At 40.6% G+C, this 69289-nt stretch overlaps 13 protein-coding genes across 15 annotated transcripts in view; 8 read left to right on the forward strand and 5 right to left on the reverse strand.

Moving 5' to 3' along the window:
• Window positions 1-6774: 6774 nt before the first annotated feature.
• Window positions 6775-7434, forward strand: LOC306890511 (histone H1-like; the record flags this gene model as incomplete). Its single annotated transcript, XM_079450303.1, has 1 exon — window positions 6775-7434. One exon carries the CDS (start codon window positions 6775-6777, stop codon window positions 7432-7434), a length of 660 nt encoding a protein of 219 aa, XP_079306429.1.
• A 1351-nt stretch (window positions 7435-8785) lies between these two features.
• Window positions 8786-9248, forward strand: LOC306890519 (histone H2A-like; the record flags this gene model as incomplete). The annotated part of the gene is made up of 1 exon (XM_079450311.1): window positions 8786-9248. One exon carries the CDS (start codon window positions 8786-8788, stop codon window positions 9170-9172), a length of 387 nt encoding a protein of 128 aa, XP_079306437.1. The 3' UTR covers window positions 9173-9248.
• A 214-nt stretch (window positions 9249-9462) lies between these two features.
• LOC306890515 (histone H3.2) lies at window positions 9463-11171 on the forward strand. Its single transcript, XM_079450307.1, has one exon. The coding sequence runs from the start codon at window positions 9823-9825 to the stop codon at window positions 10231-10233; it is 411 nt and encodes a 136-aa protein (XP_079306433.1). The 5' UTR covers window positions 9463-9822; the 3' UTR covers window positions 10234-11171.
• Window positions 11172-13392: 2221 nt separating this feature from the next.
• LOC306890528 (histone H4) lies at window positions 13393-13968 on the forward strand. Its single transcript, XM_079450320.1, has one exon. The coding sequence runs from the start codon at window positions 13405-13407 to the stop codon at window positions 13714-13716; it is 312 nt and encodes a 103-aa protein (XP_079306446.1). The 5' UTR covers window positions 13393-13404; the 3' UTR covers window positions 13717-13968.
• Window positions 13969-14378: 410 nt separating this feature from the next.
• Window positions 14379-14753, forward strand: LOC306890525 (histone H2B-like; the record flags this gene model as incomplete). Its single annotated transcript, XM_079450317.1, has 1 exon — window positions 14379-14753. The coding sequence occupies one exon, from the start codon at window positions 14379-14381 to the stop codon at window positions 14751-14753; it is 375 nt and encodes a 124-aa protein (XP_079306443.1).
• A 12320-nt stretch (window positions 14754-27073) lies between these two features.
• Window positions 27074-27581, reverse strand: LOC306890517 (histone H3.2; the record flags this gene model as incomplete). The annotated part of the gene is made up of 1 exon (XM_079450309.1): window positions 27074-27581. One exon carries the CDS (start codon window positions 27579-27581, stop codon window positions 27171-27173), a length of 411 nt encoding a protein of 136 aa, XP_079306435.1. The 3' UTR covers window positions 27074-27170.
• A 2402-nt stretch (window positions 27582-29983) lies between these two features.
• Window positions 29984-30370, reverse strand: LOC306890522 (histone H2A-like; the record flags this gene model as incomplete). The annotated part of the gene is made up of 1 exon (XM_079450314.1): window positions 29984-30370. The coding sequence occupies one exon, from the start codon at window positions 30368-30370 to the stop codon at window positions 29984-29986; it is 387 nt and encodes a 128-aa protein (XP_079306440.1).
• Window positions 30371-31997: 1627 nt separating this feature from the next.
• On the reverse strand, window positions 31998-32657 carry LOC306890509 (histone H1-like; the record flags this gene model as incomplete). The annotated part of the gene is made up of 1 exon (XM_079450301.1): window positions 31998-32657. One exon carries the CDS (start codon window positions 32655-32657, stop codon window positions 31998-32000), a length of 660 nt encoding a protein of 219 aa, XP_079306427.1.
• A 5394-nt stretch (window positions 32658-38051) lies between these two features.
• tmed6 (transmembrane p24 trafficking protein 6) lies at window positions 38052-39541 on the reverse strand. The gene is made up of 4 exons (XM_079450689.1): window positions 39210-39541; window positions 39010-39136; window positions 38683-38837; window positions 38052-38587 (listed from the first exon to the last, which is right to left on the reverse strand). The coding sequence occupies exons 1-4, from the start codon at window positions 39396-39398 to the stop codon at window positions 38357-38359; spliced, it is 702 nt and encodes a 233-aa protein (XP_079306815.1). The 5' UTR covers window positions 39399-39541; the 3' UTR covers window positions 38052-38356.
• Window positions 39542-40810: 1269 nt separating this feature from the next.
• On the forward strand, window positions 40811-42415 carry nudt7 (nudix (nucleoside diphosphate linked moiety X)-type motif 7). The gene is made up of 3 exons (XM_079449590.1): window positions 40811-41162; window positions 41259-41417; window positions 41504-42415. Exons 1-3 carry the CDS (start codon window positions 40956-40958, stop codon window positions 41852-41854), a joined length of 717 nt encoding a protein of 238 aa, XP_079305716.1. The 5' UTR covers window positions 40811-40955; the 3' UTR covers window positions 41855-42415.
• On the reverse strand, window positions 42241-49727 carry LOC306890086 (uncharacterized protein). The gene is made up of 5 exons (XM_079449589.1): window positions 48956-49727; window positions 48010-48186; window positions 46469-46690; window positions 46174-46387; window positions 42241-42836 (listed from the first exon to the last, which is right to left on the reverse strand). Exons 1-5 carry the CDS (start codon window positions 49436-49438, stop codon window positions 42658-42660), a joined length of 1275 nt encoding a protein of 424 aa, XP_079305715.1. The 5' UTR covers window positions 49439-49727; the 3' UTR covers window positions 42241-42657.
• Window positions 49728-54087: 4360 nt separating this feature from the next.
• Window positions 54088-60249, forward strand: rfwd3 (ring finger and WD repeat domain 3). Its single transcript, XM_079450766.1, has 13 exons — window positions 54088-54291; window positions 54784-54975; window positions 55629-55819; window positions 56066-56166; window positions 56371-56580; window positions 56728-56819; window positions 56911-57025; window positions 57219-57435; window positions 57512-57662; window positions 57804-57980; window positions 58342-58556; window positions 59347-59564; window positions 59635-60249. The coding sequence occupies exons 2-13, from the start codon at window positions 54797-54799 to the stop codon at window positions 59776-59778; spliced, it is 2010 nt and encodes a 669-aa protein (XP_079306892.1). The 5' UTR covers window positions 54088-54291; window positions 54784-54796; the 3' UTR covers window positions 59779-60249.
• A 1600-nt stretch (window positions 60250-61849) lies between these two features.
• glg1a (golgi glycoprotein 1a) overlaps window positions 61850-69289 on the forward strand; it is a 19604-nt gene continuing 12164 nt past the window's right edge. Inside the window, exons 1-9 of one of the 3 annotated variants that reach the window (XM_079450454.1) lie at window positions 61850-62501; window positions 65557-65586; window positions 66316-66402; window positions 66483-66698; window positions 67177-67380; window positions 67462-67533; window positions 67646-67832; window positions 67905-68116; window positions 69099-69220. In XM_079450454.1, coding sequence (XP_079306580.1) covers window positions 62193-62501; window positions 65557-65586; window positions 66316-66402; window positions 66483-66698; window positions 67177-67380; window positions 67462-67533; window positions 67646-67832; window positions 67905-68116; window positions 69099-69220 — 1439 coding nt within the window. In that variant the 5' untranslated portion in view covers window positions 61850-62192. The remainder of the gene's footprint in view (window positions 62502-65556; window positions 65587-66315; window positions 66403-66482; window positions 66699-67176; window positions 67381-67461; window positions 67534-67645; window positions 67833-67904; window positions 68117-69098; window positions 69221-69289) is intronic. The other 2 variants (XM_079450455.1, XM_079450453.1) reach the window with 2 other exon arrangements.

Below are 69289 nucleotides of genomic sequence, written 5' to 3' on the forward strand. Positions count from 1 at the left end.
GTCTTTACCTTGATGAAAAATGAAAAAAACATATATTTCAGCTCCTTTGCTTAACAATAACAATATGGTGAAACTTTCAAAAGCTTGTGAAAATAAGCAATTTTAGTGCCTCCTAGTAAGTGTTTCCAAATGTGTGTGTGTGTGTGTGTGTGTGTCCAGCAGTCATAATAGTCATTTCAATTATTAAATATTGTATAGATCAATACATATATATATATATATATATATATATATATATATATATATATATATATATATATATATATATACATACATATATATTATCCCATAATACTACACAATGTCTATTTGTGAATAGTAATTCTGCTGTTAATGCCGTTAATTTATCAAACTTCTTGCAACATTCCCTACTAGCTTAGTGTTTCTTAACAAGGGATGTGCCTTGTCGTTATTGCAAGGTGCCTGAAGAATAAAATAAAATGTTTTATTATAACCTTAGAAATCATACATTGGTTAATTAAAAATAATATTAAAGGACTGTGCAGTGCAATATATATCACTTTGTGCCGGAATTTACCCCTTTAATTTCAGGAGCGTTTACAATGAATGAATTGTCTTTGAGACAAATGAACAAAATAAACAGTCCTATTAATTTGAACATCAAGATGAAAATCTGTATGGGGATTAGAGGGCAGTCGTGCCCCAGCGGTCCGAGATCGGACTCGTGATCAGAAGGTTGCCCCTGCTTGATTCCCAGCACCAACGGCTAATGGCTGAGGTGCCCTTTTTTCCTTGTGTGTGTGTGTTCACTATCACTGGATGGTTTAAATGCATAGGTTACACTTCGGGTATGGTCACCTATACGTCTTTTAAAAAGTATTGTAGTATACTAGAATATAGTTACTTGTTAATGGTAAATACTATATTTTAATATTTACTTTAGTAAAGATCTAACACTTAGTATGAAGGAATATCACTACAGTTTACTATATTAAAAGTGTACTGGAGTATTTCTCATGTCGGAACAATTGTATTAGTCTACTACTGTAACACCTACAAAACTGATTGAAAACATGGACATTTAAAGCTTTCACCTGAAGCTGCAAACTATTAAATAAATCAATATTTCAAACGTAAGCAACGCAGTATATGGAATCTAGGGTCTATGAGACTTTACACTCCGTCACTAGGTGGCGGTATGCGCCACTAAAATTGGTCCGCAACCAAAATAAACCCCGAAGAAGGATTACACTTTATTTCACTTTAATAACAATCTACGTCATATAACTGTCTAAACCAGACATTAAATGAATGAAAAATTGATTAGCTGGAGGATTCTGAATCATACGATGTTAAATAAAGGCAAAGCAAACACAGACGTGTTTAAACGTGTTCTTACAGGTGGAAAACACGTTATTAAGACGATAGAATACCGGCTCTGTCGACCGGGCGCTATTGGTACGTGTTAACAATGTAGGAACGTGTTATAGGGTTTTAATGAAAGAAATATAGCAAGATTGTTTGGCCAGTTGTTTGTTTGTGGCTGATATGAAAACAAACAAGTCTTGGTGACGGTAAATTCATAACACAGCATATTTATCTGTTACAGGTTTAAATTAAAATCAACGCTTCATAAAATAACACTTTTGTTCCTGATTTTTATTTGTGAGGCACTGTGTAATTAAACTATTTAATTTATCTTTATTCTATGTTTCTATAGCTCTTCTTAATAAAGTTAAAATTGTATCTTGTTTAAACCGTATTTTATTATAGTAAAAGTGTGGTAATATTTTCATTTTAGTGGATTGATTAAATTTTTGTAAAATACAAATTAGCATGGTTAAACTATAGTTAAAGGAGTTAAGCAATTTGGACTGATAAAAACTGTAATGTACTGTTTCTTTTTTTACACTGATAAGAATAGATTTTTTAAACTATACATTTGTTTGTAAAGGAATAAATTCTGATGAATCCTCTCATGAAAACTGCAGTTGAAGTTCAATGCATTTATTGTTATATGTGTAATTGCCTGTACAGTTAAATTTTTATTTTAAAACTAGCGTGAGTGTATTAAAGTAAGTGAGATTAAAATGATATGCTAGGATCAGTTCTTGTTTGACCCATTTAACAAGAGAAGTGCGAATTGAAGGACATTGGGACTGTTACATTGTCAGAGGACAGTTTGTTTTGGGGTGAGTCTTTAATAATGGAACTAACAAAACTGTATATTCTACCCTAAACCCAATAATCACAGAAAACCTTCTGCCCATTTACATTTATTAACAAGATCATTCTGTATGATTTAAAGGCTTGTTTCCTCAAAAAATGTCCCCACACGAACAACTGGTTTGGATATTCCATGTTTTTATTTTGCCCCCATACCGCAGGTTTCACCTGTTACACACACACACACACACACACTGAATTTTGGAAAAATAAACACAGAGAAAGATCAGAAGTGCCTAGAATAACACACAACACATTTCTCTAAAGTTTTATTTAAGGAAGTACAGCAGAATACGGTTCGAAGACCGCTCAGAGCGGGGCGATGGGACCGGTTACATGTGCACCCAATCACATTGGGAAATCCTAAAGGGTATTTGAATTATTAACTTTTCTTTCAGAGGTGTCAGCAAGACCACATTTATTTGATCGGCCTAATTCAGAAAGACGTTCACCATTCACCTGCAATCCTAGGAAACTACTCTTTGATGGCTCTCACAGGTTTGTGGCCAGGAAATTTAATGTATAAAAGTGCTTGAGAGCGATGCACACTTTTTTTACTGCTCTGCATACAGTTGCCTTGCTAACGTGTTCTGCATCCCCCGTGTTATAAAGAAATCTTCCATTAGTAAAGAAACGTAAAGCCATACAGAGAATCTGCTCAGATGTAAGAGCGCGGCCACGACGAGTGAGGTTTGTGATGTAAGGATGAAGCAGAGTGTGGATATATTTAATGGACTGTAAAGAAAAACGGTATCGCTCGAATAAAACATCCTCCGGATATGAAAATACATCCAAACGTGGCTTCACCATATATTCTCTCCCGACGTAAATTTAACTCTCTCTGAATGAATGCATCTTGCTCATCTACTGGTTCCTGAATAAACGGAAATGCTATGTCTGTGTTATGAACTTGTCCGCGATTAAGGAAAACGAATGAAAAAACAAACGGCGAAGGCAATTTCAACACAGCTCGCGTTTCAAAAGGGGGCGGAGATTGTATCAAACCTCAGGTTAGTGGAATAAAACCTGCTCCTGACCAGGGGCCTGTACCATGAATGTAGCTGAACAAACTCAGGGTTACAGGATTAGTTTTGGGTTGACAAAACCAAACCAACGTGATCAAGCTTTGTTGGTACCATGAAGCAGCTCGTGGAGTTTCTTTGTCAACTCAAGCTTTGATCCTGAAGCTAAGATTAGTTTGCGCGCGCGTGCACGTGAACGAGTGACGTCAGCGTGACTAAACCAATCGCATTATAAATTAATAAAGCGATTTCCACAATATGACCACAAAGTTGAATTTCAGCCATGGAGTGATATGGTTCTGCTGTCTACGCAAGAGAGATGTGTTTCAGAAACACTGCTGATTGCGTTAATGTTAAATTAAACGACTATAGTACACACATTTACTGTAGTGCTGTACGGCAAACAGGATCCGCGGGGTCCTCGGTGGAACTACAAGGGGTCCGTGTCCTTGCGGGCAACTTTTTTTATGTAAGGCATGCGTACAGAAATATTACAAAAAAGTTCATTGAAGCTCCTGCATATTGCAATTTTAACCTGCGTGCGGACAAAAAACATCCATTCAGGCAGCAGAAGCAGTTAACCTTACATCTGCTTCATCATTTCCCTTCCGAGTACACATGAGAGGAGTCGCGTGCAAATAAAGTTCATTCTCATATATTTCTGAACTTATGTACAAATTTGTTAAAGCTGTAAACGGCTATTTTGACAGGCAAATGACACGCACCGCTTCTGCATTGTAAACTCTGACATCTTACATGTTTAAAATCAATGAAACATGCACCGTGTACTGATGGTTCATGTCAAACAAGTTGCCCAAAAAATAACGCGGACTGGTTGCATGTTGGTCTCCTTTCAGTCTGATATGATGCTCTGCAGAAAAAAAACGAGTTTATTTTTTTGCAGAAAGACAACGGAGCTCAGAATTATAAAATAGCGGTGTGTTCTGCAACACAGAGAAGCGGAAGAAAATATAAGAATTACACTTAATAAAACGGCTGCTTTACAACAGAATACATAAGCCTTTACATTTAATAGACTTTGCGCCATTAACCAGGGTCAGTCTTTTCATTGAAGCCTTAATAAAAACTATACGGTTGAGGACAAAGGAAAATGTTCTTATACAGTGAAACTGAAAGTGTTCCTAGATGTTCTGCACCACAGACAAGAATGTAAAACATCCAATGCAAATACATGTGATACAATAAAAGTGGAATATAAGTAAGTTTATTGAATTTCATATGAGTGTAAGGGAAAGCCAGCAAATCTGTAAAATCAGATTTTACCTATATAGTTGTAGTGATAGTCATTACGGTAATCATTGCACGTTATGTACTGCCCGCTTAAGACGGGGACTACGGTAGCAGTACGGGGTTCATCCGTAATGCCATGGCCTGTGAAATGTTAATAAAGACGACTACGAGTTAACACAGACGTGCGTGTGTATGGTCCTTATTCCTACGAGTGCCATCCTAACATTACAATAGTAACCAATATTTTATTTTATATTTTTATTTTATTAAACAGTATAAAAAATAACTAGACATTCTAACACGCACTGTGAGTCAGTTACGTCACCTATATGTTTCTTTGCTCACAGCTGATTGGTCAAACTTCAGTCTGAGATCTTGAATTTAGAACATAGCCTGCCCCGGAGCAGGTTAGCCGTGCAGCGTAAGATACCATGGCGACGAACACCGATTAAAGCCGAGCTACTTTCATGGTACCTAAAACCCAGGGTTGGCACAAACTAAACCGAAACATAGCTGGCTAGCCACCTAAACCAGCTTCATGGTACAGGCCCCAGGTTAGGTTCACAGAGTAGGTTACTATGGTTACTCATAAGATACCTCGATTTCTGACACGGGCTTGACTTTTCCCCCGGTCGCAGGTTTGATATACCTCCGGTTCTGAATCGGAATATGTTTGCACTTACCCTGCTTTCTGAAACGGTTTGTTCTGAAACATGTTTACCTTAGTAAAAGTGTGAAACAGCAGCTACATTATGCGGTGTCTTCTGTGTCTACCAAAACAAACGGACATGTGTGCATTCAAATACTGAACATCCAACTTCAGGAAACATCTAAATTCGTTCTCTTTTCTTATTTGTATTTTTTTTTTTGCTGTGGATATGCGATTGTTTGTCTTTTAGGTACACATATTTTAAACATTATATATATATATATATATATATATATATATATATATATATATAACGCACGCACGCACACAGAGAGAGAGAGAGAGAGAGAGAGAGAGAGAGAGAGAGAGAGAGAGAGAGAAGGAGAGAGAGAGAGAGAGAGAGAGAGAGAGAGAGAGAGAGAGAGAGAGAGAGAGAGAGAGAGAGAGAGAGAGAGAGAGAGAGATGAGAGAGAGAGAGAGAGAGAGAGAGAGAGAGAGAGAGAGAGAGAGAGAGAGGAGAGAGAGAGAGAGAGAGAGAGAGAGAGAGAGAGAGAGAGAGAGTTTATGGTTGCCTTGTTCTAGCTCTGGACATTTTGGACATTTTGTTACTTGTGCTTAAGCTATTTATTTATTTTATTTTATTTTTGAAGTACTTGAATCTTTTAATTTAAGCTAATTTGTAATGAATTTATTTATTTTATTGATTGGATGAACTATAATTTGCCTAAAGATGATTATTTTGTATTTTTGTCTGTTTTATTGATTGAATGAATGCTTGTGTTCAAAAATAAATCAGACTCAGTACTTGAGTAGTTTTTTCACCAAGTACTTTTTTACTACTTTTTTGGCTACTCTACCCACCTCTGCTCAAATGTGTGTGATTCAACAACTATTTGTCTTTCTTTTCCTAAACCCAAAGCTTGTAAGAATGTTTCCCGGGCCTTGAATGTTACACAACTTTTCTCTACAACATTACTTGAAATCTTGTGCGAATTATAGATACACACACAAGAGAGCAAATATACATTGTAGTTGCCATAGTCTACCTTTAATTATTGATTGTGCTGTAAACATCAAATCATTTAATCCTAAAGTCATTAGCAAATTAATGTACAAGGTGCATCTGTTAAAGACGGACAGGAAGCCTCTGGGTGGCGCGTGTGCTTCAACAAGGCCACAATAACTCCTATAAATAAGACTTCACGAGACTCTCAATGATGTTTTTATCATTCGAGTGATTTTCAGGCGCCTGTTTAACACACAGAAGACGCGCGAAAGATTTTCACCAAATATTCAACACAAAAATAACAAGAAAAAACCTTCGAGGCTTCATCCAGTAACTCGCGCTGCTCGAAGATTTGACCGTAAAGTGACAAATGAAACGATTAATCAGCGTGTCATTTAGCTTCCAGACGGAGCTCTGCGCCTCAGCTCGGTGTTCACATTGTTTTTATCGCACACACGGGCTTTATGAGTCCGGTTTTGTTGTAAATGTTAGAGGAGAAAACACACGAGTCAACGGCTCCTGGAAGCACACAGACGCTGAACTGTTCAGTTGAGTCTGTACGGTTCTCATGTGCTGTATAAGACTGCAGCGCCGCGCTCGGTCGCTCATCGCTCCTGATCTACTACAGATTGTGTGACAGCACTGATCCGAAGAGAAGAATGACAGAAACCGCTCCAGCTGCCGCCGCGCCGCCGGCCAAATCACCCAAGAAGAAATCTGCTGCTAAAGCCAAGACCGCCGGACCAAGCGTGGGCGAACTCATCGTCAAAGCCGTGTCTGCTTCCAAGGAGAGGAGCGGCGTGTCTCTCGCCGCCCTGAAGAAAGCTCTCGCTGCCGGCGGCTACGACGTGGAGAAGAACAACTCCCGAGTCAAGATCGCCATCAAGAGTCTGGTGACTAAAGAAACTCTGGTCCAGGTCAAAGGAACCGGCGCTTCAGGATCATTCAAACTCAACAAGAAACAAGCCGAGACAAAGAAGCCCGCGACGAAAGCCGCTGCTAAAGCGAAGAAGCCCGCAGCCAAGAAACCCGCTGCTGCTGCCAAGAAACCTGCTGCTGCTGCCAAGAAACCTAAGGCTGCACCGGCAAAGAAGACCGCCGCAAAGAAATCTCCTGTGAAGGCGAAGAAGCCAGCCGCTGCCGCCGCTAAAAAGACAACGAAGAGCCCCAAGAAGGCAACAAAGCCATCGGCTCCAAAGAAAGTGGCAAAGAGTCCCAAGAAAGCTGCTAAAAGCCCCAAGAAAGCCAAGGCTGCTAAACCAAAGGCAACAAAGCCCAAAGCAGCTAAACCCAAGAAGGCCGCCCCGAAAAAGAAGTAAAGTCCATACTTTCCTTAAAAAAAGGCTCTTTTAAGAGCCACCCACCAGCCCACTAAAGAGCAGCGTTTCAGTGATATCTTGATATTTTATCACGGTATTGTTCTTAAGTGATGATGGTTCATTAATGAACGATTTCGTTCATTGCTGTGTTTATCACGCAAGTGCAACGTGGTACCAGAAACAGTAACGATAAGTTCATCTCTCGGGTCTGAACCCTTTCGTTCTGTTATACCGGAATGATAAGTTTCTGTAAATGCAGCCTATAAAGGCAAAATAACGAATTACTCGGGTATGAAGTCTCTAGAGTTGAGCTATAATCATTTTTGTTTCTTGTACAGATTTCAGATTATTTTTCTTTCTTATTATGGCTCTCAAAATGAAACATAAATTAATGTTTCTCTGAACGAGATTCAAACATCCGAATAGCAAAAATGACTCGAACTTCCCCACTCGTGTGTTTTTAACAAAATAATACGATGAAAAATCTGGTTCAGATTATGTATGCATCGTCAGTGCATTTTAATTCATAATAGCTTTTCTGTGGCTCAGAGTTTATAGCATGGCGCTAGCAACGTCAAGATCATGCACTTATATGATGCACTGTACATTAATATTCATAGTATATAGCCATCTGTATATATTGTTCATAGTATATAGTAAACATAGTAAAACTACTAAAGTAGTTCAAAGTAAACTACTGTCATATTTTCATAGAACATTCCTACTGCAAAATATTTTTATAGTCCATGCACACTGTATTATATTCTCTCATATTGTATTTTGTATTTATTCTAACTGTATATCCTGCACTTGCTAACTGCACTTCTGGTTAGACTGGTTAGAATTTCGTTACACTGTACTTGTATATGTGTAATGACAATAAAGTTGAATCTAATCTAATCATGGGTTCGATCCCGGGGGTTTGCTCACACGTAAAAACAAATGCGTCTGCCTAATGCATAAATGTAAATCTATAATAAGCGCAACAACTAAGCACTGTTGTGTTGTCTGTATAATAGAACTGTTTGGTTACAAAATGCGATTTAATATTGAAAAATATATATTATACGGTTGTAAAAGTTTTTTTAGTTTCATTTTGGAACAAAAATCTTCAATTGCTTGCATTTGTTCATACCATTGTTTTCCAATAGATACTAAAACAATACAGGCAGAAGGGAAGAAAATGGGCGGGGTTTCGCGTTTGGAGGGACATTCGGTGATTGGTTTGAACTTTTCACAGACTCTAACCAATAGGCGAACGACAGACACGAATAAATTCTGGAAACAACAAGCTACGTGTCATTCTTAGATCGACTTTCGTGATCTCGAGAAATTTACGTCCTAGCCAAACATGAGCGGAAGAGGTAAAACCGGAGGCAAATCCAGAGCGAAGGCCAAGACTAGGTCTTCCAGAGCGGGTCTTCAGTTTCCCGTTGGTCGTGTTCACAGGCTTCTTCGCAAAGGTAACTACGCACAACGTGTCGGTGCCGGAGCTCCAGTTTATCTCGCCGCTGTGCTCGAGTATCTGACCGCTGAGATCTTGGAGTTGGCTGGAAACGCCGCTCGGGACAATAAGAAGAGCAGAATCATTCCTCGCCATCTGCAGCTGGCGGTGCGTAACGACGAGGAGTTGAACAGACTTCTGGGTGGAGTGACCATCGCTCAGGGTGGTGTGTTGCCCAACATCCAGGCGGTGTTACTGCCCAAGAAGACCGACAAGCCCGCTAAAACCAAGTAAACGACTTTTTCCCGGAACAATAAAAGGCTCTTTTAAGAGCCACCCACTTAACTAAAAGAGAGCGATTTTATTACTAAGCGACTAATAGTTTAAAACGATCTACACAGAGAAATATATGAACTAGCATTTTTTTGAAGAGTGTTCAAGATTTAGGTTTTGGCAGTAACCGGTCTGGGCACTTTAAAATGAGCCGTTTATTTGGTTGCTGTTGAGTAGGAAATCTATGGAGTTTAGCAACTCCCGATTGTTGCTGTGACATGACCAGAAATGACACAATTCCGATACCATTCTAGAGAGCATTTTTGTATTACAATTTACGTTACACATAAACGTCAATTACACAATGACAAGAAACTAACAAAAATCTACTCGAGTGCAAATTTGTGTTTTCTCGTAGGCTATTTTATTAGTCACGAGTTCATCACAAGTAAACATCAGAGGATTTAATGCGAAAAATCTAAACAAAAGGTTTCGAGCGGGAACCGGAAGCTGTTGTATTTCGTTTGAAAAAAAGTTGTGTATGTAGACGTCATCCAATCACGTGCCATCGTACTGTCACGCCTCCTCTGAGCTCATGGTCGACAACAGTCTATATAATGAGCCACAGACCGGATTTGGCGTACATTTCCTCCGCCTGTTAGCTAAGTGTCATGGCGAGAACTAAGCAGACCGCCCGTAAGTCCACCGGTGGCAAAGCCCCGAGAAAGCAGCTCGCTACTAAAGCCGCCCGTAAGAGCGCACCAGCCACCGGCGGCGTGAAGAAGCCTCATCGTTACAGGCCCGGTACAGTGGCGCTGAGAGAAATCCGCCGCTATCAGAAGTCCACCGAGCTGCTGATTCGCAAGCTGCCTTTCCAGCGTCTGGTGAGAGAAATCGCTCAGGACTTCAAGACCGATCTGCGCTTCCAGAGCTCCGCCGTCATGGCCCTGCAGGAGGCCAGCGAGGCTTATTTGGTCGGGCTTTTTGAGGACACTAACCTGTGTGCCATCCACGCCAAGAGAGTCACCATCATGCCCAAAGACATTCAGCTGGCCCGCCGCATCCGTGGTGAACGCGCTTAAACTCCTGCCTACGTCACCCACTTCATTCCAAAGGCTCTTTTAAGAGCCACTTCAATTCAACTGAACGAGACAATTTCACTCGTAATTGTTTAATGTTGATCGCAAGATATTGTCAGAAACACATTTAACTTGAAGTGTGCATTGCGACAGACCGGAAATGCAAGGCCGTCCGGAGATATTCCGCTGCGTAGCAAAGTTCGGTGAACTCTTAGTTGCGACACGTGATTGCGTGTGACCAATAAAATGACACAGCAAGACCTCTCGGTACAGAAAATAATTTCCCGTGGTAAAAGACAAGTGTGGCCGCGGAATAATGGGCTGCCGAAGGGTTTCTCACGGGTCAAAAATTTACAAATCTGCTCTGTCGTAAAAAAAACAAGTTCTCTTCTCGTTCTTACAGGACAAGTTGAGCTTTTTCTTTCAGCCTGTCGGTCGCGGTTAAGTGTGTAATGCAACGTTTGTAAACTTCAAAGAGAACATAGCGGTCTTAAGAATGTCTCAATAACAATTACAGAAAAAACCCAAGTACACCTGACTGCAGGCTGCAGTACGGGGCGGTGCTAAATATGGGGGTGGAGATCAAGGTTGTGCTCCGCTCCCTACGCGTCTCATTGGTCAATGGGTGGGGTAATATTAAGGGCGGGTCTATGTGTCGTCTCGTCCTAACCTTGCGTTATTGGTTAAACACAAGTAATGACGTCGATTCTTCCGTATGTATCATTTCAATTGAATAGTTCAGATGCAAAACCCTCTAAATACCACATTATTAACTTGAGACGATGAGTCAATGTTTTTTTTATACATAGCAGTCGGAAATATATGTTATTAATGGATACAATTGTTTTTGTTAAAAAGAAACGACGTCTGATTGACTCTCCATTCCAGATTTAAAATGCACTGTAATGAAACTTAACTTGTTAATAAATCTGATAAAATTCTGATCGACATTCTGTTGCCCACTTATTTTTGTTTGCTGATCCTTGGCATTGCAGGTTTTCCTTGTTTCTCACTGATAAAATGCATAAAACCGTGTTAACCAAAGGGGAGTGTGAGAAATTGTTAAAGGAATGTACAAGTCAGTGCCCTTTCTGTAAGTACACCAGCATGCCACAGCTGGTGTACTATCACATTAAAAATCACATACATCAGGGTAAGTCTTTAGTTTTTTTATCACTTTATTTAGTAAATCTGGTTAAAATACAGCAAAAAAACACTGTGCATGCTTTTAATCTCATTATTTGTGACTAGAATGTATACAAATTCATTTAACATTGGTTGATCTTTTGATCCTTTCAGATTTCACAATCATAAAATGTAATTTAAATTGTCGGGCAAAATACCACTTTCACTGTTGCTACTGTTCAGTGACTGTGTTAAATCGGGCACAGTTGCTGGCACACATTGCAAACTGTTCAACAGACTCATCACCAACCCAGCCTCATCCATCCAACCCAGCCTCATTTACCCTGTTGACTGGGGCCCTGCCACCTCAGCCAACCGATGCCTTGCTGACTGCCACCACTGCGCCTCAGTCGACCGTCTTCACACTGACCGCTGCACCACCACCTCAGGATTCTCCTAGAAGTAGTCCAACAGGATGGAGATGCAGCATACATGACCCTGGGTCTCACCTGCAGATGCTTCAATGCACTTGTGCGCACACCCTTCTTTCAAAGGAAGGCACACTTTGCGTGGCTTGACAGTAAGTGTATTCATGTCATGCATGTTACAAAACTGTATTTCCTTTGTAAAAAGGGTTTTGTGAAATTCCATCTTGAATCTTTTAACATGTATGGAGTCTAATGTACTGCCTGCATTTGAAATATTTAAGTCTATAGAATTATGCATTCTTAATAATATTGATCTTGTCTGTGTTTATGGCCACAGGTGTTGTGAACTGGAAAAAGTGGAATGAAGCATCAAAGGCTCAATTACGGGTTCCCTTTGAAGTAAAGGAATGCAGCAAGTGCCGAATTTTATTCAAATCTTGCTGTGGATTTGTTGGCAATGGCAAACGTGGTGTCCTGCATGGTTTTTATGGCAGCATAGAGGTCCCAGACAGCTGTTTTGCTTGCCAGTAATTTAATGTCTAGAAACGTGACATTTAAGTGTGTAAAAATCTGTTGTTTATTGTGGTCATTTTATGTTGGTTATATCTGCTTGTGTTGTCGTTTTTTATATTCATATACAGTTTTTTTACTGTTTTATAAATTTTCTTTCTTCACTTAGAAATTAAAATTGACATATTTATATGAAACAGTGTTAATGTTCAGTAGACTTCTGTCATTTTTCTTTTATCTTTATATTTCTCCAATATTTTCTCTTAGAACATTCTGAAGGGCCCCGGATCCCAGTTTGAAAATCCCTGGACTAAATAACGGTAATAGAAAGAAGTAGGGTAAAAAATGATAAAATAATTTTAATAATGACAAAAACATTAAATAAAAACAAGTAAAGGACGTTAAATAAATACATAGACAATGACATACTTTGTTTACAGTTTGTTTCTCATTTTTCATTCAACAAAGACTTACTACGGTAACCATATTCTAACCATAATATGTGTAGTAAACCCATCGTTATATTAACAATTATCAATACACCCTAAACAGTCACTACACTTATTAAAAGTTATGTTAGTTTTCGCAAAGGATACGCCAAAATCTGAATCAAAATCAACCTACAAGTAGTAGAAAGACTCTTGCTTACAAACTTACAAATTAATGAAACACTTCCCATGAAATTAACTTTCAATGTATCATATTTTTAATCATACTATTTATATTTATTAATAAATACAGAGTTTATATAACAATCGGTTTGAATGGCACCTCACTAAGTCGAAGAACAATGTTTTTAACCTCAGTTCCTGGTTTCAACGTCATTTCCTTGTAACCAATGGGAAGAGTTATGGGCACAGCCACACATGAAGGCCGCACTTAAAAATAACCCCGCCTGCTAACCAATGGTATGTGTTGAGGGCGGCGCTCCACATTTAGCTCCTCCTCCATGTTTAGCACCGCCCCGTACTGCAGCCTGCAGCTAGGACCTTCGTAAAACGTAAAAAAGACGTTGTTGGCCCCTCCTTCATTTCGGCATGTTTCCATTAGGTCCTGTAAGCAACTGTAAGGACCCGTTTCAAGGGCTTTCTGCAGTTATTGGATAGCAGTCATGTCTGGAAGAGGTAAAGGCGGTAAGGGACTCGGCAAAGGAGGCGCAAAGCGTCATCGCAAAGTTTTGCGAGACAACATCCAGGGAATCACTAAACCTGCCATCCGTCGTCTCGCTCGCCGTGGTGGTGTTAAGCGTATCTCCGGTCTGATCTACGAGGAGACTCGCGGTGTGCTGAAGGTGTTTCTGGAGAATGTAATCCGCGACGCCGTCACTTACACCGAACACGCCAAGAGAAAGACCGTCACCGCCATGGATGTTGTTTATGCTCTGAAGCGACAGGGACGCACTCTGTACGGTTTCGGAGGTTAAGCGATCCATTAAAACCCAAACGGCTCTTTTAAGAGCCACCCATGTTCTCAAGTGAAGAGTCGATGGTCTCGGAGGTTTACTTCGTGTTCTTTTGTCATCAATGTAGCAAAGAATTACTGGTATTTTATACGTTGTGTGTGAGGAAGTATCATTTAAGTGTGTGTATTAATCACATTTGTCATTTTGGATAATGTTGTATACTTCCACATGTGTTTGTTTGTCATTATTTTAATAAATGTATGTGTGAATGCCTACAGCATGTTCTTTGCAGTCATGCTTTAATGCAAACATAAGGAACAGAACAACACCGTATATCAACATTTTTAAATTAAACTGAATGTTTGCCTTCAGTGTTTTGTAAAAAGCTCATCGGTTATATTGCGATACAATAAATGAAAAAGACGGAAGGAGAGGAAACGGGACACCGCTCGCCTAGGGCGTTCACACATGAGGTGATGGGTGTGGCTTAATGTCTTGAAGACTGTGATTGGCTCTTTTATGTGGCCGCTCATTCATCGCAACCCGTTTTCGTTCGTTTGACGAATCAAGACAAGCAATCAGAATGTGAGAATATTGTGTTTGTAGATTTGCATGAAGAGAGAATAAAGTCTGGCAGTCTTTCGACGTCTTCACACATTTGCGTCCTCGTTACGAAGGGAAATATGCCTGAACCATCGAAGTCCGCACCTAAGAAGGGATCGAAGAAGGCCGTCACGAAGACAGCCGTGAAAGGAGGCAAGAAGCGCAGAAAGTCCAGGAAGGAGAGTTACGCCATCTACGTGTACAAAGTCCTGAAGCAGGTTCACCCGGACACCGGTATTTCCTCAAAGGCGATGGGCATCATGAACTCTTTCGTCAACGACATCTTTGAGCGCATCGCCGGGGAGTCATCTCGTCTCGCTCACTACAACAAGCGCTCCACCATCACATCCAGAGAGATCCAGACCGCCGTTCGTCTGCTGTTGCCCGGTGAGCTGGCCAAACACGCCGTGTCTGAGGGAACCAAGGCCGTGACTAAATACACAAGCTCCAAATAAACTCCCGCTCGAAACTCAACACCACAAAGGCTCTTTTAAGAGCCACCCATACTGTCAGAAAAAGAGGTTTTGATTCGATTTTACAGGGGGTGATTTATTTTAATTTTTTTATGGTTTGTCTTTACACATCTCCTATTGTCACAACAAATAGTGACAATAGAGGAGATGCCTGAATCAGCTCAAACCTGAGCCACACGGCGATAATTTACATTTATTCATTGGGCAGACACTTTTATCCAAAGCGACTTTGCAGTAATGGGCCACTGTAAAAAACTACTGAGTAGGGATGGTCGATACCAATTATTTTCTTTCCGATCCGATACCAAGTACTTTCAAGACAAGTATCTTCGATACCGATACTAGAATGAAATGTTTTTATGTGAGTGATTTTATATAGTTTTTTGATAGCCATCATCATTCATATTGAATATGAATCCTCTGTCTTCTACCACTGAGATTGGCTGGAGGTCCCTCACAATCATCTCTCCTATGCTTCTTGTAGTTGCTGATGCTCTCTGAGAGTCATCTATGAAATATAAAATATATAAATACAAGTTCTTAAAGATATTACATGCAGTAAGAATTTATAATTTATAGTAAATCTCTCCCAGCTATTACTTGACACTTAAACTATGTAATTTATTTAATAAAATAAACTAAAATAATTTAAGTTTTAAATTATATAAATTATTTAATTAAGAATATCCACCAGATACTAGCTAACAGAAATAGATATAGGCAAAAAAAATCCTATTTTAAACTAAAATGTCTAGTTTAAATCTTTATACTCATATGCAGTGTAATATTCTGCCCCCATGAATTAGGCTACTGCAATATCAGAAATAATCTGTATAGTACAAAGTATATAAGTAAATGTGACTAGACTTTTTATATTCAAATAACCTTATCACCACTTGCACTTGGTTGGTACCTGGATAATGTCCTCCTCTCTGAAAGGATTCTGCTAAATAACTCTGCCTCTAACCAGAAGATGTGGGTCTTGTCTCTGTTACCTCCTCTGCTCGCCTCAGCTGCACTTCGTCATGCTCTTTAGGGTGTTTTACTTTTAGATGCTTTATCATATTTGTGGTATTGCCACTGTGGCGTATTGTTTTATGACAAACGTCACATGAAGCTTCATCATTGTTAACTGGAGTGAAATAACTCCAGATTATGCTTCTTTTTCTTTCAGTCATGACCGCAGCCACGCACTCTTTAACTTCGCATCACACGTGCTTCTTGCCTTAAACAGAGTGAGCGAACAGAAGAACATTGTCTTGACAAGCGGAGATACAACGGAAGAAGTAGTTCCCATTGCAGTTCCTATTTAAGTAAATATTTCAATAATATACTGCGTACTACTGTTATTAAAGTATCACAAAATCACAAAAAAACAGATAGGGTCCTTCATTCATTCATTTTCTACCGCTTATCCGGGGCCGGGTCGCGGGGGCAGCAGTCTAAGCAGAGATGCCCAGACATCCCTCACCCTAGACACTTCCTCCAGCTCTTCTGGGGGGACACCGAGGCGTTCCCAGGCCAGCCGGGAGACATAGTCCCACCAGCGTGTCCTAGGTCTTCCCCGGGGTCTCCTCCCGGTCGGACGGGCCCGGAGCACTTTCTGGGGAAGGCGTCCAGTAGGCATCCGTAACAGATGCCCAAGCCACCTCAGCTGACCCCTCTCGATGTGGAGGAGCAGCGGCTCTACTCCGAGCTCCTCCCGGGTGACCGAGCTTCTCACCCTATCTCTAAGGGATCGCCCAGCCACCCTGAAGCTCATTTCAGCCGCCTGTATCCGGGATCTTGTCCTTTCGGTCATGACCCAAAGCTCATGACCATCGGTGAGAGTAGGAACGTAGATTGACCGGTAAATTGAGAGCTTCGCCTTGCGGCTCAGCTCTTTCTTCACCACGACAGACTGGTACATCGACCACATTACTGCAGAAGCTGCACCGATCCGTCTGTCAATCTCCCGTTCCATCCTTCCCTCACTCGTGAACAAGACCCCAAGATACTTAAACTCCTCCACTTGAGGAAGGAACTCTCCACCAACCTGAAGTGGGCAAGCCACCCTTTTCCGACTGAGGACCATGGCCTCGGATTTGGAGGTACTGATTTTCATTCCAGCCGCTTCACACTCTGCTGTAAACCGTCCCAGTGCATGCTGACGGTCCTGGTTTGAAGGGGCCAACACGACAACATCATCCGCAAATAGCAGAGACGAGATCGTGCGCTCCCCAAACCTGACACCCTCCGGCCCCTGGCTGCGCCTAGAAATTCTGTCCATAAAAATTACGAACAGAACCTGTGACAAAGTGCAGCCCTGCCGGAGTCCGACATGCACTGGGAACAAGTCCGACTTACTGCCGGCAATGCGAACCAAGCTCCTGCTTCGGCCGTACAGGGACCTGACAGCCCTTAGCAAAGGACCACAGACCCTATACTCCCGAAGCACCCTCCACAGGATGCCACGAGGGACACAGTCGAATGCCTTCTCCAAATCCACAAAACACATGTGGATTGGTTGAGCAAACTCCCATGAACCCTCCAGCACCCTGTAGAGGGTGTAGAGCTGGTCCAGCGTTCCACGGCCTGGACGAAAACCACACTGTTCCTCCTGAATCCGAGGTTCTACTATCGGCCGTATTCTCCTCTCCGGTACCCTGGCATAGACTTTCCCGGGAAGGCTGAGAAGTGTGATCCCCCTGTAGTTGGAACACACCCTCCGGTTCCCCTTCTTAAAAAGAGGGACCACCACCCCGGTCTGCCATCCCAGAGGCACTGTCCCCGACCGCCACGCGATGCTGCAGAGGCGTGTCAGCCAAGACAGCCCCACAACATCCAGAGACTTGAGGTACTCAGGGCGAATCTCATCCCCGGTGCCTTGCCACTGAGGAGTTTCTTGACTACCTCAGTGACTTCGGCTTGGGTGATGGACGAGTCCACATCTGAGCCCTCAACCTCTGCTTCCTCAATGGAGGACGTGACGGTGGGATTGAGGAGATCCTCGAAGTACTCCTTCCACCGTCCGACGACATCCCCAGTTGAGGTCAACAGCCTCCCACCTCCACTGTAAACAGCATTGGTAGGGCACTGTTTCCCTCTCCTGAGGCGCCGGACGGTTTGCCAGAATCTCTTCGAGGCCAGTCGATAGTCCTTCTCCATGGCCTCACCAAACTCCTCCCAGGCCCGGGTTTTTGCCTCCACAACCACCCGGGCAGCAGTCCGCTTGGCCTGCCGGTACCTGTCAGCTGCCTCAGGAGTCCCACAAGCCAACCAGGCCCGATAAGACTCCTTCTTCAGCTTGACGGTTTCCCTTACTTCCGGTGTCCACCACCGGGTTCGGGGATTCCCGCCTCGACAGGCACCGGAGACTTTACGGCCACAGCTCCGAGCGGCAGCTTCGACAATGGAGGCGGAGAACATGATCCACTCGGACTCGGACTCACTCGGATCCCTCGGGATCTGGTTGAAGCTCTGCCGGAGTTGGGAGTTAAAGATCTCTCTGACAGGAGACTCGGCCAGGCGTTCCCAGCAGACCCTTACAGTACGTTTGGGTCTGCCGAGTCTGTCCAGCTTCCTCTCCTGCCATCGGATCCAACTCACCACCAGGTGGTGATCAGTTGACAGCTCCGCCCCTTTCTTAACCCGAGTGTCCAAAACATATGGTCGCAGGTCAGATGAAACGACCACAAAGTCGATCATCGACCTGCGGCCTAGGGTGTCCTGGTGCCACGTGCACTGATGGACACCCTTATGCTTGAACATGGTGTTCGTTATAGACAAACTGTGACTAGCACAGAAGTCCAATAACTGAACACCACTCGGGTTCAGATCAGGGGGGCCGTTCCTCCCAATCACGCCCCTCCAGGTGTCACTGTCGTTGCCGACATGGGCGTTGAAGTCCCCCAGTAGGACGACGGAGTCCCCAGTCGGAGTACTTTCCAGCACCCCTCCCAGAGACTCCAAGAAGGTCGGGTACTCTGCAGACCTAACCCCGACCGGTAGGCGCAGGGAAACGACCCTCTCGTTCACCGAGGTAAACTCCAACACATGGCGGGAGAGCTGGGGGGCTATAAGCAGACCCACACCAGCCCGCCGCCTATCCCCATGGGCAACTCCAGAGTGATGAAGTGTGGTTCCAGAGCCCAAGCCATGCGTAGAGGTGATCCCGCATATTTCTAGTCGGAACCTATCAACCTCACGCACCATCTCAGGCTCCTTCCCCGCCAGCGAGGTGACGTTCCACGTCCCTAGAGCTAGCTTCCGTGTCCAGGGATTGGGCTGTCGAGGCACTCTCCTCCGACTGCCGCCCGATCCACTACGCACCGACCCCCTATGGTCCCTCCCGCACGTGGTGAGCCCACGGGAAGGGCGGCCCCACGTCGCTCCTTCGGGCTGAGCCTGGCCGGACCCCGTGGGGAAAGGCCCGGCCACTAGACGCTCGCATACGAGCACCAACCCCGGGCCTGGCTCCAGGGTGGTGCCCCGGTTGCGCCATACCGGGCGACGTCACAGTCCTTGTTATTTTAAACATCATAAAGGGTTTTTGAACCACTCTTAGTCTGACCCGTCGCCTAGGACCTGTTTGCCTTGGGAGACCCTACCAGGGGCATATAGCCCCCGACAACATAGCTCCTAGGGTCACTTGGGTACTCAAACCCCTCCACCACATTAAGGTGGCGATACTTCTAATTGAGAATCAATCTTTTTGATACAACACTAGTATCGAAAGTATCGATACTTTAGGATCAATCCGCCCATCCCTACTGCAGAGCAATCAGGGGTAAGGTCCCTTGCTCAAGGGCACTTCAGTCATGACCTGCTGGCACTGAGATTTGAACCGGCAACCTTCTGATCTCAAGTCCAATGCTCTAACCACCAGGCTACAACTGACGTTTTACAAGCAAAACTGCGAAATCTGAATGTAAAACTGTTATATTTGTAAGGGTGTCTGGTTTAACTTGTGCTTTAAAACATGTACAATTATTATTCTATTATGTTTTCGCTGCCCAGGCTTTGGACTGGGCCTATAACAGAAGTCTATAACAGAAGTATATATTAATGTATATATGAAATGAAGTCTTCACACGCAGCAATAGTAAAGTCAGTTGTCTGTGTTATTATGATTGTCACACAATTGCTAATATAATTACATTCATAGATTTTAGCTGAACTGTCCCTAACCACAGACCAAACACGGACTTATCTTATAAAGGTTATAGACAAAAAGGGAGATCAGGCGAAAAAGCCTAAAGGAAACCAAGCAATATAAAAATGTGTTTTGTCTATTAAGGCTCACCACAACCTATAAAAGTACTCAAAGGCAAACAGCCTTTAAACCTTGTCTTTGAGTGAACTATATACCTCGGTGTCTGTTTCATTCTCGGTCCCAGAGCTCGGTTCTTCTGATTGCTCCTTCGACTAGACTCATCAACTCCTAAAGCTTTATACCAAGACAAAGTAATAATCTTACAATTATTTACCACAAAAGATGTACTTCTGGGGTGCGTTCTTCGTATGTCGCTTATTACATCCGAGATCAAAAGACACATCCAAGATAATATCATCGTGCTAATCATGATCCGGCTAATTGGGTTCTTCGAATACACCATATGATAAGTATCGCTGGATTGAGTTAGCTGAGATCATTGCGCGTTCTTGCGTTTGTTTAAAAGGGGATATGTATCGATACTAGAAACAATGATCAGCAACGCTGTGATTGGCTGTTCAGCATGGCTAAAGAACACGCCCAGTTTTTCTCTCAAGCAGAACAAGAGCTTTTAATGGAAGGTTATGGCGAATTTGAACGTTTAATTCAAAATAATAAAATGCATAAGTGGTGTCCATGTCAGATGTTTCTATCACTTTCTACAGTATTTATTTTAGCATTTTTTATTTATTTCATATTTTACATATTTATTTACATATGTCAGAGCCACCACGGACCCAGTAGAACATGGGAACAAGTAAAAGTGAAGTACAAGAATATTCTTCAAAATGGCAGCCTTCACTTCTTATACATCCATGGGGGCAGCTCTTCCTCAAAGCCAGGGACCAGTAGCAGCAACACCTACATTACTGTTAGGCTAAATGAGCTTTTATTTCTCTTAGTATACTGTAAAATGGTTTGTTGCTGCATTAAATGAATTTGGTACAGTCATTTCAAATGTTTGTTAAAGTGAAAACTAATAAACTTTTAGTTCATATCAAATATTTTGCCATGAGTTATTGATCACATTATTTTTTTACAGTGTTGTTAATTGTAATGACATTATTTCCCCCCCCCCAAGAGTGCAACACTTTGTAATACCCATTTATTTCCATTGCACGTCCTGTGAAGAAATCCTCTCAGATGACTGTCCTTTGTAGGAAGAACCTGTAAGTGCATAAATAACTTAACTATAATTTGAATATACTTGTGTACCTATTCTTTCTGTCTGCAACATGAATTGCAGGAGTCCACACCTAGAGAAAGGTCTACAGAAAGGCTCACAGAACAGTCTGCACAAAGAACTGATACAGAGGTGGGCAGTGTTTTACTTTTGTTGCATGAGGCATGTTTTGACCCTTTTTTTCACAAAATTACACAGGGTGACATCCGTTCCCTATATAAGCGGCATCTTTGACCAAAAATAGAGTATTTTGAGGTGAAAAAAGAGAAATTAGAGGAGAAATTGAACTCGACAACTTGAAAGAGAGAAAAATTTCACTGGAGATAGAGTTGCTTCAGAGTAAGTGCTAATACACTATTTCACACATAGTAGTATTGCTGACTTTCCATAACTATCTCTTATTGCAGGCAAAATATGACTTGCTGGCTTTTCTTTTTAAATAATCTTTTAAATAAAACTCAAGAAACTAAGCATATTTGTCTTGTCTTTTATTCAGTAAAAAAATGGTGTTCCACAATTCTGTCCCGTGCAGCTCTGCCACTAGGTTGGTTCAAGTGCAGTGGCTGGAGGTCATCATCAGGCTGCACCCCCACCACAGGGGTCCTCTCCTTTCTGATGGTGGCAATATTATGCAATATGGCATATTGGAACAATTATGTCACAGGCCCTGTCAGGTGCAACCCTCAGACTTTTCAGACACTGAAATCTTCCCTTTAGTTGCCCAAAGGTCATTTCAATGCGTGCCCTTGTCCTGGCTAGAGCTGCATTGTAACGGGTTTGTGGTCCAGGGTTTGGCTCAGGGAAGGGCGTCATAAAATACTGCCTGCAGGCATAGCCCCTGTCTCCAAGCAGGATCCCTTCACAATCCCCTGTATAATGGAAAAATGCAGTTCTGTTAGGCTCAGCATAATACTGTGTATAATACTGTGAGCTTGAAATGTATGTTCCCTTACCACGTTCAAATAATGTGCATAAATGTGACTCTCTGAAAATTCTTGAGTCATGTATTGATCCTGGCCATTTTGCTTCCACATTTGTGATATGGAACATAGAGTCACACACCATCGAAGAGATTTTAGTCAGTCAACTGCATACTTTTTGATTTCATTACTTTTTTTCCCATGTAATAATCTGGAATATTATAAATTGTAATTGTAATTTACCTGCACATTTACACTATGAACGCCCTTTCGCTTCACAAAATCCCCATCATTGGGGCCTGGGGGGCCTTGATGGGGACATGTGTGCAGTCTATGGCACAAATCACGTTAGGGAAGCCTGAAGGACACATACTGTTATTCATACTTATTGGCATGGTCATGATTGCATGTCATTAACAATTATAAATGTACCTGCAATAGCTAGAAAATCCTGCTTTACAACCTGTGATCTTAAGTGGCTTAGAAATACAATAAAAAACCCTAAAAACTGCTTGAGCGCCAGGTAAAGTTTGCAAATGCACACAGTCTGTGCTGTTGTTAAAGCCCGACTCCTCCGTGTTAAACACGTAATGTGTGGTTCCAAATGAATGATGTAAATAACACCCTTACGAAACGGTATCTCTCAACAATGACGCTATCGCGCTGCGCTAAATGATCCTGTCTATTCATTCGAAAAGCTCTGCGAATTATTCTTGCACCTTCCACAACAGGTTGCTGTCGTAAAAATGGACAAGACATGGCGGCGACAGACATACCTATCTCCTCCGCTTATAAAGCCGCAATCTAATCCTGTTTACATGAAGTTAGCCTGCTCCCGAGCAGGTTCAAGCTTACGGACCTGTTGCTACGACAGCAAGTCCAGGATGAGGGTCCGAGAACCGAACAATCCAAGATCATGCCAAATCATCAACAATCAAATCCAGCTAACCGAGTTAGCGACGTACGAAGAACGGGCCCCTGCTCTTAATTATCAAAACAAATGTTATATTATCCGCCGAGATTCGTGAGTGTGGATCGGAAGAACATATATATTATATATCCCGTGATGCAACGGGAGCTAAGCAACGATCAAATTTCAAAAGTAAATGAAACAATAGCGGACAGCTTTAAACCGGACGTCCGATTTGAATGTTAGTGCATATAAATGAATTTCTCTGGACTTATTTATGTTTTTTTTATCAATATTTAATGTTAATTTCAGAATATTCAGTTTGAAACGAAAGACAACAAGTAATTTAACAGAGAAAAACTGAGGTGTTTGCATTGAACTTTTCAATGAGCATCATCGAGGGAAAAAGTCTCTCAACATCTGTGACAATTACAGAACAGTCTTATTAACAAAACATGAATAGTTGACCCAACAAATCTGAGGTTTGGGACTCAAAATCTCTGGTATTGAACTTGGCAATCAGTGTTAAGTAGTGAACTATACTACTCTAAGAATTTAACTGGTTGAGGCGGCAAAGTAGTGAAGGAAGACATTGAGGCTTTGTTTGGCAATTCTATTTATTCCTGTTGCCACTATGATTGAACATGTGGGTGTGTTCTACAAAGGAACAAGGGAAATAACAATTACAAATTATCAATAACCATCGCTAACATTGTTAGCATAGCCAATAGCGCTTATAATGCAAATTTGCACAGTACAAATGTATAACCTACATCTCCACCTGAACGCTAATACAATGAACACCACATATAATAATATTTAGGGTAATATACCACCATACGTAGTTATGTGTAAACCCGTTTGTAGCAGCTACATGTAGCGTTAGCTTAGACATATTGCGGCAAATAACCGCTAAAGCGGAACAATACAAACAATGTAAACATTCGAAACAGCAATAGCATACATAATACAGATTTCAACATTTCAAACACTAGCAATCTCGCACTCTTTCTCTCCTACTGTCTGTTTATAGCTATATGTGTGTGTGCGCATCAACACTGAATAACCATTATGGATTTCAGAGCATTATTGTGATGACAAATTTAATTTAGAAGAACTCACATATTCTTTGAAATTATTTAACCTGAGATGTTTACTGTTCCAAAATTTTGTATAGGTTTCTTAAAAATAAAATTTATTATGTTCAGTGGAAAAGTTTTTTTTTTAAAAACATCGTAGTAATTAATACAACTAGAACATGAATTCTGAATGATAGTGAGCTCTCACTTTGGCTGTGTAAACTTTGCTTCGTTTAAACGTAATATAATACAAGTTAATCGAAAATCGGTATTCACAGTCTGATTGTCCATGTCGTCCATCTCAAACTACTGTTTCTGGTGATTATCCAGTTCGGCAGGTGGCGCCGTCACAAAAAAATAGGGTCCTATAGCCGGGGTCCTATAACTGCACCCTACCCTCCGATTGTGCAGGAATACCCTACTCGTATTCATACTGGACACATACTTCTCCCGCTAATACTCAATAGAACGTACTGTTTTAACAGATAGGTAGGTACTTATTTCAATTTAGTACGTACTGTCACAGTATGCGATTTCGGACGCAGTCTCGAGCGGACACATTAAACGACTTAACTTGGATCTATTGTGTCTCTTTAATACGTCTCTAAATGAATACATGTTCAACATGAATCAGTGTTGCTGTTTTCTTTGTGGAAATCTCTTCACTGGAGGGCAGCAGGACCCTCACTTTAGGACGAGTGAAGCCTGACAAACACACAATAGTCACAAACTTACACAAGAAAATTCACACGATAAACATAAAACAAAGATCACAACAATAAAAAATGAGTACACGTTGAAGTCTTCCGTAAAATTGAGCTTTTGTTCATGTTAAACTGAATGTTCATACAGTATTTTTGCATTTTGAATAACCACATTCATAGGTAGACATTTGAGCTCGGTCTTTGGGCCAATGGGCCTTTTTTGAATATCGGTGGGACTCTAGTCTGAACTGTGTTTTGTTTCGAACTGATGGAGCAAGTTGATTCACATTTGCACACTTTGAGCACATACAGCTCAGTAGAATAAAAAAGAAAAATACATAAAAAAAATACTTTACCAGTATACAACATTTTTTTTTAAAATCAAGATACATCTATTTCACGAAAATAAAAATTATGACTATTTAGGTGAATTTGTGCTTAAAACAAGCAAAATGAAAATTGTCAAAGAGACCCTTGAATTAAGTTTTATGTTTTATTACTCACTGAATTCAATATGACTTTTCTTGCCACGCCGGCAGATGCTTGTTTTAAATAAAAATTCACTTAAATTTGATACATATTTACAGTGCATCCGGAAAGTATTCACAGCGCTTCACTTTTTCCACATTTTGTCATGATACAGCCTTATTAAAAAATGGATTTAATTTTTCTCAAAATTCTACAAACAATAACCCATAATGACAACGTGAAAGAAGTTTGTTAGAAATCTTTACAAATGTATTAAAAATAAAAAACGAGAAAAAAGCACAGACCAACTGTCGTGGGCTAAGCCTGGGTAACAATGCAGGAGATAAAGCCAGACGTACTGTAGTTGACAACCTGCTGCAAAGTTTTGACATTTTGTGTCTGTAAGAAACGTTATTATCTTAACAGGACCTGGGGAAGTTGAACTCTTTTAGTGAAAATGTCCATATGGGGCTGGTGAGTCCACTACTGACATATCAATGGGAATAGTGAGAGAAAGAATAGCAGGGGGCGTGGCCATTGTTTGGCACAAAAAGCTGGACACAATGAAAAATGTCATGAGTGTAAAGCTGACCGGTGTATTGCTGTGCAGATAAGAATGAATTCAGAGTTTACCATCTTTAATGTGTACACCAGGACCTAGCAGAGCAGGTGCTCAAATAAAAAAGAGGCACATAGAACAAGGTGTTAAACAGGGCTGTGCTTAAAACATCAAAACTGTTTATTGTAACAAATTCCTTGCGGTCAACGTATCAAAACAGAGGCTTCTGTTTTCATATATCAGCCAATGCTGTTATGCAGTTTTGAAAAAGAAACAGAACAGAAAAGACTACTTAAATGTTTAAAAGGTTTTGGACCTATTAATAGCTCTGAGATTAGAAATCGACGTGTATTAAGCTGTTCAAACCGTAGTTTTTTTTCTCTCTGTTGTACAGATTAATAAAGAACAGCTGTGTGGTTACTATTAAAAGATTACCGTGGCCCCTGACATTTTGTTTTTTAAGATTGTAGGCAATTTTTTTTCTGATTTTGAGGGGTTTGTTGGGGATGTTGCTGCTGATACTGCTGGAGGTCATCTGTGACAATAGACATTAAAACAAACATGGGACATATGTTAGCAAATTATGTGACCATGACAAGATGTACAGCTTGCTGAAAATGTGTAGAACTGGCTCACTTTGACTGACCTACTGTAGTGCTGCAGTTGACGCCAAAGGTGATTGCTTACATTTCTTATAGTGTAGGAACACACCAAAAGCTGGTAAAGAAGACACCAAATATAGCAGCTCAGTCATGTTGGGAAAAACTAGATGTGCCTTGTTTTCCTTCCTCTACATTCTTAGGAAAAGATAGGACTGGTTGGCGGGGTCCAATATATAACACATTTGAATGAAGGCATCATCTTACTTAAAATTGAATTGTAGGATGATCCATCTAGGAAAAAGGCACAATTCACGATTTCAGCAATAATCTATTTTTAACCCTCACCACTACTCTTGCACCTAATCGATAATAAATCCACCTTACTGTATTGATACAAAACATCCGATACACTGCAAAAATAGTAATTATTATTACCATTACGAACAACCATTGTTGTTTTTGTGTAAAATCGAATACCTTCAAAATGAAAAATGGTAGTCTACATGTGCACTGTAGAACAAATACAAATGGACACTTCATACCTTTTCCTGAAACCTACGGTGAACAAGTAAGAGTTCACCGAACTTTGCTACGCAGCGGAATATCTTCGGACGGCCTTGCATTTCCGGTCTGTCGCAATGCACACTTCAAGTTAAATGTGTTCCTGACAATATCTTGCGATCAACATTAAACAATTACAAGTGAAATGGTCTCGTTCAGTGATATTGAAGTGGCTCTTAAAAGAGCCTTTGGATTGAAGTGGGTGACGTAGGCAGGAGTTTAAGCGCGTTCTCCACGGATGCGGCGGGCCAGCTGAATGTCTTTGGGCATGATGGTGACTCTCTTGGCGTGGATGGCACACAGGTTTGTGTCCTCAAAAAGCCCGACCAAATAAGCCTCGCTGGCCTCCTGCAGGGCCATGACGGCGGAGCTCTGGAAGCGCAGATCGGTCTTGAAGTCCTGAGCGATTTCTCTCACCAGACGCTGGAAAGGCAGCTTGCGAATCAGCAGCTCGGTGGACTTCTGATAGCGGCGGATTTCTCTCAGCGCCACTGTACCGGGCCTGTAACGATGAGGCTTCTTCACGCCGCCGGTGGCTGGTGCGCTCTTACGGGCGGCTTTAGTAGCGAGCTGCTTTCTCGGGGCTTTTCCACCGGTGGACTTACGAGCGGTCTGCTTAGTTCTCGCCATGACTTCAGTCTCAAATGTTCTTCGTCAAACGCAGAAATGAAATGAAAGTTTTCACTCTGCTGCCGTTTATAAAGACTTGTTGCCCACATGAGCTCAGAGGGTGGCAACAGAGCACTGGGACGTGATTGGATAATGTGTGACGCCCACAACTGGCCAATGGCTGTGCGTTTCCCGTTTGTTTCAGACGAATAGCAGCTTGACGGTTCCCGCTCGAAACTCTTTGTTTAGATGCGTCACATTGAAGCGCCGTTCGCTTGTATTTATGGACAGTTAAAATAGGCAACAAGCACACAGACTTCCTCTCCCAGAGTCGTGGAGTAAGACAGGGCTGTAGTCTGAGTCCTACTCTATTTAACATCTACATTAATGAATTAGCTCGAGCTTTAGAACAGTCACCAGCACCCGGTCCCATCCTACTAGACACTGAAGTGAAATGCCTTCTGTTTGCAGATGATCTGGTGCTGCTGTCACCCACAAAAGAGGGTCTACAGCAACATCTAGACATCCTGCACACCTTCTGTCAAACATGGGCGCTATCAGTGAACCTTAAAAAGACCAAAGTTATGATATTCCAGAAAAGGCATAGTCGACAAAACCAACATCACAACTTTAAACTCAACAACGTGCCTTTAGAGCAAACCCAGAACTACACATATCTCGGTATAAACATCAGTAACACCGGAAACCTAAACAAGGCAGTGAACGACCTGAGAGACAAGGCACGAAGAGCTTTTTACGCTATCAAAAGGAATATAAAAATCCACATCCCAGCTGGAATTTGGCTTAAAATAATCCAATCCGTTATAGAACCAATAGCACTTTATGGATGTGAGGTTTGGGGTCCCCTCACCAACCAAGAGTTCACCAAATGGGACAAACACCCAACTGAGACTCTGCAAACAGAAATGTGTAAAAACATTCTACGGGTACAACGCAAAACCCCAAACAACGCCTGCAGAGCAGAATTAGGACTATATCCTCTAATAATTAAAATACAAAAAAGAGCGATTAAATTCTATAACCACCTTAAGAACAGCGATACAGAATCACTCCATCACAAAGCCTTACGTCATCAGGAGCTGAACCCAGAGAAAAGTTGTCTCATCCAACTGATCTCAGAACTAACTCTAAAACCCCAAACGTGTCCAACTGAACCCCAAACTCCAGCCAGAATTAACCAAATGATAAAAACACAAAAAGAAAAATATCTCAAACACTGGACAGAAGCAACAGCTCAGCAAAGTAAACTTGAATGCTATCGTTCATTAAACAGAGAATATAAAGCGGCAGAATACCTCAAAAGCGTATCAGACCCTAAACTAAGAAAAGTGTTGACCATGTACAGACTCAGTGAACACAAGCTCACTGTGGAGACGGGCCGACACAGACAGACATGGACTCCAAGAGAAGAGCGACTGTGTCCACACTGCACACAGAGACAAGTGGAAACAGAGCTGCACTTCTTAACCTCGTGTCCAAACTATACGGACATCAGAGAAACATTCTTCCCCCAGTTCACAAACTTCCACAAAGACTTCAACCAGTTTCAACAACAGGACAAGATCTCATACATACTGGGAGAAAAGCCCATCAGCTCAAACCTGGCGGCGAGATACGTCAAGTCCTGTCACGACAGAAGAGCAACAACCAGCACAACACACACAACACTGACACAACACACACAACACAGACACAACACTGACACAACACAACACAACACAACACAACACACACAACACTGACACAACACACACAACACTGACACAACACAACACAACACACACAACACAACACTGACACAACACACACAACACTGACACAACACACACAAACTGACACTTATGACAGGATCCTGTCACTTTCACTAAGAACTTTTGTCAATACTTCGCACTTTTATGTCTGTATTGATGTGTACATATTGTTTCTTATATAGGATACTCTTATTTTATACAGAATGTTTATATTTAATCTTCCTGCTTTGGCAATGTAAAACACTTTTTTATCATGCCAATAAAGCTTTTTTGAATCTTGAATCTTGAATCTTGACTCATAGTTTTGAGTGGAAATACCTGGAAAACCCGTCTGTCGCATTAACAGCCGGGGGATGTAAAACCCTTACGATCGTATAGAGCTCAACAGAAACAAAGACACCAGTAGTTTTTAAGCACCCAGACACTGGTTTCCATCCATCGTATACATTCAAAGCATATGGCTCTCAGATACACGCTTATAGTTTATATATATGGAATACAATCTTCTGTCATTTGACTAAGAATAAAAATAATTTTTTGGTTTACGATTTTACAATAAATCTTAATTATACGGTTCTTAGAACGGAATCACTCTCTTTTGGTTCATGTGGGTGGCTCTTAAAAGAGCCTTTATAGTTTCGGGGAAGTTGTTTACTTAGTCTTGGCGGGTTTTTCGGTCTTCTTAGGCAGTAACACCGCCTGGATGTTGGGCAACACGCCACCCTGAGCGATGGTCACTCCACCCAGCAGTTTGTTCAACTCCTCGTCGTTACGGACCGCCAGCTGCAGATGGCGAGGAATGATTCGACTCTTCTTGTTGTCCCGAGCGGCGTTTCCAGCCAACTCCAAGATCTCAGCGGTCAGATACTCGAGCACAGCTGCGAGATACACTGGAGCTCCGGCACCGACGCGATGAGCGTAGTTACCTTTGCGAAGAAGCCTGTGAACACGGCCAACTGGAAACTGAAGACCCGCTCTGGATGACCTAGTTTTGGCCTTAGCTCTCGCTTTGCCTCCGGTTTTGCCTCTTCCGCTCATCTTTACTGGATCCAAATATTGTTGTTGTGACTGTGTAAACGAATGTTATTTGTGGTTCACCGCAGTGATTTCCAGTATTTATGCGTGCCATTCGTCAGGCATTGGTTGGATTCTGTGAAAAGTTCCCACCAATCACAGAACTTCCCTCCGAAACCCGCCCATTATAGTCCTATATGGGGAGGCTGCAGATCTGGAGCGGGTAGATATACGCCTCAAGCAGTTTTACGCCCCTGTTGTAACTCATGCGTCCAGTAGGGGGAGAAGGAAATACGGCGAATAACACTATATGGGGAGGCTGCCGATCTATGACCTACTGTAAAATAAATGTATTATATATATTTATTTATAAACTGTTTATATACAGGAGACTGACTGACTGATATATGATGTTGTGAATTTATAGATATTAACCATATTCAGGCCATTAGACATTCAGTACTGTGTAATTGTTCATCATACAGCTTATGGCCTACATTGCATTTTATAAAGACAAACACAATTTAACCCTTTTCTAAAATTCCAGGGGTCATTTAAAAGAAAGAGACAAAATTGTTGTGCATAATTTTTTCTTATTAACACTATGACTATTTTTAACAGCATGACTCCTGTCTTCTTTAATAGTTTTATTATCCTGCTGTAAAGTTCTCCCGCTCACTGATAAAAAGCAAAAGTTGTATAGTGGTAGAAACAATGGTTATTTATAAATAATGGCAGGATGTCATGTTTCAACATTCTTTCCTTTATAGGATCCTTACAGTACCTTGCGTCAATGACAGGTCCTCGCAGGAATTTCTCCTCAGCCTCCAAGATGGACACATGTTCCACAACAGCAAGAGCACAGATGATGGACTACCAGATACATAATTGAGATTTATCACAGCCCAAATAAGCCAAGCATCATTTTGCATGTTTAGTTTCTTTTACAACAAAGTCGAAAGGAACAACAGGGGCGTAAAACTGCTTCGGGCTATATCTACCGGCTCCAGGTCTGCAGCCTCCCACTACTCTTTAACCACAACGGCACAAATCACACTTAAAGGCGCTTTCACGTAACATGACGAGCTTAAAGTGACAGTTCACCAGAAAATGTTGTTAACTGGACCTCAGTCACTCGCATTGGTTTTATATCTTATTTTGTGTTATGCGGAGGGAAACAGTCACACAGGTTTGAAATGTGAAGAGCACGAGTAAATTATGACAGAATTTTCATTTTTTGGGTGAAATATCACTTTCAAACAGGACAACGCCTTGGTTAAATTAAAGAACGTTACACTAAAATGTCTGAGACAACACAAGCACACTGATGTAGTTGTTTTCGATCAAGACTTCTCTAACATTAAATTAGTTTGGGACTTAAACCCTGTCTGGGAAACCGTCCCTTAATATGCGCGCTGTTTCATGATACATAGAAAACAATGGTAGAAACCAAGGTCACCGCAACATTATTGCGCTTGATGTGAATTAAAAGACTCCCGACGATTACAACCCTCACAATCAATTTGAACCCGATGTCTTGAATTCATTTGTTTGTTATGAACACAGACGGTAAAGTAAAGCTGCTCTTTAGTGGGCTCTTGGTTGGCTCTTAAAAGAGCCTTTTTTGTGTAAAAACTTTGCAGATGGACTTTTACTTCTTTTTCGGGGCGGCCTTCTTGGGTTTAGCTGCTTTAGGCTTCGACGTCTTGGGTTTGGCAACCTTCGCCTTTTTCGGGCTTTTAGCTGCTTTTTTGGGACTCTTGGCTACTTTCTTAGGGGCCGCTGGTTTCTTCGCCTTCTTGGGGCTCTTCGTTGTCTTTTTAGCGACGGCAGCAACTGGCTTCTTCGCCTTCTTAGGAGATTTCTTTGCGGCGGTCTTCTTTGCCGGTGCAGCCTTAGATTTCTTGGCAGCAGCGGCGGGTTTCTTGGCAGCAGCAGCGGGCTTCTTGGCTGCGGGCTTCTTCGCTTTGGCAGCGGCTTTCGTCGCGGGCTTCTTTGTCTCGGCTTGTTTCTTGTTGAGTTTGAATGATCCTGAAGCGCCGGTTCCTTTGACCTGGACCAGAGTTTCTTTAGTCACCAGACTCTTGATGGCGATCTTGACTCGGGAGTTGTTCTTCTCCACGTCGTAGCCGCCGGCAGCGAGAGCTTTCTTCAGGGCGGCGAGAGACACGCCGCTCCTCTCCTTGGAAGCAGACACGGCTTTGACGATGAGTTCGCCCACGCTTGGTCCGGCGGTCTTGGCTTTAGCAGCAGATTTCTTCTTGGGTGATTTGGCCGGCGGCGCGGCGGCAGCTGGAGCGGTTTCTGTCATTCTTCTCTTCGGATCAGTGCTGTCACACAATCTGTAGTAGATCAGGAACGATGAGCGACCGAGCGCGGCGCTGCAGTGTTATACAGCACATGAGAACCGTACAGACTCAACTGGACAGTTCAGCGTCTGTGTGCTTCCAGGAGCCGTTGACTCGTGTGTTTTCTCCTCCAACATTTACAATAAAACCGGACTCATAAAGCCCGTGTGTGCGATAAAAACAATGTGAACACCGAGAAGAGGCGCAGAGCTCCATCTGGAAGCTAAATGACACGCTGATTAATCGTTTCATTTGTCACTTTACGGTCAAATCTTCGAGCAGCGCGAGTTACTGGATGAAGCCTCGAAGGTTTTTCTTGTTATTTGTGTGTTGAATATTTGGTGAAAATCTTTCGCGCGTCTTCTGTGTGTTTAACAGGCGCCTGACAATCACTCGAATGATAAAAACATCATTGAGAGTCTCGTGAAGTCTTATTTATAGGCGTTATTGTGGCCGTGTTGAAGCACACGCGCCACCCAGAGGCTTCCTGTCCGTCTTTAACAGATGCACCTTGTACATTCATTTGCTAATGACTTTAGGATTAAATGATTTGATGTTTACAGCACAATCAATTATTAAAGGTAGACTATGGCAACTACAATGTATATTTGCTCTCTTGTGTGTGTATCTGTATACACATTGTGTGCAAAACGTGTTTCTATTTCATAGTTCCAGGCCGCCAGAGACAGTCCGTTGGATGTTTTTCTTTGTGCCTATTGGTGCATTGTTTATTGTGTGCACATTGCAGTCTTAACTACATAACGGCACTCCCTCACAGAGATTCAGTTAGTTGACCCATTGGTTGTCCAGGTTACTTTTAATTTAGTTATGAACATTGTGGCTGCTTCATGCTCCATGTGTTCAGGCTCTATGGACGCCTGGGATGCACATATGGAATGTCCTGCCTGCTTAGGCATGGAACATCTGATTGTAATATGTTGTCCGTAGAGGCTAGACAACAGAGATTAATTAAGTTTTACCTTGAAGCTCAATATGTTTTTGCACCAGCCAGACCCAAGCATCCACCTAGCAAGACTATAGGACCCCTGAGGAAGTGACGTATTCCTGCTACATATCTAGCCCATCAGGTGGCTTAGTTATTTAATGCTGTACATGGTATTCAAGCTTTGTAGACCAAATCAACTTCTTGAAAAGTTGCGCATATAGACCTATCCATATAACCATAAACATACAAATCACTTTCAATCCTCATTATGCGTCCACAATAAAACATGCATGTCCACATACCAATTTATATAAATAAATGGTAATAATTTATCAAATAAAAGTGCATCAATTTAATTATTTTACTTTCATTTGCTAATGATCTAAGGATGCGCATATGGGTTTACCACTCATTGTCTGATTGGTATGACAGGTGTAAAGGCTTGAATGTGATCGCTGCAAACATAAATACTACGGTGAACCCCTGCATCTACGACATGATGGATGCGCTGGCATTGCTGGATGACTATGCCAATGGCAGACTAAGGAGGGAAAGGGTGTTTAGAGACCGCGAAGATTTCCTAGCCCACGATGATGACTGGTTAATAAGCCGATTAAATAAAATATAGCACAATAAGTAATTGTATTGTTTTTCCAGAGGATATGGGAGCACAGGGTGGCGAGGAGACTCCCAGCGCTGAGTCTGCAGCAAGAGTCCCTAGAGCCATGCTTTTGGAACTGTGTGCTGAATTGGGGCCAACATTACGAAACCGCGCCATCCCGGTACCATCCCAAGTCCTGTCAGTTTTAGGATTTTTGGCAATCGGGAGTTACCAGCGGGAGTTAGCCGATAGGCAAGTTAACAATATGATGATACTATTTTTTTCCTAAGCAAAGCTTGATGTGCTTCGAGACGTTGGCTCCTCACCCCATTTCCAAACCCTCAGAGTGCCAAGCAAATGCGTTACAATGATGGCCATGCTCGTGCGCGCTCTGTAGTTGAGAGAGCCATTGGCCTCCTCAAGTGTAGATGGCGTTGCCTTGATGTTTCGGGTGGTAGACTTTTATATCAACCAAAAAAAGTCTGCCAGATCATCATGGCATGTGCCATTCTACACAACATGGCACAGAGGAATGGTGTTGCTCTCCCCCTGACCTCCCTTACCTCCAGCATGAGGAGCCTGACCCTCCATTGTTGCTATACAATTACTTATTGTGCTATATTTTATTTAATTGTGCTAATGCAATAAAATTATTTACCCGTTTCCACCATGTCTGTGTCTCCCTCCGTGTCAGGCAGAATACCGCACACACTGGTTTCTCCAATTATAGAAGCCAGCCGGGTCTCCAAGGGGGACAGATCGGACTTCCCAGGACCCCAACCAGTCCCAGACACACTCTGTCGGTGCCTGGCGAGCCTTTTTTTGCCCCTACTTTTAAATCGGACCACTTCTTTTTTATTTCGGGAACCGTCCGGTTAGCTGAACCAACTGCATTTACAGCTGCAGTCACATGCTGCCATTCCACACTTTTTTTTTGTTCGTGACGCCAATACTATGGCTACCAAACAAAATACATTTCCTTTCCTCCACCTTAGTCACAAGAACCTCTATTTCTACGTTCCAGGTTCAGCGCAAGTATCCCTGTTTCAGCTTCCTACAGCTTGCTGGCCTTCTCACGGCACCCTCATCTGTGATTCAGTTAGGCCTGTTACATCTCTTGCCTCTTCAACGCTCCTTTCCTGTAGCTAAGTGGTAAGAGCATGGTTCTAGCAAAGCCAAGGTCGTGGGTTCGATCCCAGGGGATTGAACATGCCTAGAAACACATGTATAGGATAATGCAATGTATGTCTCTTTGGATAAAAGCATAAACATGTAAATGGTTGATAGCCAAGCGCCTATAACTAATTCACAATCAGGGCACGCTGGTTCGTGTCATGACCGACTGTGTTCCCTCCAGAGCCTCAGAGCGGCAGCAGAGTTTTATCAGAGATGTGTTCCGATTTGGCCACCCCAGCACGCAGGGAGGTGATAACCACAGATGCTTCCCTCATTAGGCGTCTTAAGACCCCAGCATGTATGACCTATACCCAGTGGGACTTACGAGTGATGCTGGATAGTCTCTGCTCAGTCCCCTATAAACCATTGGAGCAAGCAGACCTTAGGAGCATTCCTTTTGGCAATTACATCAACCAGAAGAGTTGGTGAGCTACAAATTGTCAGTAAGCCCACAGTGTCTCAGATGGGTTTACCACAAACCAGTTGTTTGTCTGTTTTGGCCCTGGCAAGGAGGGGCGCACCCTTATTGAAGCACAGGCTTCAATAAGGGTGGGTAGTATACTAAACTGTACTATAATTGAGGCGTATGGTTCAGCAGGCTATACGATGCCAGCACTATTCAACTTGAGCAGTGGCCATGTCTTCGGTGGAATTGTGTGGTGTGACCCTGTCAGAAATATGTGCAGCAGCTACTTGGGCATCACCTAGCACATTCACAAGGTTTTACAGACTTGATGTGTCTTCTGTTCCTTTTATTGGCTCGGCAGTCTTGCTTGTTGACGTTCATGCCGCGGTATCCTCGTGACTTTGTTGTATTCGTCTTCCACTATGTACTGACCATCTCTGGCCGTCTGGAACTATGGAATAGAATGCTGGTTTCTCCCGTAACCGTGGTTCTATGAATAGTGGAAGACTGCTACAGTGTCTTGTTACTCAGATTGAGAATGACAAAGAGAGCGACCGTGACATAGTCTGGGGTTTATATAGCTTCCGACACATCATCGGTCAGGATCAGGTGTGACTGAATTAAATACGGATTCTCGATCAGAGGTGGGTAATAATGCGTTACATTTAATTAAGTAACATTTTGGAAAATATGTGCTTTTAAAGTCAAATTAAAAGTGGGTACTTTTACTCTTGCTGGAGTATATTTTTAATAGAAAATCTGTACTTTTACTTTGTTAAATTGCGTGACGTTCCTTCGTGCCTTCATTTTAAGGAAAATTGCTTCAAATTTTAAAAATGTTAGATGCAGAGACACAACATGCGTGCAACCTGTTAGACACAGAGACGTGGACTTGCAGAAATATACATTTTGAAGAACAGAAGGAAGAACTTGTTGATGGGCATGTGAACACTGTTTACTGTATGTTTACAAGTAAGAGCTTTTCATAACACGCACATGTGACACATGTGAAAACATTAATTTAGTCAATCTAAGATCATTTTTATTTCATATATTCATATTAGAAGCACTGCAGATGTTTAAGTTCATCATAGGAAATGCCCTGAGTTTAGTAACAGCAAAGCTCAGGTTTACTTTAGTTTGTCATGGTCTATTATTCTAAATAAGTAGTTGTAAAGGCTACATTGATATTGGGACTAGATTGAACTTACAGAAATGCTTGTCTCTTCTGTGCTTGCAATATACACACAGAGACTAGAATAGACAGATATCTGTGTATGATGATAATAATCATATTGATTCAAATATATTATTAAAATTAATATTTTTATGAATAGTAGGCCTATACTGTATAATCAGATAGAAAGGAACAAAGTAACTAGCTACTTGAGTAAAAGTTAAAAAGTGTGCAATGAAAAAACTACTCAAGTAAAAAGAAAAGTCACTTTTTTTAAATAACTTGAGTAACAATTTCTCTTGTTACATATTTTGGCGGGCCCACCTCTGTTCTCGATGTATGCGCGAGACGCCATTCTTCCACTATACTGATCGTCTCTGGCGGTCTTCCACTAATTTATAGAACGACGGTTACGGGAGTAACCAGCGGTAGCCTACATTAAAGTGATAGTTCAACCTAAAAAATGAAATTCAGTCATCATTTACTCATTTCAAACTTGTTTGACTTTCTTCTGCAGAACACAAAGGAAGATATTTTGAAGAATGTTAGATACTAAATAAATTTTTGTTCCAAGATAAAAAAGTAAGTATGACAGAAATTGAACTATCCCTTTAAAGGCACAGAAATGCATAGGCATGTATTTTCATATTTACACTGATGATGTTTATCTAAGGGGAGATAAAACAAATATGCTCTAATGTCAAATGAATGTTTATTTATATTGTTATTGTATTATTATTTTAAATAGATGTCATGTCGGAAAGATGTTAAATTTTATAGTAAGAGTGACAATTGAACAAATTGACTAAAATGTTTTAAGGTACTGCTCAATAATATTGTAATGTGTTACTTACCCGAGTGTCTTTATGCAAGTTAAATTTATAGTGTAAAAGTCTGAATTCATATACAAGTTATGATCTATTTATTGATCTATTTGTTATTAAAGTGTGTGCGTGTGTGTGCGTGTGCGTATACATATTTGAAACTAGTATTCAGTGGCATTTACTTTAAGGTTTTTAAAGACAACACAGAGGACAGCTAACAGCAAACTCTCGTCTCTCTTACTCATTTATTGAAAAAGAGTTTAATCTAAATACAGTTCCTCCCTTGAGCGGGACCTGTAACAATGTCTTTCTTGAATGTTATATGTGATCCATGCTGGTTTTTGAAGTCTCCCTATCACTTCTATGCCAGAATTGTAGATTCAGTAGATGTAAAGACCATATGAATGAGATTAAGATGAAATAGTCTATGAGTACCTTCCATAATGAAGTGCTTTGTTTTTATTCTCTCAGAATGAGCCATTTCTACTAAAAGAAAATGAACAGCACACATATACGGATTAGGTGTTGATGATTAACAGCGGGGTTTGTCGGTCTGTGTTGGGTTTGTGTTAAAGAGTCTCTTGAGATAGTAAAGTTGCAGATATCCAGCTGTAATGATGATCAGACTCTGAACCGCAGACCAGCTGCTCACATAACTGTGGTTTGACTGAAGCAGGTAAAAATCAGCTCCTCTTCTCATTCGCTCGTAGTTATAGTGACGCCACATGTGGAAGACAAACATCTGCAACCTGTTGGTGCTTTCCTAAATGCACATTTGAGAAGGGTGGTGAGATTTCAGAAGGAATTAGTACTTTAACAACAGTAGAATGCATTGCACTCAATGCAGCAGTTGCTTACTTCAATTGTTGACAATGTGCTGTTAATCTCTTTCATATCTTCTTCTTTTTGCTTCTCGATGTTCTCCTGTCCACCGGAGTACACACCAAAGTTCAGGAATATCTGCATGCTCCCAAAACGATTGTGGAAGTTGCTGAAGCACATCTGATAAAAACCTGCACATATAATATTAGTAACACATCATTGTGGCTCTGTAAAGAAGTGCATACAGTTCCTTCACATTCTTCTACTTGTGTTTCACAGAAATAAATCATGACGGTTTGTAAAATGAATGGGAAAAGCAAGCATTTTGTTTTAACTTCACAAAACTCATGTAAAGTGACTCACCGGTCTCCTCAACATTAAAGGCAATCTGACCGCTTGCATCATCAGCTCTGCCGACTATTAAACTGCTGGGAGCATTGATCATGACCGAGAGATGACGGTCAAGAGCCACACCAGTTACCAACTGAACCTACACAAACACATATTGACCATCAATATGTCAATATCTATTGGATTGTATTTCGTCTGCAAGTTTAACTTACCATAAAGTTAAGGTAGAAGGTCTCACCATACCGTGAGTCGTGCCAGTAGCACTGGAGACCTCCAGCAGGCAACACAAAGGCAAAATCATACTGATCTGCTCCCCTGAAAACACCTTCATCAGATCCTCCGCTGCTGCCCAAACTAAATAATAACGCAAGCCAAACCAGAGAAACGTCTTTCAGAAACATTGCAAACACAGCTTGAAGCTAAATGATCGGTTTCTGGGTTCACTGAAGTTTCTGATGTTGATTCACTTTCAGTCTGACGTGTAGTTCAGATATTTCCTCTGGGCTTTACGGGTGGGAAAAATCAAGTCAGGTCACAGGTGCAAGAGGACAGACTTCCTGAAGTGACCAATGACATTTCAAGCATTTTATGTTAAAGTGTTTGAAAAATGTGTCTAAATGTGAAAACGATTCAAAGCCTTTAACAGCCTCACCAGTTTCCTCATTGTTTTAGATTACAAAAAATTCTCTCTGTGAAACAAATGACAAACATCACCTTGGGTGTCCATTTCACCTTGGGCATTTAATTTAATTTGCATTTTGTTTTGTTTGTTTTTCATGGTGCTATACTTGGTGTTTAGTAAGCTACATTACATTTCATTTATGCTTAGAGGAAATATTATTCAACTGTTTTGTCTGTTATCTGTTACTTTCACCAATCACATTCTTTTATATTCACAGCCTCAGGAAAAATTAAAAGACCAATGTAAATTTTCATTTAATCAGCATTTATATGGTCATTTCAGTCCTGTCTGTTGTATTTCAAACCAAATTAAATCTCAGGAGTGACAGTCATCCAACAGCATTGTGAAAGACTGACAGTATGACAAGACACATGAAAACTGTGATACAAAATCGAGGTTATTAATTGTTTTGCAATATTGACTAAATATATGGGGAAAAGTTGACAAGTAGGGGGCGCTTTTTTTGTATTTTCCATTTTGCGTTACATTTCTGCATTTACGCTCTGACCGAATACGGTTATTAAACTTCATAACCACCTCTAAATAACCCGTGTCAACGAGATTATTATATTTATCTAGAAAATACTGCGACAGTTTCAGAGACAATATATGCTTCTGATTTTAAAATGTACCATAGCCATGTGTTTAGGTAAAATTGCCATTTCAGTTTCATTCTGTGATCTACTAACAATATTTGTCCCAAATATCAAATACAAATATTGTTTATGTTTTGTATTTATTTGCAGGAAACAGATCAAAATAACAGAAAAGATCCTCTGTATTTCAGAGCTCAAATACTGAAAAGAAAACAAGTTCGGGTTCACCTTTAAGCAATACAAGACATGCGCATTTTTATGGCTCTGGAATATACACACAGTCATATAAATAACCCGCATGATCATTTTATTTTATTATAACAGGACGTTGCGTCAGAATCGTGACATTTTGCTCGCAGTTGACTTGTCGAATTGCGTTTTGCGATCTAGCCACAATAAAACCTAATCTTAATATAACCTTAACACCAAAATAAGCTTCCTGTCACAGATTAATGATAAAAAAAGTTAAAAATGAAGTAGAAAGATGGCAGCAGTGCAAATATGAACCGTCGTTAAACCACAAGAAGAAGACCGCTGACCAATTACAGACAACTATCGAGTCGTCTAGCCCCGCCCATTGCGGTCCAGCCGCTTTCAGTCCTGTGGTTGTTCTGTCTGTTATCTCTTGTCCACGGATTCAACCGAATGAACTTAGAACCGAACCAAAAGCATCATGGGATATGCAGAAGCGTCATCACTGGTGTCCGGGCGAGAGTGATACTCACGACGTTATGGATCACAAAGAGAAGATTATAGCGTCATTAAAGAAATATGAAACTGATGAAGACTTCTCCTATTTACCCGCTCTACCCAAAGCCTCTGTCCTCATACCCCTCCTGCTGAAAGATGGCCAACTTCGACTTTTATTCAACGTCCGTTCACTTAACGTAAGAAGCGATATTCGCTGGCTGAATTACTGTCTAGCCTCCTTGTGCGTATATTGCTGAAAAAGGTAACAAATAAAGTCTTCCGCACTTCTCCAGCTCAAAGATCACGCAGGTGAAGTTTGCTTTCCCGGAGGTAAATCCGAGTCCAGCGACAGAGATGAAATAGACACGGCTTTGAGGGAAGCAGAAGAAGAAATCGGTCTTCCTCCGAACCGAGTGGAGGTGATCTGCAAACTCTTCCCCATCATAAACAAGGTTTGACTTAAGACTCGGGTATGATGTGGCCACTGCTGTGTGTGTTGCGGTGGTCATGTGTGAAATGTTTTTCTTTGATTTCACAGACTGGTCTTTTGATAACTCCGGTTGTTGCTTTCATTGAGGATTCCTTTAAAGCGCGTCCAAACCCACATGAAGTCAGCGAGGTGTTCACCGTTCCTCTGGAGTTTTTTACTAGAGAGACCGATCATTCCTGCTATCGTGTACCCAGCATCTTTGGACCGACACATAGTTTTATTTACACCGATCACGGTACAGACAGCATCCATCAGATATGGGGACTGACAGCAGCCTTGGCCATCGCCGTTGCTGTTTTTGCCCTCCAAAAGATGCCCGAGTTTGAGGTCGGCTATGACCTGAAAGATCCAGTTTCTCACTTTAAACGTTTTCTCAATCGTAGAATAAGCAAATTATAAAAGTTTAATTATTTTACTAATAGTCGAAAATTACATCTTATTCTCAGTGAACATTATTTGAAGTTTCCTAAAATGTGGCGAGATTTAGTTTAATCTCTGTGTAGGATTGCACACATACACACTATTTTTTTAATTTATTTTTATAAAGGGGTTTTATGACGTCAGCTATTCCCCAAAATGCCCACCAGAGAGCATCATTCGCTTTTTTATGGCATACGAACTAATATTTCCCCAAGTCCATAATTAAATGTTTGAGTCCAATGTTTTATTAATAAATGAAGTAAATAAACATGTTAATGTATTTTGTATATCTATCAGTTTTGGTTTAATTGAGGTGTTTTTCACCAGGCACTTAACTTGGATGTAAGGATTATCACTAGATGTTTGCTTAAATCTTTATTGTTCGGCAAGCTGTACAGTTTGACATTCAACGACTTCCACTTTATCACAACAGATGTCTTCTGGAAAAGATTTTGTTTTATGTCACATTATGAATGATAACAATTCACGTGCACAAACACAGGCATTATATTACAATAAAAAAATTATGTTTGTACTGGGTTCTTTCGTGGCAAAAAAGTCATTCGGGTTTTATGTGTACCATTTGGTGGTTTGTAGATGTCATTTAGTAAAAATCTGGATTTTATGAGATAGTCTCATGACAATAAACGTGTTGGTCAGATTATCCATGTTTTAATGCTGATCTTACACTTAAGTCATTTTGAAGTGCATGTAAATAGCAAAAACAAAATAAGCAACGTTTTAAGCATCGTGATTTGTTCGAACAGGTCGGACACACACTGTCATTCAAACATTTCTGAGGACAGTCCAGTTTGTCTGAAGGTTTCGGCCACATGTCTGGAGTGTTGTATTTTGGCTAAAAGGGCCTCAAACACGTCATTCTGATCCAGTGCTGTGGCCGTTTTGTAGATGAACATTCCCAGTGACTCCAGTCCTCTCATGCCCAGATTCACACCACAACCTTCAAGACAATCAAATTATAGAAATAATGTTTTCAAATATGTGTGAATGAAATAGTTGCATGTGTAGAACACACTAAATACACAACATAAAATAATGCGTAAACCTCTCAAAGGTAATTTAATTAACGTTAAACTAACTAAACATGAACATAATACAGATAATCAACTGTTACAACTCGGATTGCTAAATATTAGATCTTTCTCTAATAAAGCACTTTTTGTTAACGATAAGATAATAGATCATAAAATAGACATGCTCTGTCTGACAGAAACATGGCTAAAGCCAGATGATAATATTACTTTAAATGAGTCTGTCCCCCAAGATTATTATTATAAACACTAGTCTCGCCTAAAAGGCAGAGGGGGAGGTGTTGCTGCACTTTAACGTAACTCTTTTAGCATTTCCCAGAAGTCTAATCCTAAATACAATTATTTTGAAGTCATGGTACTTGATGCATCAATACCTAATATTAAGGACAAAACATCTTTAAAATTTATTCTGGCTATTGTATATAGGCCTGCAGTGCACCACACAGATTTTATTAAAGAATTTGGTGGGTTCTTATCAGAACTAGTACTGTCTGCAGACAGAGTCCTTGTTGCTGGGGACTTTAACATTCATGTAGATAATGATACAGATGCTTTAGGAATGGCTTTTAAAGACACTCTTAACTCCATGGGCGTTAGTCAACATGTGTCAGGACCTACTCACCTTCGTAATCATACTTTAGATTTAATTTTGTCTTACGGTATAAACGTGGTCGATGTTAAAATCCTTCAGCAGAGCGAAGACATCTCAGATCATTATCTGGTATCATGCTTGCTTCAATACCCAATGGTGGCAAATCAAACTCCAAGTTACAAATATTGTAGAACACTTCAACTACAAAAGGTGCGTTTCTTGATAATTTGCCTGAATTGTCTCAAATCTCTAGCATGAGTAACGTTGAAGATCTTGACTTTACCATTGAAAATATTAATGCCACCTTCTCGGAAACGCTAGACATAGTTGCTCCTCTGCGCTTAAAGAAGATTAAAAATGACAGACCGACACCGTGGAAAAATGAACACACTCAGGCTCTAAAGAAAGCGGCACAAAAAATGGAGCGCAACTTTAAGAAAACTAAATTAGAGGTATTTCGTATTGCCTGGAAGGATAGTATTAAAAAATACAGGAAAGCCCTAAAAACGTCTAGATCTGCCTACCTTTCATCACTAATAGAAGAAAACCAGCATAACCTTAGGTTTTTATTTGATACAGTGGCCAAAAATAAATCGTCAGCGACTTCTGATTCTGTATACCAGGATAGCAGTGATGATTTTATGAACTATTTCACAAATAAAATCCAAGATATTAGAGAAAAAATTATAACTATGTAACCAGAAGTGAATCCCGCTGAACAAACGACTAACTACAGCGCCCCAAGGAGAAATTACGTTTATTTTCTACTATAGATCACGATGAACTCTCTAATAATCATTAGATCATCTAAATCAACTGCATGCATGCTAGACCCTATACCTACAAATCTACTGAAATAGATGCTCCCAGAAATTATAGATCCTCTACTTAGCATTATTAACTAGGACATGTGCCTAAAGCATATAAGGGGGCTGTTATAAGGCCCCTTGTCAAAAAACCCCATCTGGACCCTGGAGAACTAGTTAACTACAGACCTATTTCGAATCTACCTTTCTTATCTAAAGTTCTGGAAAAAGTAGTCTCAATTCAAATATGCTCCTTCCTCCAAAGGAATGAGATTAATGAAGATTTCCAGTCTGGATTTAGAGCACATCACAGTACAGAGACTGCTCTGATTAGAGTTACAAATGATCTGCTTATGGTGTCCGACCGAGGTTGTATCTCCTTATTGGTGCTGCTAGATCTTAGTGCTGCATTCGACACCATTGACCACAGCATGCTCCTACATAGACTCGAAAATGATGTCGGTATTAAGGAAATAGCTTTGAAATGGCTTAGATCTTATTTATGCGACCGTTTTCAATATGTAGCAATAAACAATGAGGTATCACGCAAATCGCAAGTCCAGTATGGTGTACCACAGGGCTCAGTCTTAGGGCCTATGCTCTTTGCATTATACATGCTACCTCTAGGAGATATAATAAAGCAACACGGAGTAAGCTTTCACTGTTATGCTGATGATACGCAACTTTATATTTCCTCAAAGCCTCATGAAACACAGCAATTCCATCGAATAGTGGAATGCATAGTCAATATAAAAAAGTGGATGAGTAGCAATTTTTTATTACTGAACTCGGACAAAACTGAAGTGTTACTTATCGGACCGAAAACCGCCCTACGTAACAACCAAGAATACTGCTTAACTATTGATGGATCTTCCATAAAACCTTCATCTTCAGCTAAGAATCTTGGCTTTATATTCGATAGTACTCTGTCATTTGAGAACCAGGTCGCCAACACCTGTAAAATTGCGTTTTTTCATCTTAAAAATATATCTAAACTACGTCATATGCTGTCACCATCAGATGCAGAGAAGCTTATACATGCCTTTATGACATCAAGACTAGATTACTGTAATGCACTATTAGGTGGTTGCCCTGCAGGCCTATTACAAAACTCCAACTGGACACTCTGTCAGTTTAAATCTAGACTAAAGACGCATCTTTTTAATCTTGCATACACTACACTATCATAATATATATATTTCAAAGATCTAGGCTGCACTAGTTAGATCAACTGGAACCAGGGACACTTCCAATAACAACTGATGCATTTGTTGCATCAAAGAGTGCAGAACAGTACTCTACTCTCAGCCAGTCTTGTCTCATTGTTCCAAGGTTACCGGAGCGGGCAGGGCGCAAACCATACCCAGACCTGACAAATGCTGGACGAAGGACGTGGCGACTCTACAAAACTTCAGTCGCTATTAGATTATTAATGATCATTTTAAATCTAACTGTTTTTTATTTTGCTTGTTGTGCCATCACTGTCGAGCTTGTGCAGAGCATGCAGCTTTTGCCAGAGGGGAACTGGAATCCCCTGGTTAGGCCTGGTCTCCCTCTGAGGTTTTTTTTCTCCTCCAATGGAGTTTTGGGTTCCTCGCCACCGTTTGCATACTGTTTTGCACTGTTTGCCTGGCCGGGGGGGCTGCTAGAATTTGATAGTCTTATTTAATTAACTCTGCATTTAGGAATTTATTGTGTTTTTTTATGTTTTACCTATAGTCAATGTTTTCTTGTACAGCTGCTTTGTAACAATGAAAATTGTAAAAAGCGCTATATAAATAAAGCTGACTTGACTTAACTTAAAGGCCGAAGCATTGAGATTTGTGAATTAAACATGAATCGACTGACCGGTGTCAAAGTTGAGCACTCTCGCAGCTTCTCCTTCCACGGTGACGGCAACATGATCTCCTCCGATGTAAGCAGCACTAACACGTCTGTGTGATAACATGATCTCAAACAACTTGCGACTGCACTGCATGTGATGCAGCGTGACATCACTCAGACGCGGCTCAATGTCTGTCTTATATGCATTGAATGACTGATGGAAGATGTTCTTCATCACCTGAAGACAACGTCACAGTATGAATATAGAATGACACTAGATATTTATATAAGAAAATGTGTTGTGTTTCAGTTGTCTTACAGATGGATTGGCCGTGTGACGTAGGAAATGCATTATTTTGGAGTCTGCGTCTGAAGTGCAGGCCAGAGCCATGTAACGGTTCCTGAATGTTCCGTATATTTTCAGGTGGAACCCGGGTTTCACCGCAGGCTGTGAGGAGTTGCGTGGTTCTTTCACAGTGTTGATACCGTACGCAGATAGATCAAAGTATAAACTGTGTGCACGGATCTCTGGAGTTGGAACCTGGAGCAGAAACAAGTTATTTTAGTTTTGTAATGAATTTATTAAAGGGAAAGTTTGCCTGAAAATGAAACTTCTGTCATTGTTTACTCATCCTCCTTTCATCTCAAACATGTATGAGTTTTTTTCTGCAGGACACAAAAGAAGATGTTTTGAAGACAGTTGGTTACCGAACAGCACAGGCACCCATTTACTTCTATTGTATGGACACAAAACCAATGCATGTCAATGGGTGCCAGTTAACAACATTCTTCAAATATATTCTTTACAGAAAATACATAAATACAGGTTTGAGATGATAGGAGAGTGAGAAAATAATGACAGAATCTTCAATTTGGGGTGAACTATCACTTTAATAATGAACTCTATGTGTGTCATTGACTGTAAACAAAATCCAGTGAAAAAAACAGATAAAGTACCGGCAGAAAATAACTGTAAAAATTGATACGGAAACTCCCTTCATAATACAGTCTATTGTGCCCTGTTTTATACATATGTTTTTGTTGAGTGTTGAATAAAAATGAAATAATTCAATAATACATTTTTTACATATAGCCTTCATCTTCCTTCCATGTTACAGGGGGGAACGCAATATTTCCATATTGACAATGTTTTAGATACAAAACCACAAGAAACATCAGTAAAGATTGAGAATCAGACCTTAAACGTTATAAATGTAATGTCATCCTTGTATTACTCGCTGTGTTTCGGACACTAATACATTTGCATATCTTGATTCAGCACCAGTTTAAGTCTGTGTGATGAATCTCGGTTGAGATGAATAAAACCTGACCTCATTTACATAACTAAACTTTCTGATCTCTTAAAATAAATAAATACATAGACATATAATGTGAAAACTAAATGACACCCACACAATCCAATGTGAAAATATAAACAAGCTCAATGTAAGTATCTGTTGAGTTCATCAGAAAGAACCTCTATTATTATTCATCATGACTTCATAACCTAACTCAAAGACTGAGCCCTGATGACCTCAAGAACACAGACCGCTCGTTCTAACACTATTTATATTTAAGAATACAAAACCGATATAATAAACATATGATTATAAGTGTATGAAATGATTGAAAGAGGATGAGACAATAAAACATAAACGTACAGAAAAATAAATCCTTACAGAATCAAAGTGCTTACAACAATATGAACCATTTTTCTCTATTGGAAATATTATTACAACATGACTGATCAGCTTAGAGTGTAAAACACTGTTAGATTCACTATGGTTCAGGTGACAGCTGTCTGCCTTTACTTTTGACACCATATAAAGAAACCAATAGATGCGTAACACTAAGACTCACCTGTCTCTGGTCCAGTCTTTCTATAGTAGCATTGGCTGCATACGCACGACACGACTCTACAATATAATCTGCACTGATGCCCAGTACAGAACAAGAGTCTCCACACGATCCATCAGCGACTATGATGATCCGCGGCCGTTCTTTTCTGGACATCTTCCTCAGATATTCTTCACTAAACTACAGCAAAAGAAAATGTAAACAGAAACATTATTCGTGTGCTTTGAGATACACTGCCTGTGAAAATGAAGAGTTTAGTACAAAAATGAGAATAGTCAAAAATCATGTTTTTTATGATGTTAACAAGTTTTCATTGTGTTTTATGTTGTAAGTTAGCTGAGTTATTATGGCTTAATTAGGACTTAAATATTAATTGGACTGCACAAGACAAAAACAAGATTTTTTATTCTTTTTAGTTATCTCATTTTGGATCAAACTCTTAAAATATAATCATATTAAATATGACAATGTCAGGCTATTAAATCTCTTAATAAGAGTCTTCGGCTTTGATTTGACAGATATCTAACCTCTAAATCATTTGCAATGTCTTGAAAATAAGTTCTTCCTGTGGTTGCCGGGGCACTCCTGTGTGGTTGCTAAGGTGTAGCTAGGACGACCTCTTGACTTCCAGGGTGTATTTTACATGTATGATATATATTCTTCTGTTGTTTTTTTGTTCTGTTGTTGAAAAGGTTCCGTCATAAGTGTTTCACGATCAATACAAGACGGCTTGTCACGCAGAATAACTCTACATGAATAAACTGAAGCTTCTATATGTTTCATTTATTGTATTTCTCCATTGTAGACTACAACAAATACAAGTGAGATCATTACTCTGTCACACCCAGTTTCCAACTGTAACAAATAGCAGACAAGCACACAAAAACCGTCACTGTAAAAACAACAACAACAGCACGTGCATGTTCTGACTGATTCACGAGATGCGCACCTTAGTACCCAAACGGACTTTCACGTCAACCCTTTGCTTCTTTCCTTCCAGGATGCTCAGCAAATACTCCTGAAACACTCCGATTTTTGTAAAGAAGTGCTCGTTGTGCCAGCAGCCCTCCATGTTGTCGAAATCCACCCCCAGGTTGAGGAGGAAGCGGACGCTGCGGGGATCGAGCGCGATCTGCTGGGGTCTGCAGAGCAGCGCGCTCCTGTAGCGCTCATCCAACACCGTCAGTTTCAGCACCTTGCCCGAGCGAACAGCGACCAGTGCCGCAGTGAGTCCGATCGGACCCGAGCCCACAACCAGAACCGAGATGCGAGCCCGCCACTGTCGAATCCCGTCCAGGCTGACCTTCAATATCACGTAGAGCAGCACTGCGAGTAAAGTACTGAGCGCGGTGTCGTACGCCAGAGTCCCGTACTGCTCCTCCACGCTGCCGTTAAAGCGATTCACGAGGCTCTCCGCGTTCACCGGCTCCATGTCGTGATTAATGAAGCGACACGAGCATCACTTGTTGACGAGCTTTCATCTTCATCCGCGTTACATGTGAGCAGTAGGCTGAACGCGCACGAGCAGCTGCCCTGCACTTCTATCAAACCGATCTGAATTCTTGTGAATCATCACATAACGCATGTGGCATTATTAGAAACATAAGTGCGCTGACTAAATCACATGATAAACTATTCCCAGTATTCATCCATCTTTATCCAGCAGAAAGACACCAGTGGTATAGTCAATGCCCTGTCGGGGTCGAACCTCGCAGTGTTATATTCGGCTTTTATTGATTCGCTAGGGCTAAAAGTGTCAGGCTGATGGGATCCAGTCTTACAGGTTTTGCTGCACTGAACGACTGAAGCCATTGTAAACTAAAAAGAGCAAATGCAAGACACACAATGGTAAAACATGTGTTCAATGTTGAGTCAGATGATTGATGCAACCTTGTGTGCACATTTGCATTCAAATGATTGTCAACTGTTAAAACTATACATATAATGTATATGTGTGTTTACAGTGCATTCAACTTTTATCAGGCATTTCCTGAAACCAAACCCATTGTATTTCTGCCATCACGCACAACTGTTTGAGATTTCCATTTAATAATGCATTGTAGTTCTTTCATGTACAAGATTCATTTCAGGTCCATCTGAAGGTTATTTCCATTTAAGGGCTTCCCCTTAGTTACAGTTGCCATGGGATCAGGCTTTCAGCATCAAGCTTTCTAGCAAGCAAGCAGGGAAAAATCTTTCCAACTGAGTTGAATTGGGGAGAGATGGCAGAATGTTCTTTCCCTGAGATAGTAATATAGGACACAAAGCTGATGTTATGAAGCAAAAACACCAAAAAAATGAGACATCATTCTGAATACAGATCAATCACTGATGGATGTACACTGAATATACAACATAATGGTTTTCTTCTCCAAATTCTTTCTTAAAGGGGTAGTTCGGACAAAAATGAAAGTTCTGTCTTGAATTTCTCAACCTCAAGTCGTTTCAGATCTGTATAAATGCATTTGTTCTGTTAAACACAAAAACATATTTGGAAGAATGTTACCAACTTAGATTTGCCAACATCATTGACTACCCTAGTAGAAAACATGTAAATGGTATGTCAACGGTGCCCTAAAACTGTTTGCTTTCCTGAATCCTCCCAAATATCTCATTTTGTAAAAGAAAGAAATATATACAATAATTTTTTTCTAGACTATAGTCCAATGATGCCCCAGAAATGTCAGTTGCTAGATTCTTCCAAATATATTTCTTTGCGCTTAAGAAAACTAAGAAATGTGTAGATTGAGTAATTCATGACAAAACTTTCATTTTGGGGTGAATTATCCCTTTAATGTAGTGGTTAATGTGGTGGTAGTTCTCAAACTGGGGTCCGCAGATTCTGTGTAGGCCTATATAAATGTATCATCATTTTGATGCAATCAACATCAGAAAAATAAGCCCACCAACCCAAAGAAATTGTATTCCAGCATTGTATAACTTTGGTTAAATAAAAAATCAAAGTATAAGATTACAAGTCTTTATTTGGGGGGCCGCAAAGCAATGCACCCTACACAAAGGGGGCCTTACAACAAAAAGGTTTGAGAACCACTGCTTTCTGTTGAAGATTTACACACAAAATGGACTGGTGTTTTAAACAGTGTACGATCAGTTTATCTTTGAGTTTCTCCTATTTTTCTTTTGATGAACTTTTATCCAGAATAAATGTTTCTCTTGTGTCTGTTGCAGCTCATTAATATCCAAAGCTTTACTTTAAAGCAATTAACAAGCAAGCAAAACCTTATCTGAACACTCAATTACGTCTGTTTGCTTAGCATCATTGCTCATATCAGGTTAGGCCTTTTTGTTAAACGCTTATATTGTTGCACTGTTTGAGCTATGAATATACAGTACATGTTCTGTCACTGTCAAACACTATCACTCCTATCGATTTGCAGTCCAATAGTTGGTGTATCTAAGAGAGGTGAAGGAAAAGTAAATCGGAGGACATTGACGAGTAATCTGGGCATGATTTTGAGTCTTTGAATCCAAAACAAAACCACAGCTAGAGAAAGCACACATTCATGTAACTGGACTCAAGACCTTACGCTAGTTACTAAGATACAGTCCTGTTTGACAACTAGCCCCATGCAGTCTCTCTTGACACACTAGAAGGAACACACTATTTTTTATGCATTTTAAATCACGTGTGTCACATGCTAATGGCAATAAGTAAATGACAATGGAGTCAGCACCAGCAGTGATGGTTATAAGATCTCCGTGAGCACCTGGCAACCAAAGACACACAGAGAGAGGGAGAGAGAGAGAGAGAGAGAGAGAGAGAGAGAGAGAGAGAGAGAGCTGGATCGGGACTGATTCATCCGGAGAGAATCCAGGTGTTCATTAACTGCAGTTGAGCAGAGGAAGGCTGATACCACACAACAGGATGATGAGGAGACGGCCAGCTGACATTTGCCACGTCTCTAGGCAACACCATATTACTTCTGTGTTACGTCTATGTTAGTCACACAGGGACAAGCGTTCATATCATCATAATAATTACAGCGTGTGACTATCGAAATGAATAAGTATGGGTCAATATTTAACTTCGTCAGTTTGTTATCGATATTGACTCTGCTTACTTTATTAATTCACAATATTGTTTGTGTTCTTAATGCTTCTGCATTTTATTACTTTAGTCTGCCAGAGATTTGAGACTATGGAGGTTCAAGGTACGTCGTCCTATTGACTGCAGGTCACATCCAATGGCTTCAAATGAAGACACAACTGTGAACCTTTAAAGAAATAATAAATACCAATAGATGGAGGTATGTGAATAAGTGCATCACATGAGTACTTTTTAAGGAATTTTCAATGTGAACAGTACACTGTAAAAAAAGTAATTTTACAGAACTTTTTGATATTTTTACAGATTGTGATGTATTTGTTGAAATACAGTCAAAAACTGTGCAATTGCAAATTAACAAGCAAAAGATCGGGGAAATGTGATTCTACAGTTTATTTCTTACGCCCCAGCTGCCTTAACAAGATATATTTTTCTACTGTTTATTTTTGAAAAACGGTCCAAAACTAAAAAATTACAGGAAAGGAAAACAAATTAACAAGAAAAGTGGGGAAAAACATTACATACATCCTTATATTCTATAATTTAATAGGATAAACACATTCTACGGTATATTTCTGTTTTTTGTGGTTAGAAGGGATACAGGGATATATTCCTAAAATGTCACATGCTGGTATACTGTAGAAAAATCCTATTAAAAAATGAATTTTCCAGCAGCTGGGTGCCAGTAATAATCTGTTAAATAACAGTTGTGTCACATAAAAGTTCATGGTTTTCATGGTTTTCTTGTCAATTAAAAAAAATGTCATTGTAATCACAATGTAATCAAAAAAAATTTATTACAGTAATATTTTGTAAAATTACAGTTTATACAATGTACAATACAGACAGCTCACTCGGTTTTGGGATAGAGTCAAGTGTTTAAATACATTACCCAGACTTTGTTTTTTGTAAAAATTCTTAAACAGACTTTTACTTTCTGAAGGGACAAAGATTGAAAAGGGAAATCAGTGTGGAGGACATAATCACCATGTAAATCTTACCTAATGATATTTTAATAAGACCGGATTTGATGTCTCGGACAGGTCTTAAGCCAAATGGTGCTGCCTGCCATTGGGTCCATGTTTATCTATTCTGGCCTTCAGACCAGTTTCACATCAGTTTCAGTGTAACAAGGCATAACAGGATGTACCCGTGGTTTTAAAGGGATAGTTCACCCCAAAATGACACTTCTGTCATAATTTACTCCAAACCTGTATACATTTCTAGATAAACACAAAGGAAGATTTTCACAAGAATGTCAGTTGCTTAACATATTTCATGCCATTTACTGCCATGGTAGGGAAATAAATACTAAAAATGGGAGTGAATGAGACCTGTTTGGCTACTGACATTCTTCCAAATATCTTTCGTTGTGTTTAGCAGAACAAAGAAATACAGGTTTGGAACAACATGAGGGTCCGTTAATGATTGACAGAAGTTTCATTTTTGTGTGAACCATTCCTTTAAAATCCCACATGACTAACAAACTGACATCACACGTGTTCTTCAATTCTACCTAAAATGAACTTAAATTTCTCAGTTTCCCATTCCTCTCTGCTTGAAGTCTCCCCAACCGGAAACTTCTGAGGGTTCTTGCGTTAAACGTGTGCATAAAGCTCATTATGCCTCCAAACCAGACAGTATAGTAAAGGTCATGATGTTAAAAGCTAGAGCAGAACATGAGCATTCAAGAAAAAGAAGTCCGTCACCCTCTGGTGGTTGATGTTAGTGACTTAGTTAAAATGTCAAACAAAACTAAGGCGTAAAACCAATTCGAAACTCTTAATCCAACCATTTTAATGAGAACATTTAGATTTCACCATGTTGCGTTCAGTTTTTGTGTGCTTTTTTGTGTTCAAAATACACATATCAACCAAAAGATTTAGGTTCTTTCAATCCAAATAAAATGTGTATGATTAATCAGTACCACATTATAATAAACAACAATAGACACCTTGTTAAAAGGAGTGATATTTTTTTAATATTTAAAATTAATTACGCAACACGAGGCTTTTATCCTAGAAAAAGCATAAAGTGGGCGGGGCTTCGTGTTGGCGGTTATATCCACTGCGCTCAAGTACCGTTTAGCACAAGCGAACTCGTTTACGGATTTTTCTATCTGGCGTGTCGTTATTTCAGCGGATTAAGATCGTTTTCCTCAAACTGGTTCGTTGATGACCGCACATAGACATTTACGTGCAAAACGGACCCCTCTTTGGGTAAATTCTTGAACTTTTGTGCATTGTTGTTGGGTCGTAGTTAGCAGCGTTAGCAAGCGTGTTTATGTTTTGCATTAGAGCGCATGCTGATGCGTACACGCGTTTTAATGTGGAAGTTGTTTCGGTTTAAATCATTTGTGTTATTTGTTTGTTACTTATACGCACATTTGTTTGGACCACCAGACTCTTATTTTATCAGCAACATATAGGAAGCAACTTGCGAACTCGTTGATTCTGACTATGGGGTCTCCTGGAACTACTCACAATAAACATATTTATTCACAGTTGTTGTCTGTATATACAAGTTAAAGCTTCCCTGCACAGAAAGCAGACTTGCAACAGTAGGTAGGAATGCTGTGTAACTCGTGTGAATAGGACGTTATAACGTTACCTGTACATTGCGTTATAATGTGCGCTCTTACCGAAAAAGCACGTGATCTGAATGCACACGTAAGTGTTTCGGACTTTAATTCTTGCTTTTATATCCCACAGAATACTTTCAAAGATGGAGGATATGGAGGTGGACCCACAGACGGTGGTACCGGTGCATTCCAGGGAGGGGGATGTGATTGTAGTGTCTGAATCTGACAGCAGCACAGAGGAAGAAGATTCTTCCGTACAGACAACAGGCACCTCGGATAGCCTCGGGCTTTCATTCGTTGGGAATGGCCAAAGAGCACTTGGGTAAATAAATGTGTAATATGCGCCATCCAGATGTTCATAAGCACCAAAATGTTTGCGATCACAGGCAAGCTTATATATGGCCATTAGAGCACGTATGTAACCAAAGCTCCAAATACACACATCCATCCATCATAAAAGGAATCCATCCGACTTAAAGGGATACTTCACCTTCCAGTTGTTCCAAATCTGTATAAATTAGCTATTTGCAATAAACTGTTAATAACAAAACAAATCTTGCCCCCCATTTTTGACTTCCATTGCATTTTTCCTACTATGGGGGGCAAAATCTGTCTGGTTAGCATTATTCCAAATATCTTTCTCTGTGTTCATCACAACAAAGACACGTGCAGATTTGGAACAACTTGAAGGTGAGGAATTTAAGACAGAATTTAAATGTTTGGTTCAGGGGTTTGATGTAGGTTTTCTGAAGAGAAACAATAATCTCTATGTATATATTGGTCTCCAGCATCAATTTGAAATTAATTTAATTTTCTGTAAAGCATTGTGGGTTTCTATTGTTATGACTTTGTTCAAACCAAGTACAATTTGTAACCAAGATATGCAGAAATCCAGGACAAATCTACAGTATATCTGCTATATTAAGGTTGTTGTTTTACTTGTTGATTTAATGCCACTCTTGTCTTTGCATGAAGTTCAAATGCAGAGATCTTTACGCGTAACGGACTGGGTACCACAGAAGTTCTTCAGTCTCTCATCCGTACAGTGGCAGAGATGCGAAACACTTTCGATCAGAACCTAAGAAATACATCACACCCAGAGCCACAGACAGAACCTGTACTAAACTCCAGCCACGCAGCAACGACATTGACCACAACAACATCAGGTGAGTGAAAAATACAGACACAATACCGTTACCAACATTAAATGTAAGACTTCAGTTAAACAATTGAAATCTATTTTTAATGCTTAAGAAAAATGCGCAAAAAAATCATACTCATGACACCCAAATTTACATTTGTTGTTGATTGTTCGGAGGTCAACATTATTGTTCCCATATCGTTACGTCTTTTTTAAATGAATGTAAATGTTATCATTTCCATGTGCATGTTAAATGAACGTTTGTTTGCAGACGTCAGTGTTCCTACACAAGTGTCTGAAGTAACAGAGTCTGTAGCTCAACCGCAAGCACAGGCAGAAGCACAACCAGAACCACCAAAACAAGACACTGAGGTGAGCCATATATTGTCAAAATATTGGCCTGGTTTGCCTCTACAACCAAATAATATAATCGAATGTTAAGGTGGCTTAAGTTTTGTTTTGTCTTAAAATAACTTGAACAAAAACATCCATATTGCACTTGCTATTTATTGAAAATCACTGCATGTCAGACATTGGCAGTTTTACTCGCTTGTTTTTTATGTTTGTGTCTCATAGCCGGTCTCTGAGTCCGTACAGCAGTCTGCACCTGTTGTCAATCCTGCTGCACAGGCTGGTGGAGATGAGGAGGAGGGCGAGACCTGCTCCATCTGTTTTGAACCCTGGACCACGGCAGGCAACCACCGTTTGGCCGCTCTTCGCTGCGGTCACCTCTTTGGCCATGAGTGTATAAAGCGCTGGCTGGTGGAAGGAAATAAATGTCCACAGGTGGGTTTGGTGCTTAGACCGTTGTGTTCACTGTGTAAGTCTAATGTTGTTTTGGTTTGACTTAAGGTTAATATGTGATGGGGAGTCAAAGGTTACTCACACAGCTGACTTAACATTTAAATATAATGCTTATTTATGTCTCTTTAGTGTAATAAAAAGGCCAAACGGGACCACATCATCTTTCTTTATGCGCGGAGAGTCAAAGCCCTCGACAACACGGAAACAGTGCAACTGAAAAAGTACGAGCTTTAGACTTTATTACCCATTGTCATACCTGTTTCCTTTAAGTATGTGGCGTTTAGGATGGTCTCGGTTTCTTTGTTTGTGTAGATATTTAGAGGATGAACGGAGGTTACGCAGATTGGGAGAAGTGGAAGCCGCTCAGTGTCGTTTGCAGTTGCAGACGGTGAGAGATGAAAACACAAGACTACGGAATGAAATCGAGGTGGGTGTTCGGTCTTCTCTTCTTGAAGTCTTGCTTGGTAGTATTGGTCTACTGAAGTGGGTTTTTTGATGTCCAGTACATTTTTGTAAGGGTGGTCTCCTTAAAGACGATATATGATATAATACTACTTATTTTTGTGACAATCATATTGTCTGTTTTTTTAACATGTAGTTGTATATCCTGATCTGCGTAGGAGTTGAGAAGGTTGAGAGCTCAGGTGGCTTACAGTTCCTCACAGGGAGCGGCTCTGTCATTATCCCAGCGTCAGGAATCGTCCAGCGGTGGACATTACGTCTTCTCTAAGGCAGTGCTTGTATCTCAAGCAGGGGGGTGTCGGGTGTTGTCCCACTGCGAGCGTCTCGGGTGTCTTCTGGCATCCCAGCCGTCACCACAAGCAGCATTCATACCAGGTGGGTGTCTCGAATTTTAGAATTTATTAGCCTTGTTTTTGTTGCCATGTGAACATGGTTGTTTGGTGCTTCTCAGGCTATGGGGTGAAGAAGATCAGCACTGTCAATCTCAAACCCAGTCAGTACATCCCCATTCACTCCAAACAGATCAGAGGTCTCGCCTTCAGCCAACAGCAAGACAGCTTACTGCTTTCAGCCGCCCTGGACAACACCATCAAACTCACTAGGTAACAAACTAAAGTTGATGTCATTATAGAACGTTTTTGTATTTTGAGATTTTCATTTCTAAGAATATATAGACACCATGTAGCGTACTACTATAAATACTTACCAGTTACAAGTGCTCTATTTGGATATTTTCTGTGCAGCTTAATGGCCAACACTGTGGTCCAAACATACAACACCGGCAAACCTGTGTGGAGCTGCTGCTGGTGCCATGACAACAACAACTACATCTATGCGGGTCTAAGCAACGGCTCCGTGCTAGTGTACGACACACGTGACACCAGCACATTCGTCCAGGAGTTAGCGCCTTTGCGATCCAAGTGGGTTGAGTTGAACAGCATCAAGAAGTTTCTATTGGGTCATTTTGCGAGACGTATTGTACATGTAATGTCTAGATGTCTTCCTGTTTTGTACACACATAAAAATATATATGTGTATATAATTTAGTCTTAAATGTGTTTAGCATTTTATTCAGATCTGACTGTTTTGTTGGTTGTACAAATGTTTGTATTACTGTTGTGTATAAAAACCGGAAGTGCCTCTGGAGCAGAATTAATTGCGTCTTGCTAAATGGACTGTTGGATTGTTTTCATAAATGTGTAATTCATTTTGGGATATGTAAGTTTAGTATGTGTTTGAGTTGTTTTTAATGTTTTGTATTGCTGATCTACATTATTGCAGTTGTCCGGTGGTGTCTCTGTCCTACATCCCCCGTGCCGCCTCCAGTTCATTTCCATGCGGCGGTCTCATCGCCGGCACGCTGGAGGGTGGCTGCTTCTGGGAGCACAAGGAGGGAACTGTGTACACGCCTCACATTCTGCCTCTGGAGTCCGGTAACTGCACAGATATACAGGTGGAGCCGGACAGCAGACATGGTCTCGTCACATACAGGCCTGGTAATACTCTCATTTATATCACAATTTCATAAGATTTCGTCTTATTATTATTTGTCGAGTAGTGTTTGATGCTAAAATGAAACTGCATAATTGGGATTTAACAATATGGTATTTTTAAAAGCAGGGTTCCTCGTGGAATTTCTGGAATATCATGGAATTTTAAAAGGTCTATTCCAGACATTGAAAATCCTGGAATTTTATGTATTTTGTCGAAGGCATGGAATATCAGGGATGCTGTTTGTCAATTTAAATTTTAGTTTCCATTTATCAAAATGTAATTTTTCTACACTGTATTTTATATTGTTTGTTTTGCATATTGTTATGGTTATCTTCAGCACCATTTTATTCCCTTCACGCTTGGCAATAGCTCTTAACTAAGGCAAAATGCCAGAAAATGTACGTTTCAAGAGCTTTGGCTAAAATACGACCACTTTAAAAACTGGGTGTCCTTCATTTTAGGTCATGGAAATTCAAAAGTGAGGGAATTTGACATTTGGCTTCGAGTGGGAACCCTGTTAATAAATAAGCAGTTCTAGTATTTATTTCAGTTACGTTTCATCAATGTACATCGCGTAAAGAAACTTGCAATAACACCATGGATTTTGATACCATTTACTATTTTATTATTCATTTGTTATTGATAGATAATGCATTGATAATACACATACACTTGAGATGTTATGATATCGTTTTTGACTCTTCTTAACTGTTTATATTTTAAATCTGAATTTGTAAATGTTCTGTTCTATTGAGATGTTTCAACATACTGTTGTGGTTCTGTGCGGTCCAGGTCGATCAAACCCAGCATTGCGGTGTGTTTTGATGGAACTCAATCGTAGCCCTGAGTCAGACAACGGCCAGCCGCCTGTCTGCTCTTGTTCCCCGGTCCAGACTTTCACAGCCGGCTCCTCGTGCAAGTTACTAACCAAGAACGCTGTCTTTAAGAGTCCAGCTGGAGATGGATCCACATTAGTGTGCGCTGGAGATGAGAGCACAAACTCCACCATGGTGAGTAACTGTTTAACACAACTGCAGTCTACTTAGGATCGCCGTTGTGTTAACTGCGATTTCTGTGCAGGTATGGAATGCAGGAACGGGTGCCTTACTTCAGAAATTCCCTGCAGATCTTCCTGTACTGGACATCTGTCCGTTTGAGGTGAACCAGAGCAGTTATCTGGCATCTTTGACTGAGAAGATGTTAAAGATCTACAAATGGGAGTGACGTTGGGAGTGCCGGTTAACAGTTTTTTTGCATTATGACAGCTGCTACATTTGCAATAAACTCTATCCAGATTTTGTATTATGTTCTTTTTATACCTTGTTGCATCTCTGGCCATGCAATGAGACAAAAATTAGGAATGTCTTATATTTTGGTAAAATTCTCAGTCACTTGTGTTTTAAATGTGAATAATCAGTGTTCTGTTTTTTTATTGTATATATGTAAGTGTTTTTTATTGTTTTTAGCTTTAATAATACAATAAATACCTTTATGTTTTGAGAAACATCTGTGGAGAGTTACTCTTAAAATGTACTTTTTTTTATTGATTGTTATCAAACTACATCGAATTTTGAGATTCATATAATTCATATTTTAATGTGACTTTTCACATTAGACCATATATATCCATGGTCTCTAGAATATAACTAGGCAACCGTAACTCCTTAAGAATAAATTTGGAGTTATTCCTTCATGGATAAATTATTTTTCTCTCTAATGCCTTCATAACTTAATATAAAATATGTATATAAAATACTTTAATAAAAAGAAGGGCCTGAAGCAAAGGTGTGGGCCCTTTATGGACAGTACCTTGTGCTGGCAGGAATTACAGCTTTTGATCTGCAAAAAATTTCTTTCCAACCTTTATTAGATCGTACAATTAAACATGCTGTAATTAATATATATTTTTATCATATGAAGATCCTGTTATTGGGGCTGTCATCATATAAGATTTTCGTATAATCGTGGCCAAAATAATTCACGGTAGTTTTATTATTACAATATCGATCTAAACGTTTGTTTTGTGAATACATTAAAGTTGATATAACATTTGGTTTATTTTGCGTTGTCTCCATTTTAACCAACAAATCACGAGTGTAAGGATTAGAGAGAGTTTGTGAGACATTTTTTTTAAAAGCAATTATTCTGATAATTACAAAGCCATGCATTTACTTTATCTTTTATTGACTATTTTCTTTAACATATATTTAACCACAATGATATATTTTCATTTATGCATGCATTTGAATATTAATCTACATATCATTTCGTTTCACATTAAGAAGTATTCATAGGAACAATAGAATAGAATATTAGTTATTAGTGATATAATCAGAAACCATATTTAACCACATTTAATTCAAGATGAGTGTGAGCAAATGACCAAAATGTTTTAATGACTTAATGTTACAATCAGTATACCTGTTTAATGATTATTTACATAAAAATACTTATATAGCATGTTTAAGAATACTTTTCTAAATTTTACAGCAATATAAAATCCAGTGATGTCTGTGAGGCCTAAGGTTCAAATAAAGTTTAGAGGATGACATGCAGAAAACACTTTTTACATAGAACACCTGCACCTACCCCACACACATTTTGGTAAACAAGTCCAATTTATTACATATAGCCAAGGACGCCTTATGAGCTTTGCATATGGCCAAGGATATATTATGAGTTCACCAAGTTGTTTCACCGGAAGAGAACCGGAAAAGTGTCCAAATATGGGCACATGAATTATTTGTTTATGCGCCAACCAAGATTCCACGATTAAAAACGTATCCTGTTGCCTGGGATCTATTGGTGGCAGAGAGTTATTGCTCATTAAAAATAAGAGATAACCCGTTTGGTGTAACGGAAGACATCAGTTGCATCAGTTTTACTATAAATGTGGGCTTGAAAACACTGTAACTTTGGATGCTTTGGGAAGATCTCACTTTGTTTGATTCGAACAAATAAAGTTTACTCTTTGACACCTGGACCTTCTTTGTTTGAGCAATTTTTTGAAACTACAAGACCAATTTTCCACAACACTTTCCGATCGTTTTACCATTACGTGGTCTCACTAGAAATAATACACATAACTCATCCAGTGAGCATGTCAACGGTCCACGCGGAAAAGTAGCCTGTGGTGAGAAAATGACCACGTGACCGCTGCATGCTTCTTCAGCTGCGACATACACAATCATTGACACGTGAAAATAACATTAATAAAAAAATATCTGTAGAATAAGATTGCATCACTGAGGAAATCAAATAAACAAAAATAACATTTCGATCCTTCCCGGCCAATGAACGAGAACATCCGGGACTATTAACCCCGCCCCTTTCCATGTCTGTTTCATGCTAATTGTTGTGTTTGTTCTGTCGGAAGGAGATCGATCAAGTGACCCATCGGCTCTTTTCAGTCGACGTGGCCGATAGTTGAGCCCGATCACTGCGGCGCCCGGGTCACGACCGTAACTCAGCACTGCTTTATGGATAACTGACGCATCGTACTATGGAGGAGGCTTCCGCTAATGAATATTAATAAGGACACGTTACCCGCCTTCTACGAAACGACGTAAGCGGCGCTTATTCATACGCGAGGAGCCACGCCTACGTCGTAGTAGGATTCGTAATTTCGCCCAGCGAAGATGGCGGCGTGTAGACGTGTGCAGCGAGTTCTGCTGTTGATGTTCCTCTCCGGCTGGATATGTTGCGCTTACGGAGGCAAATCGCAGACCCTGGACGATGACAACGTTATGGATAATGTGGAGAGACGGAAGAATCAGGGGGGAGAGGGGAAAGCGCCGGCGGATGCGGCCTCGGACACGATCCGGCGCCGCGGTGCCTGGAAGCTCGCAGAGGAGGCGGCCTGTCGTGAAGACGTGATCCGGATCTGCCCCAAACACTCATGGAACAACAACCTGGCTGTGCTGGAATGCCTGCAGGACCCCAAAGACGTAAGAAAACGCGGCCGTTTGCGCGTTTTATTTAAAGTCTACGCCAGCACGTCAGCGTTGAAGTCAAACGAGAGCGATCGCGAGACTGTTACGTGCATGTAAGGGTGTGCTTGTGCGTTCGCGAGGTTAAATGTGATGTAGGCGCTGGAGAAGTATGTGCTCTATAGTATACAGTGCGTGTGCTGACATAATGTATAAATGACGTGAGACGATCTCAAGCTGCGTCGGCTTTCTGAATACGTGACGAGAAAAGGCCTCACGCGCACTAATGCACATGCAGTGACTGAGAGGCTTGACATCAGATACTGACAATTATAAATATCGAGTTTACGCGAAACACAATTCTTATTTATGGCCGTGCCTCAATCTCTAGTGTGTAGCTTACTTAAACAGAATTTTGTGACGTAACAGGCGAGCTCACTCGCTGCCCGCGTGACGTCGCGCACAAAACTCGTCGCTTCGTGACGTCACGCACACTCTCCGACTTATGGGAGTCTGTGATGTTATTTGTTTGCCCCCTAGACTCTAATTTGCTGGTGACGGCTTCTTTATTTGAATACTGTTTGTTGTCTTGGTTTGCCTATTGTTTGTTGACACACAACTGGATGTTTGAAGGACTGTATGATCACCAACATTTACATTTAGTCGTTTAGCAGACGCTTCTATCCAAAGCGACTTACAAAGAGTTCAAGGAGCAAATGGTCACAGTGTTTGCGTTCCCTGCAGGTGTTTGACCATTAAACACTGCGTGTCTAACAGATATGTCTGTGTCAGGTGAATACTGGTTACAGCTGAAGAACTTTCATTGCGAGTCGTGTCCTTATATGCTTGTTCTCATACTGAATGCTTCAGCTGTGTCACATAAAGCTCGTTCGTGCCGAAGAAGCAGTTTTCTGGATGTCTGTCACCTCCACAGACTTGTAATGTTTAACCCACAGAACCGGTCATCTGTGACACAAAAGATGACATTTTAGGAAAAATCTATCAATTTGTTCATCCAGTGGAAGACAATGGGGGCGAATGTTGGTCCAAACGGTTTTTCAGAACCGGTTTGAATGACATGAAGGCGAATAAATGATGAAAGAATGATCATTTTTGGGGATGACCAGTCTCTTAAATGCTCCTCGAATAGGGGTTAAAGATGAAGTTGCTGAACTTGCAGTATTTTTCTAAACAAAGCAAAAGTCACCAGATTGTTGAATGTTCATGAGGAAATATGATCAGGCTATAAAATATTGAAGACACATGCTATCCATTTTAAATGACTTCATTGCTTTGGATTGACTGACGCTCACACACACACAGTTCCTGTTACACACAGCATGAGAGGTGGAGTCAGAACAGGAACAGGTTGCTGTGTCTCGGATTGGATTTGCACGTCATTTTTAGTAACATTGTCACACTTATCAAGGCCTTCCGCTCAATGGGACTGAAGAGAATGCCATGCTGGAAATGAACGGCAAGCTGTTAACACTTGTGTGATGTGCCGATGATGCTTTCCATCTGGGCTTGTGTTTCGGCTGTTTAAATAAAGATCTGTATCAGGTTATTTCTGTACGACAGACCCTTCTGTTATTTGTTCATCACACACCCTCGGCTTGTAAATAAGAGCGTGCGTGTTAAGAAGAGCGATTTCTTAAGGGCGGAATGTTAATGTTGTGAAAATGCAGTCGGTTTGATTCAAGCTGGAAATGGCCTTTCATTTGTTAACTTTTAGAGACACACGCCGTCGTCAAACTTTCAGGCGCTTATGCCTTCGTCAGCTGTCATAGCTTTATTGTAAAATTGCCATGCCGAACATAGCTGGAACGCCATTACTGACAGTGATAAACAACCTTTGACTTTATTCTCTATAGCAGAGTGAATGCCGGAGGAAGGGATGGTTTAAAAAGTGTGTAAAGAGTGCGTGACTTTTTTGGACTGGCAGTGTATAGAGGTCGACCGATATGGGTGTTTCTCTGGCTGATTTTTAGAAATCATTTTCTTTGGCATAGGTGTTTTTGGCCGATATTTTCCATCTCATAAAATCGACGAATGGGTTTAAACAGCCATAAAAGAACGCCTACAGACATAATGCGCAAACAACAAGTCTGCATTAAAATTTTGGCTGAAGACTCAAAAGTTTGGTTTAATGACGATAAACGTACCAAGCAAGCAGAATGTTTTCTCTTCATTTCAGATTTCTAACACACACTTACAGTGTTCAGTGTGTCTCGGCTGTCAGAACAGGAAAAAGAAAGCCTCTCTATGTGTGTTTATCTGCCCCGGTTGCGTTCATTTGTAAATTGTGTGCACTTAGTTGGTCCATTTGATACAAAGATTGACCAAAACGCATCTTAATACCAAGTACAAACAGAGACCGACCCACAGACACATTTAAGCTATAGTGCACGTGTCGTCTTTAAACAAGGATTCTCCGTTTCACACGCCAGGGAGAGAAATTCTCCGGTACAGAAACAGTATTGATCACGTCAGAGTTTATAGCTATACAATACGGACAACTGTTATAATAAAGCCGCTGGGCTCATCGCCAGGTTTTGGTGTCCGTGCATTCATGTTCCCTAAACTATGAAGGCTCAATAACAATATAGTTCAAAAACGTTACTCGCATTCTCAAGCAGCATCATATTTTATCTATGAAATATACAAGGCTGGATGAAGAACGAAGGATACGAATAATTGCAGTCTTACTGTTTTCTTGTGAAGTTATCAGGCAGAGGGGGACATCAGTGTTATGTTGGATCCGGCCGAAGCCTTTACCGGGCCCTGAGCTGAATTTTATTTGGTGGTCCCCCTGTGCCCCCAATACTATTGAGTATTGTCAATGTTTGATTATTTGCACCTAGCACACCCAATTCTATTCGCAAGTTCTGTGATGTGTCTTTCTCTTTAAATGCTCCACACGCTGCCGACATGTTTGCGGCATTAACAAAAAACTTCTCTCGTTCTCGTTTGGTACGGCAGATAATTGTTGTTGTTGTCACGTTACAGGTGATGTGTAGGAGTGAGCCATCATCTTTCTGTTTATACTCTATTTTTTGTCATCTTTTTTTAGGAGACGGAAATCGCCGGAGAATGTAATCATGTAAGTGTTTGCATTTTATTTCTGTTGATGTTGAATAGTCTGTTTTAGGGCTTTGACATTTAACATGTTGGATTCTGCCTTTAATGGACCTGAAAATGTTTTATTTTCTCTTAAACAATAGGTTTATCATATATTTAAGATCTAGGCTTTTACATAAATATGATATAGATCAGGAGTGTATTGAAGCAAACATCTAAATGTTATCAGTCATAGAGTAGCTCCTAGTCTGTTTTTTTCTCACTTGCAAGACTACAATAACATGTTACTTCTATGTTGTTGAAATTTCGGTAGGCTGGTTTTCACATTGAGATAACCTAATTAAAACCTACAATTTCATAAAGTGACAAGTTATTATCATACTTAAGTTACAATGTATACACTTAAATATGCAGGCTCTGCAGCTCCCCCTTGTCTTTTATAGAGATGTGCAATAATCCGAAACCATCCAGATGAGGTCAAACAATGGCGATGAGATGATTATTTAATAATCGTGACAGCCCTTATAGATTATCAGATGAAAGGATACTTGATATTAACCTGAGTGGAAGATCTGAAAGGGATACTTCACCCATAAATGATACATTTAAACAGATTTGCAACAACTCGAAAGGTTTCATAACATTCAACATTGTTGGGTGAACTATCCCTTTAATGACATGATCTCAAGATGTTCATGCTGGTCCAGTCGTATCTTCTGTCAGATAAAATGGGTTTGTTCTTCTTTTCTAGCTGTTGTGGAATTACAAGTTCAACTTGACAAAAGATCCGAAGTTTGAGACCGTCGCCAGCGAGGTGTGCAAGAGTACCATCAGCGAGGTGAGTATGGATTCCCTGAATGTTTTGAATGATACAAATTGTATTAAAGTGAAAATGTTTATATGTATTTTTTAACGTAGATTAAGGAGTGCGCGACGGTGGAGCGTGGGAAGGGTTACCTGGTGTCTTGTTTGGTGGAACATCGCAGTAATATCTCAGAATACCAATGTAACCAGTACGTCACAAAGATGACCAGCATCATCTACAGCGATTTCCGCCTTATCTGCGGCTTCATGGAAAACTGCAAGGACGACATCAACACACTGCACTGTGGGAGCATCAACTTGGGCGAGAAGGTAAAACTCAAAGGGCCAGTCTGGAGTGCCAAGCATCCTAAGTACAGTCTATTTAAATGACAGTTTATTATTTTAACTTATGTATTCATTTGCCCATATAATGTTTATTCTAAAACATAAACCTACAAACGTCATCTCTTCATGATGCGTGTCTTGTGGTGAGGGAGTGAGACTGGTTCTAGCCATAGCTTCCAACGTCCAATAGATCCAATCTATTCCCGAAGGATGAAATTCAGCACCTCCCTACGTTTAATTTTGTGTCGTTTTACCCCCGATACGTCACAGTTCAGAATAAAACATCACTGCAACTTCTGTGACATGCCGACTTATAAAAAGCTATGTGAATTCATTTTATTTAAATGCCTTTTGAACAAGTAAAATAACAAATGTCTGAGCACAGTATTAAACTGCTATGAAGCTTCCATAATCCGTTTCATCATGGCATTGTGTTTTAAGCATTCTCTCTCTTTCCCTTCAGGATATCCACTCTCAGGGCGAGGTGATCGCGTGTCTGGAGAAAGGACTGGTGAGCGAAGCCGAAGAGCAGCCGGGTCAGTACACCATTAAAGAGGAATGTAAGAAAGCCATCATGCGCGTGGCTGAGCTCTCTTCCGATGACTTCCACCTAGACCGTCACCTCTACTTCGCCTGCCGCGAAGACCGCGAACGCTTTTGCGAAAACGTAACGTGAAACACTCTTGCTAATACGTGCCACCCGACGATTTTGCGTGCTATTAAATCTCTCGTTTCGTTTCTGTTTCAGACTCCAGCAGGAGAAGGAAAGGTCTATAAATGTCTTTTCAACCACAAGTTCGAGGAGAGCATGTCAGATAAAGTATGTTTGTTTTATTTCATTTCACATTTAAATGATTTATACACACTGCATGCACGTGCAGTATTAGACCGCGAAGTCTTGTTTTACGAATATGCGTCTTCGTGATCCGCAGTGTAAGGACGCCCTTTCCACTCGCCAGAAGCTAATAGCTCAGGACTATAAGGTCAGCTACACGCTGGCTAAAGCTTGCAAACCAGACCTGCGCAAATTCCGCTGCAACATGGATGCGGCGATGCCACGGGCCCGAGAGGCAAAACTCTCCTACCTCCTGCTGTGTCTGGAGTCAGCCGTACACAGAGGTAAAGCTGTGCGTGTATTTGTAGTGGAACGACGATAATGTTGTACACTAAATCTCATGGTTTGTTTTGCAGGTCAAACGGTGAGCGGTGAGTGTCAGGGGGAGATGTTGGACTACAGGCGGATGCTGATGGAAGATTTTTCCCTCAGTCCTGAGATCGTGCTGCACTGCAGAAACGAGATCGACACTCATTGCTCCGGCCTCCACCACAAGGGTCGAACCCTCCACTGCCTCATGAGAATGTCCCGGGACAAGGGCATCTTTGAAGGCCACTGCCAGAAAGCTGTGAGTTTTTGTATGAGCATCGTCTTGCTGGACGGTATACTGGCAATGCTAATGAATGCGTTAACTTTTTTCTGCGTCTGTTTGACTGTCTAATCTGTTTAATCTTTGGACGGTGATTCGCACGGAGGGCGAGGGGTTTCAGGGCTAGCAGGCGAAAGTTGGCATGTTACCAAATCATCTATTCTGCCTATTATGGTTGTTAGTTTAGCAAAATTATAAAAAAGGTTAATTTACGGCTGTCAAACGATTAATCGCAACTAATCGTTTACTAAATAAAAGTTTTTGTTAACGTAAAATATGTGTGCTAACTGTGTATAATAATGATGTATATATAAATACAAACACTTCCATGTTCAGTTCTAAGGAAAGCCAAAAGTTAGTCAATAACTGTTGAGCAGTTTTAATGTCATTTGACATACAATGAATATACAATAATATATTAATATAATTCCAATATAAAATAAATTGTTATAGCCACAAACAGACCGGAAGTTAACTTTGGGCCAGGTGTGTGTGGTCCCGATGATTACATTTAATAAAAATGTTTTCAAAATTAAAAAAACGGTTCGATATCATCCATAAAAACCCATATCGGTTCACCCTTTTTTTTGGCATTTTAAGAAACAACCAACACCTTGAAATGACAACATTTTCATGCACTTTGTATATTTTAGATGTAGCAGTGGGCCAGTTTGCTCCATCCTTGTTTTATTTCTCAGCACTTATTAATATTCACATCTCGTAAATAATGCATTTTTGGTTATATCGTCCAGCCCTCCTTGCTAGATGGTGTTGTTTAATTCGACACGGATGAGTACGTTTGTGCTCTTTCACCGTGTCTTAGTTCCTCTTGTTATTAATGAACTGAGGTGGAATTCATTCATTCATGAATGCGTGTAGCTCAGTTTTCATTCATATTAAATCCGGCGGCGGCTGTGATGAACGATGCTGATTATGGCTTCAACTGTCTGTATCCCATCAGCTCCAGACACTGATACAGGAAACGGACCCCGGGGCAGACTATCGCATCGACCGCGCTCTGAACGAGGCCTGCGAGTCCGTCATACAGACCGCCTGCAAACACATCCGCAACGGAGATCCCATGTGAGTGAATTTGTGTTTTCATTAAGTATACAGTTAGTCTGTCTTTTAGTTTATTTTATACTTAGCTTA

The sequence above is a fragment of the Barbatula barbatula genome, assembly GCF_947034865.1.
Source record: "Barbatula barbatula genome assembly, chromosome: 25".
NCBI classification, from domain to species: Eukaryota; Metazoa; Chordata; class Actinopteri; order Cypriniformes; family Nemacheilidae; genus Barbatula; species Barbatula barbatula.

What these genes read in the sequence shown, in the direction of transcription:
- LOC306890528 (XM_079450320.1), top strand. Translation starts at nt 13,405, where the DNA reads ATGTCTGGAAGAGGTAAAGGCGGTAAGGGACTCGGCAAAGGAGGCGCA.
- rfwd3 (XM_079450766.1), top strand. Translation starts at nt 54,797, where the DNA reads ATGGAGGATATGGAGGTGGACCCACAGACGGTGGTACCGGTGCATTCC. An exon ending in GACTACGGAATGAAATCGAG is followed by an intron (nt 57,026 to 57,218) that starts GTGGGTGTTCGG and finishes TGATCTGCGTAG; the next exon opens with GAGTTGAGAAGGTTGAGAGC. An exon ending in TCTCGTCACATACAGGCCTG is followed by an intron (nt 58,557 to 59,346) that starts GTAATACTCTCA and finishes TGTGCGGTCCAG; the next exon opens with GTCGATCAAACCCAGCATTG.
- tmed6 (XM_079450689.1), bottom strand. Translation starts at nt 39,398, where the DNA reads ATGTTTCTGAAAGACGTTTCTCTGGTTTGGCTTGCGTTATTATTTAGT. An exon ending in CCTTCTACCTTAACTTTATG is followed by an intron (nt 39,137 to 39,209) that starts GTAAGTTAAACT and finishes GTGTTTGTGTAG; the next exon opens with GTTCAGTTGGTAACTGGTGT. An exon ending in GCACATTGTCAACAATTGAA is followed by an intron (nt 38,588 to 38,682) that starts GTAAGCAACTGC and finishes ATGTGCATTTAG; the next exon opens with GAAAGCACCAACAGGTTGCA.
- LOC306890086 (XM_079449589.1), bottom strand. Translation starts at nt 49,438, where the DNA reads ATGGAGCCGGTGAACGCGGAGAGCCTCGTGAATCGCTTTAACGGCAGC. An exon ending in AAGTCCGTTTGGGTACTAAG is followed by an intron (nt 48,187 to 48,955) that starts GTGCGCATCTCG and finishes CTTTTGCTGTAG; the next exon opens with TTTAGTGAAGAATATCTGAG. An exon ending in AGTGCTCAACTTTGACACCG is followed by an intron (nt 42,837 to 46,173) that starts GTCAGTCGATTC and finishes ATTGTCTTGAAG; the next exon opens with GTTGTGGTGTGAATCTGGGC.
- nudt7 (XM_079449590.1), top strand. Translation starts at nt 40,956, where the DNA reads ATGCAGAAGCGTCATCACTGGTGTCCGGGCGAGAGTGATACTCACGAC. An exon ending in TCAACGTCCGTTCACTTAAC is followed by an intron (nt 41,163 to 41,258) that starts GTAAGAAGCGAT and finishes GCACTTCTCCAG; the next exon opens with CTCAAAGATCACGCAGGTGA. An exon ending in TCTTCCCCATCATAAACAAG is followed by an intron (nt 41,418 to 41,503) that starts GTTTGACTTAAG and finishes TTGATTTCACAG; the next exon opens with ACTGGTCTTTTGATAACTCC.
- LOC306890515 (XM_079450307.1), top strand. Translation starts at nt 9,823, where the DNA reads ATGGCGAGAACTAAGCAGACCGCCCGTAAGTCCACCGGTGGCAAAGCC.